The sequence below is a fragment of the Salmo trutta genome, chromosome 12 (assembly GCF_901001165.1).
Source record: "Salmo trutta chromosome 12, fSalTru1.1, whole genome shotgun sequence".
Taxonomy (NCBI): Eukaryota; Metazoa; Chordata; class Actinopteri; order Salmoniformes; family Salmonidae; genus Salmo; species Salmo trutta.
Genome location: NC_042968.1, coordinates 13,843,109 through 13,914,141, shown reverse-complemented (window position 1 = coordinate 13,914,141; position 71,033 = coordinate 13,843,109). Strand labels below are relative to the sequence as shown.

At 44.2% G+C, this 71,033-nt stretch overlaps 3 protein-coding genes and 2 long non-coding RNA genes across 6 annotated transcripts; 2 read left to right on the top strand and 3 right to left on the bottom strand.

The window, feature by feature from the left end:
• Nucleotides 1–24,221: 24,221 nt before the first annotated feature.
• Nucleotides 24,222–38,360, bottom strand: LOC115202960 (two pore calcium channel protein 2). The gene is made up of 24 exons (XM_029767169.1): nt 37,770–38,360; nt 33,013–33,068; nt 32,803–32,879; nt 32,314–32,491; nt 32,052–32,168; nt 31,815–31,921; nt 31,453–31,525; nt 31,083–31,182; nt 30,916–30,981; nt 30,747–30,811; nt 30,532–30,641; nt 30,364–30,445; nt 30,134–30,220; nt 29,849–29,968; nt 29,547–29,735; nt 29,277–29,326; nt 28,643–28,742; nt 28,304–28,375; nt 28,088–28,161; nt 27,831–27,936; nt 27,344–27,426; nt 26,837–26,918; nt 26,640–26,731; nt 24,222–25,407 (listed from the first exon to the last, which is right to left on the bottom strand). Exons 1-24 carry the CDS (start codon nt 37,906–37,908, stop codon nt 25,332–25,334), a joined length of 2,301 nt encoding a protein of 766 aa, XP_029623029.1. The 5' UTR covers nt 37,909–38,360; the 3' UTR covers nt 24,222–25,331.
• Nucleotides 25,663–26,623, bottom strand: LOC115202964 (uncharacterized). Its single transcript, XR_003880096.1, has 2 exons — nt 26,001–26,623; nt 25,663–25,950 (listed from the first exon to the last, which is right to left on the bottom strand). It is a non-coding gene; the product is annotated as an uncharacterized LOC115202964 (long non-coding RNA).
• On the top strand, nt 37,131–42,261 carry LOC115202963 (uncharacterized). Its single transcript, XR_003880095.1, has 3 exons — nt 37,131–37,205; nt 37,295–37,440; nt 42,224–42,261. It is a non-coding gene; the product is annotated as an uncharacterized LOC115202963 (long non-coding RNA).
• LOC115202961 (glutamine-dependent NAD(+) synthetase) lies at nt 38,465–58,098 on the bottom strand. Of its 2 annotated transcripts, none has more exons than XM_029767170.1 (21): nt 57,832–58,098; nt 57,491–57,551; nt 57,127–57,243; nt 56,936–56,989; nt 56,746–56,835; nt 56,058–56,109; nt 54,107–54,195; nt 53,756–53,873; nt 51,536–51,667; nt 51,260–51,331; nt 50,842–50,966; nt 50,327–50,375; nt 50,058–50,160; nt 49,738–49,906; nt 49,458–49,593; nt 49,059–49,165; nt 48,793–48,924; nt 48,613–48,682; nt 48,017–48,145; nt 47,203–47,379; nt 38,465–38,892 (listed from the first exon to the last, which is right to left on the bottom strand). In XM_029767170.1, exons 1-21 carry the CDS (start codon nt 57,914–57,916, stop codon nt 38,854–38,856), a joined length of 2,106 nt encoding a protein of 701 aa, XP_029623030.1. In that variant the 5' UTR covers nt 57,917–58,098; the 3' UTR covers nt 38,465–38,853. The 2 variants fall into 2 exon arrangements, with proteins under 2 accessions (XP_029623030.1, XP_029623031.1); XM_029767171.1 differs by having other exon boundaries at nt 57,707–58,096.
• An 830-nt stretch (nt 58,099–58,928) lies between these two features.
• LOC115202959 (7-dehydrocholesterol reductase) lies at nt 58,929–66,298 on the top strand. Its single transcript, XM_029767168.1, has 8 exons — nt 58,929–59,031; nt 60,447–60,558; nt 62,937–63,159; nt 63,269–63,359; nt 64,011–64,224; nt 64,318–64,522; nt 64,676–64,807; nt 65,017–66,298. Exons 2-8 carry the CDS (start codon nt 60,449–60,451, stop codon nt 65,479–65,481), a joined length of 1,440 nt encoding a protein of 479 aa, XP_029623028.1. The 5' UTR covers nt 58,929–59,031; nt 60,447–60,448; the 3' UTR covers nt 65,482–66,298.
• The last annotated feature ends 4,735 nt before the right edge of the window (nt 66,299–71,033 follow it).

The following is a 71,033-nucleotide window of genomic DNA, read 5'->3' as shown; positions in this document are numbered from 1 at the left end:
GCTATTGTTGTAGCTCCACAACCTTTTCCATTTTGTGTAAGTTATTATAATGCTCAGAGTAAATTATTGTATTTAGGGGGGAAACACCTTACCGATGTGCAGTACAAAAAACTAGGCAGCCATTTCCTAAATTGCGTCACCGGAAGTCCCCGACTCTGTTTTTCTGTTGGACAAAGTGCACAGTTGGGTGCCAGACTGATCCCCTTGTCATGAATGGATCCTAGGACCTACCTGAAGGAGCAAAGGTGGCTATCATAACATCTACAGCAATGTGATTGGAATGGTTTAGTGGCCTCCAAAAATCATTTAATTCACTGTTGACTTGCTATTTTTACAGCTTGTCAGGCAAGACCTCAGAATAAAAGTGTGTCATGCGACACATGTACACTTGTGACACCTCCTTCGTTGTTGCCAGTCTCCCTCGCCTCCTATGAAAAGGACATGCCATCACGAGGCCTCTGACAGTGGCCCGGGTTACAGCCCATATGACGCAGACGGCTTCATCAACGACAGGTAATGTTTGTTATGTGAAATGTGAAAGTTGTATTCAAATATACCCAGCTTGATAAACTAGTAGCCCAATTCCCCAGCCAAGCACATACAACTAGTAATTTTTGTTGTGAAATGCATTAGCAAAAAGCTTTGCATTTTCTATAGAACTAAATGCAATTCACCACTTGGCTGTCTATTATATCACCCTTTTACAGGCCCTCCCAGTCCACACCACCTTATAATATTGCCTGCTGCAATTGTTCGAGAGATGTCCAGTTTGCAGCCGAACATGCAGCATAGAGAAGACCAGCAAGGGGGCCCTCATCAGCATCATGCAGACATGCCCTCACTGTGAGGATTCCTATGAATGGAACAGTCAGCCACTTGTTGGCAAGTATCAGCCCAGCAACCTTCACCTGTCGGTGGCAACAGCTTACACAGGCTCATCATTTGTACAAATACAGAAGGTAACCCACTTTATTACTTTGATACATTTGATAGCCCAATTGTGAAACCTAATTTATGTAAACTGACATTACTTGTTGATTATTTTATACTTCTTAGATGCATACAATGTCTAGGGCATAACCTAGCCTGGTGGATCCAGTCTGATCACTGTGTTCACCATTCTATTTCACTTCACATTTTATGATATCTGTAGTAAAATAGAAAGGTGAATGCAGCGATCAGGTTGGGTCCACCAGGCTAGTCATAACCAACATTGATCATGTAATCAGTGCTCTGTGTGTGTGTGTGTGTTTGTGTGTGACCGACCAGTATCTTTGATGAGTGGCCGTCAATGGGGCTGTGTCAAAGAATCTCACCTCCAGCCTCACCACTTGCCTGCTCACCAAAGGTTGTCGATGGGGAGAAGAGAATTATGTAGGTTTAGTCTGACCTGTTCAAATGTCAGCATAGCACCTGTTTGTGTGTCAGATATGACCTATCCTAACTGCCATTAGTAATAGAAAAGTGAATGTGTGTTTGTGTTCACAGAAACATGTATGGAGCCAGCACATAGAGACTTGCAAAATAATGTGATGAAGTTCAGACTCACAGACGGGCTTCTCTCAAAGGAGATATACCTGGAACTCGGCATAACATTTTTACTAGACATAACTTTTACTTGGGTCTTTTTTATTATTCAATTGAATGGTATCAGTCAATACGGGCAGGGAGAAACCCTGTGTATTCTGCACCAGGATCAGGGAACTCCTGTTGTACACGGGACACCACACAGGAAGGTATGACCACTCTGACATGTTTGCCAAGGTAGCCTCACTACCACCAGACAAAATGCCGATAGGCACAGTATCTGTATCGGCTGGGAATGACAATGGTGCACATTGTTATATGTGACTCGTTTCAGGAAAGTAGGCATATGTCGCGTGTCACTACTTCACAGGAGCGCTATTTGAACGTAAACAATTTTTTTTTAATCAAAATGCATTTTGGGGGAATAAAATTGTTAAATTACGAGCCTAGTTGGTTTAGCCATGGAAAAAGACAGAAACTTTCCCGCTAGCCATGATTGGCTGAGATAATGAGTGGGCTGGACATGCCGAGAGATAAGTTCGGATTGGTCTACCATGTAGCACACTTCTGTCTATAATATGAGCTGGTTAGTATGTGTAGGTAATCATTTCCAACGTGGCTTTTTTTAAAGATATCATGTAGTAGAACTGCATAAGTGTTGCTCTCCACTTTCTGAAGGACCGAGTTTTGAAATCAGTGGAATTAGAGTATGATAGCTAAGGAGATGGAGAAAATTCTGCCGTTTGATTGCAAATATGCAGACGGAGTCGAAAAGAGAACACAGAAGGCTCCGGATTACATCTTCAAACTAAGGGCAACCATGGCATCCCTGACAGAGAAGGAGAAGCGTCCATCCATGTATACGGGTAAGAGAGTCTAGCTAGCTACATTTTCAGATATTACACGTCTAATTTTGTCAGAAAGTCATTTTCATTTGAAGTTAAAGTGTACTGTTAGCTAGCTGTTCAAAGTTCATTTGCTGTCATTTGATTGCTGTTTTGTTTCATATTGTGTTTGATTGTTGTGTTGCTGTGATCTGGGCACCTTTGTGAATGAAACCCTAAAATAAATAAATAAACACTTTTTTCCGGCATCTCACCATACATCTGCCTGTAGTTATTGAATTCAACCTGCAGGAGGTTTGTTTGTTGTGACTGAGCGAAGGGAAACAGCTGCGGACAAGGTTCTGACAGATGGATGTGTCTTGGTGTTGGCAACACACCCAAGAAACACCCATATCAAACCACACCCCCAAGCCAACTCACGTTTGGTTTCTGTCTTGGCCACCAGCATTTCTTGAGGAGCAAGCCAAAAAAACGAGGCCAAATCAGCGGGTGCAGTTCCCCTTTAAAATATTGTTGTCATTAAATTATGCCATTTACAGTAGAAATATATGATAGGATGCATAAATGCATCCATAGGACTACCTAGTTAGATTTGAATAATTTCACAATGTTAAGATTATGAACGTTAATATAACTCAGTTTGCTTTCAGTTTATTTTATCGAGATACGCAGTCGACTACAACAATGTGAGGTAGTGTATCTGTACACCACAGGAGGGTGGTGGCACCTTAATTGGGGAAAAGGGGCTCGTGGTAATGGCTGGAGCGGAAGAGTTTCCATGTGTTTGATGCTAATTCCATTTGCGCCGTTCCAGACATTATTATGAGCTGTTCTCCCCTCAGCAGCCTCCTGTGCTGAACACCAATGGCAGATGGAGTTGGTTTAGGGAATGTACATGTTTTCCTTCTTCTCTTTTTTAACAGATGGGTAGCCTACACAGAGAGGCTAATCTGAGTGGGTGTAGCCCTCAGAATGCATGCATTCAGTGATGCAAATGGGGGCCACAAACAGATGTGGCTCTAAATAGCATCACACAGAGAACACCGCGGCTGAGGCCCATTATGGCCCCTTGCTGCACTGGGTGGGGGAACCACAGAAATGAAAATAAATAAATGTCTCTGGGTTAAGCACTAGTTGGTTCATGAGCATCGGAGGATGGAAGGGGGAAATCCGCATTTTGCACTGATGTGTGAAGATCTCTCATGGGTGAGGGGGATAGAGAAACGGGTGAGGGGGTTAGAGAAGGGGTGAGAGGGTTGGAGAAGGTCATGAATAAAGACTTGTCTCAGATACATCTGGGCACTGAATGGATCTGTGATTTTAATGGCTCAGTGGGTTAGGGTATGGTGCTGGAAACATCTGGGTTGTGGGTTCGATTGCCACATACTGAATATGCTGTTTGTATCAGTCCAATATATATATTTGGGTGGCAGGTAGCCTAGTGGTTAGAGTGTTTGGGCCTGTAACCAAAAGGTTGCTGGATCAAATCCCTGAGCTGACAAGGTAAAAATCTGTCCTGTTCCCCGGTAGGCTGTCAGTGTAAATAAGAATTTGTTCTTAACTGACTTGCCTAGTTAAATAAAGGTTGAATATCAGAAGTCTAATCCACTTCATTCATTAAAAAGATCATGGCATAGAAGAGGCTGAGGTAAGATAACTGCTGTTCATCCTGTTACTGAATCAATGTTTCACCTTCTCAGTTCATAAAGCCGTTTCAGGCCACTAAGAATCTCAACAAAATCTCCAGCCAGGTGATGAGCCGACACTTTCAGTGTCAGGTGACAGCGAGTAACAACAGCTATTTTAGTAGGAGATGATTGTGGACGGATAACACTCTCTTCACAGTGTCTTTGAAGTCATGATAGCCTGGCTATGTGGCCACTGGGTGACGGGTGCCGTCTGAGCTGAAGGAACCCCCCTGGTGTCAGACAGGCGAGAGAAGAGACTGGCTTTTGTCCTCATGGAGTTAGTGGTTTTAGTGCATGGCCGTCTCTCCTAGATCCTTGAAGTGTCCTTTCCACAAAAATGTTGCAACTGCCTCGATGTCAATGAGTCCAATTAGAAGAGCTATGCTTAACACTATGTATGCAGTTGCATGCCAATTATGAGAATACCATTTTTTTTTGATAAGTAAACAGAAGAAACAGAAGAATGTGAGTGGCAGAGTAACAATAAGGACGTTCCTAGAGACGTCTGGCTGCTTAATCTTATTCCCCAATAAAGGGAATAAGATTTGTCTTGTAAAGCTATGAGCATTTTAAAGCATTTCACAGCCTTCCCTTACTGTGAGTGGAAGGGAAGTAAAGGCAGAATTTACAGGCCTGCTATGCTACAAGGATCCTGCCATCACTGGTGGTCCGATTAGGGGCCATTCATTTTATTAACATTTTTTAAGGCCTTGGCAACCCAGTTGACCCAGAGCTTAACCCTCCACTGGAGAGCACTATTCCATAGCAGGGGCTGAAGATGCGGCTCGTCGGGAAGGAAGTAGTTTGAAATGCATCACAACGCAGCACAATCATCACCAGCACGGTGCTGGGGAGCGTCCACACGGACATGCCCCAGCCCCTGGCATCTCAGGAATCCTAATGGTGTCTTTACGATCCGGTTGGTGAGATGACAAAGACATCAAGGAGACATTTAGAGAACTGGCGGGCCGTCCACCAGCTGTCTAGAGGTAGAGGGGCTAGTCTGTGACTCACCACCGCTGATGGTCAAGTCGATTGACCACTCAGTGTCGGAGGGGGGATCAATTGAAACGCTTTCCCAACTGAGATACAACATTCTTTTAGAGGTTAGGTGCCAGGATGATGCCTACAACACAATGCTAATGACCTACAACACATTGCCAATGAACTGACGAACACGGTATGAGCACACCAGCCCATTCTACTATCGTACGCTTTCACATGTTGGCTGATGTTTCATGTTTTAATTGATATTTATACTTTATATTCAAAGATAATAACAACAGGCATACAGTATCTAACATTCATCATCATTTGAAAATGTTTTTGTTGTTGTCTATACATAAAGAAAATGCTCCATAAAGCAAAACAAACAAACAAGAACAGCATGTGGCTCTTGAAACAGAGTGCTGTATCTCTCCTGGTTCCTGACACCATATCTCCTTTAACACCCTCTGTGTGGGTTTTGTTGACCCTTGTTTTGTTATCCAATACACCAGAGTTCCAAGCAACACCCGCCTTCCTCTACACACCCACCCCTCTGCCTCCCAGTCGAAAGAGATTGTGCATACATAACGATTACATTTTGTGAGGTTTTTGTTCATTTTGGACTTCGGAGCGGAATAGGGATTCTTCAGTAAAGTCTTTGTTGTCCTTCAACGAGAGACAACTTGTTTTCATGCCATTTTTTTCATTTTGAAATACTGCACCAAACATCTAAAATTACTAAGATCTCGGCGAAAACGTCAAAATCAATGACAGATTTCTTGAATTATCTTAGAATAATTCTGACTATTTGAGGAAGTGGCTATGGCCTCTTAAAATAGACAAACAGTATTATTGCTGCTTTTTTCAAATTTTTCAAGCGAATGTCTTTCAAGAGAATATGCGAGCACACTCATTTGGTTTGCCTAGCCAACTTCGGCTAGCCGCCAGTCGAACTGAAGTATGCTGACACCTTAAAACTCCTTCCAAACCCCCACCTCTCCTCCCCCTCTCCCTCCACTATCCCTACCCAGATCCATATCCTGGTTGATCCCATCTGCACAACTCAATCCCCCAAACCCACAAAAATGGAGTGTAGTGGCTTCAGTCAGTCTCACAACCCCCTCTCTCCCAGGGCTATGGGCTATCCAGCCTTATCTACAACCATTTGTAGCAGCCTTTAGCATTGAAGATCCTCGCAATGTTTTGCCTGCAGGGGTGGAAACTCTCTTTCAAAGAGCTCAGACCCTTCTCAACGTCTCCTTCAGGGCTGTTATAGTTAATCAGTTAACGCAAGTTAACTTTTTGTAATTTTTGTGCTCAAGTTATTACATTTTTTGTAATTAATCGAATTGTCTGAAATCATGAAAAATACACTGAAAACATCCAAAATACATCATATACACCGCTAAAAACAACAACGAGATGTCAAAACAAGTGTAACGAGTGCGCTGGGGGTCGGGAAGCAAGTTCAGGGAGTGCATAATTTAATAAACAAATGAACAAAACAAGAAACACGAACAACGCACAGACAGGAAACTGAAACAGAAACAATAACGTATGGGGAAGGAACCAAAGGGAGTGACATAAATAGGGAAGGTAATCAGGGAAGTGATGGAGTCCAGGTGAGTCTGATGACGCGCAGGTGCGCGTAACGATGGTGACAGGTGTGTGTCATAATGAGCAGCCTACTGACCTAGAGGCTGGAGAGGGAGCACACGTGACAGTACCCCCTCCCCGACGCGCGGCTTCAGCCGCAGGACGCAGACCAAAATGAAAGATCCCAGGGATCAGGAGCAAACTGGCCACCTCTGCTGAGGCACGGGAAACCTGTCAGTCCGGCTGAGACGCGGGAGCATGGCGACCTAGAGCGCCGGAGAGAGAGCATACGTGACGGTACCCCCTCTGCGGCACGTTCGGCTCCAGACGCAGGTCGCCAACCAAAGGGATGATCCCGGGGATCCGGAGTGGACTGGTCGCTGAGGCGCAGAACCCCGACGAACCGGCTGAGGCGTGAGAGACTGATGAGCCGGCTGAGACCTCCCCGGTTGCCTTGGTCGAGGCACAGGAACCTGTTCACCAGCTGAGGCATGGGAGCCTATCGAGCCCGCTGAGGCATGGGAGCCTATCGAGCCAGCTGTAGCATTGGAGCCTATCGAGCCAGCTGAGGCATGGGAGCCTATCGAGCCAGCTGTAGCATGGGAGCCTATCGAGCCAGCTGTAGCATGGGAGCCTATCGAGCCAGCTGAGGCATGGGAGCCTGTCGAGCCAGCTGAGGCATGGGAACCTGTCGAGCCAGCTGAGGCATGGGAGCCTGTCGAGCCAGCTGAGGCATGGGAGCCTGTCGAGCTAGCTGAGGCATGGGAGCCTGTCGAGCTAGCTGAGGCATGGGAGCCTGTCGAGCGAGCCGAGGCATGGGAGCCTGTCGAGCCAGCTGAGGCATGGGAGCCTGTCGAGCTAGCTGAGGCATGGGACCCTGTCGAGCTAGCTGAGGCATGGGACCCTGTCGAGCTAGCTGAGGCATGGGAGCCTGTCGAGCTAGCTGAGGCATGGGACCCTGTCGAGCTAGCTGAGGCATGGGAGCCTGTCGAGCCAGCTGTAGCATGGGAGCCTATCGAGCCAGCTGAGGCATGGGAGCCTATCGAGCCAGCTGAGGCATGGGAGCCTGTCGAGCCAGCTGAGGCATGGGAGCCTGCCGAGCTAGCCGAGGCATGGCAGCCTGTCGAGCCAGCCGAGGCATGGCAGCCTGTCGAGCCAGCTGAGAACATGGCAGCCTGTCGAGCCAGCTGAGAACATGGGAGCCTGTCGAGCCAGCTGAGGCAAGGCAGCCTGTCGAGCCAGCTGAGGCACGGCAGCCTGTCGAGCCAGCTGAGGCTTGGCAGCCTGTCGAGCCAGCTGAGACATGGGAGCCTGTCGAGCCAGCTGAGGCATGGGAGCCTATCGATCCCGCTGAGGCTTGGGAGCCTATCGATCCCGCTGAGGTATGGAAACCCGTCGAGCCAGCTGAGGCAGGGGAACCAGACAAACCGTCTGAGGTCTCCCAGGTAGCTCCGGTTCGGACACCCGGACCCGACATCACCTCCAATACAAAAATAAATAAAAAACACCCCCTGATTCTTCCCTTTGGTGAGGCGTTATTCTGTAACGAGTACGCTGGGAGTCGGGAAGCAAGTTCAGGGAGTGCATAATTTAATAAACAAATGAACAAAACAAGAGACACGAACAGAAACCAAAGGGAGTGACATATATAGGGAAGGTAATCAGGGAAGTGATGGAGTCCAGGTGAGTCTGATGACACGCAGGTGCGCGTAACGATGGTGACAGGTGTGCTCCATACCGAGCGGCCTGCTGACCTAGAGTCCGGAGAGGGAGCACACGTGACAACACGTTGACATTGAGGTTAAAGAAAGTGTGCTTTATCAATCTACATTATTTTTCTAGCCGTTACTTTGGACAAAATTAAAACGCCAATATTGTTGTAACGATTTTGTATAAAAAATTGTAAATTACAGCTTAATTTGGGCAAATTCAGAATTTGCGGTTAATCGTGATTAATTGCAGCAATTCCTGCGATTAACTAGATTACATTTTTTTTAACCATTTGACAGCCCTGGTTAACTTTATTTGCTTAAATATAGCATCAAATCAAATTGTATTTGTCACGTGCGCCAAATACAACAGGTGTAGACCTTACCGTGAAATGCTTACTTACAAGCCCTTAACCAACAATGCAGTTTTAAGAAAAATGACAGTTAAGAGAATATTTACTAAATAAACTAAAGTAACAAATAAAAGAGTAACAATAAAATAACAATAACGAGGCTATATACAGGGGGTACCGGTACCGAGTCAATATGCGGGTCTACAGGTTAGTCGAGGTAATTGAGGTAGTATGTACATGTAGGTAGGGTTAAAGTGACTATGCATAGATAATAGATAACAAACAGCGAGTAGCAGAAAACTAAATAAAGTATCACCTTGCAAGAGGTTTTTATACAATAAATGTATTAATCGTGCATATGTTCAATATGGAAATGAATACGAGAAGAAAGTTGACAATGTCTTTTAGCTGGAATATGGCTGGAGTGGTCAACGGACATGCTTTTGGTATTCCAATGGGAAGGCCTGTGCCCCTGCAGACTGGTACACCCATCCGCTCTCCCTCCCCCACCTGCTTTCATCCTGGGTTGGAGCAGAAGTGAAACTCTGTAACATGGTGGGTGACTGTGCTGCAGGTCGCCATCCCTGTGTCCACGCAAGACAAACAAGACAAACACGGGCTGGAATTCATAAGGGGTCACAAAAGTCGATCATGGGGTCCAGATGCACTGTGTGTGTGTGTGTGTGTGTGTGTGTGTGTGTGTGTGTGCGTGCTGTGTGTCGCAGCCTTTCCGTATACCTAACACACTAACAGCTAGTGGAGGAAGTCCCCCTCCTCTTCTACAACTGAACAGTGGGAACATTACCTACCAAGCTGAGAGACAGAATGGCAGGACAAATGATCGCAAGTGTTCTGATGGACCACCTCATATTGCAGAAATATGATCTCCCTGCCTTCCAATAGGTGAGGCCCTTGACTTTGAGGGCTAATAAAAGTGCCATTAAACATCTATCAACCACAAGGATCTGCTGAGGGAGAGGTTGTATGTAGTCACACCCTACACATCACATTCCCCAACCCCACTGTGTTGTTCGTTTGGGGCAGAGTTATCACACAAAGAGGGGTTGTGCCCTCACTTACAAGTAACAAAACAACAGTCACAAAAAAAGAGTCATAAACAAGGGGACTAACACAATGGTGCCATTTCAGCACAAATGAGAAAGAAATGCGGCCAAGATCCAATTTAAGGCAGACGACCCTTCTAGTAGAAAAGGGTCATTCTTTCACAGTCACCCCCTCATAAATGTGTCACTTCTCTTTGTGTCACATATAACATTCTGCTCATGCGTTGATTCACGTCTTTTTCCAGCTCTTGCTTCATAGGGCCTGAACAATCAAACATCCATTTTCCTCATCATAAACCAGCCTTACAAAACATCCCAGCTGCACTGTGTGAGTGTTCAGAGATTGAACAAAATGTCAGGGTTAGTATATTATGATTCCTGTTGACAAAGCTTGTGCTGGTAATTGGGCTCAGGAGTGGCCACACACACAGAACCACAGGCCCAATGGATGCTAATATATTACAGCACCATTTTATTTCACAGACAGGCACCAGGGTAGTAAATTAAATCATCTTTATTTTGTCAGAACAGCATTCAATCTTTTGCACCATTGTTATTTGACTACTTCTAGGTTGTCTGAAACTGCACTGCATTGTTAGCTGGTTCCTGCTAGACTACAACAAACCAGAGACCTTGAGACCAGTTGACCTTCTAAAAAATATCCCCAAATAAAGTAACAATAAAATAAATTATTCCACAGTAATGCATTGCTCTTGTTTTAAGCAAACAAAGCCCAGAAGACATCACTGGTGCTTTTCACCAATATAAATAGTCTTCAATGACACATAGCTCTATGATCACAGCAAACCTTCCCTTGAGATGGCCATTAAGTGAGAGCATGGGAAAAAGACTAATGTGTGTAATTCAACTCTCCGTATATGTATTGTACTGCATATAAGCTATTGCTCCGTTTTAAGGAGCATTTTTCTGCTAGGGAAAGCACCATGACACATTATATTTCCTCCGATTTTTTTTTTTACTCAATAAATAGTTTTCGGGCTGTAATTAAATATTGTCCGCACAATGACGATACAAAGAGTGAGTCACCCAAGTTGCTCTCACACACACAGTCAGTCACACAAACGAGAGAAAAAAAACATACCATTCAACAATTAAGACATGTTTATTACCTTATTATTGTCACTGTGAGAATACACAGAATATCCACATACAAATAGTCAGTGAATGAAATTGAAAACCATAGTAGTTATGGGAACACATCATCCTCCTCCTCATCGTCATCATGGCTCAACTGACTATTATTATTATTATTAATATGATGAAGAGCCGGTGTGGCTGCTCTGGACTTAGCGGGCCTGTTGAGCATCTTGTCCCCGATAACAAGGCAGACAGTATGCCATATGATCCTCCTAAAGAGAATCAGGGCCACCAGCACTACCATGAGAGCGCCGGAGAACATGGTAGAAATAACAGCAATGGAACCACTAAACTCGGTTAACCCAGAACTCAAATCTCACAGAATTTGGTCAGATGTTTTACGTAGTCTCTTGTCTGTCCACAAGATATTATGTAACCACTACTAGTCAAGGATACTGATTCATTTCTATCAACCCCTTCAATGTTTACCTTTTTATACATTTCTCTCCCTCTCCCTCAAACATGTGAATCTATTAATCCTAGAGGAGAAATCGAGACAGTCCTGCTAAGGAATGTGATTGTATGCTGCTCACAAACCCAGCCTACAGAGACAACTCAGAGGCGGTGGAATGGGGTGCAGTGGTGGTGTTGGGGGGGGGGCACAGTCCACAGCACTATTCATCGCTGTCTTCAGCCACTTCAGCCTGCTAACAATGATAGCTCTGTCAAGAGGAACTCCGGAGCAATCTCCTGCTCCCTTCAGAAAGGAGCCCTGATTTGTGGAGTGTGCCTCACACCCTTCTCCCTGTGCCCCCTTTTCGATCCCTCCTTCCCTCCTTTCTTCTCGGCTGCTGATGTAATCCAAAATCATCCAGAGGAGCAGCTGCACAGCGAAACTGCGTTCTCTCACTCGCTCGCACTCTTTCTCTAAATCGCTTTCCTTTCTCTTTCCAGGGGCATGCAGGGCTATCACAGGGAAGGAGAAGAGGGCTGTAGAGACAATTGTGTCCTTTCTCTCCTCTATCACTTCAAATCTCCTTTTCTGTCAACCACTGTATCCTGTTTGAAGAGGTGTCCGGGTTCGGAACAGCCTGAGGGACAGGCAGTTGTGTGTTTGTAAAACAAAACAAACACACAACTGGAAAATCAACTGTAGCTATCTGCCTGTTGGGCCACCAAAGCCTTTCTCCAACAGATGTTGTAGTCTAAGTATACTTTCTAAGTATACTGTGTAAATATCACAAAAGAATCCCACCTTGCCTGACTGGCTTTTCCGTCTGAGGGGAGACGAGTCATAACCGTCTGCTGTGAAAGGTGTTGAGTGCACTAATCTGCCAGTAGTGTGAAGAACAGCCTTATCTTGAATAAAGTATTGGGCTAGTACATGGAGTTTACCCATGGGGGCGTGATTTAAAGACCTTGGTTTTGACTTTCCTGATAAGGGAAAACAGCCTGTTGACATTGAGATTATTTTCTTAGATCAGTTCATGGTACACGTATTCAGATGTTTTTCAGTTTCAGAGCAGTCAGATGCCTCCAAAAATTACATTGTCTGTCAAATCACATGCCTGCCCCTTTCTCAGTTCCAGGTCTGGAGGTCATGCCTGCCCCTCTCTCCGTTCCAGGCCTGGAGGTTTTGCTAGCCCCTTTCTCAGTTCCAGGTCTGGAGGTTTTGCTAGCGCCTTTCTCAGTTCCAGGTCTGGAGGTCATGCCTGCCCCTCTCTCCGTTCCAGGCCTGGAGGTCATGCTAGCCCCTTTCTCAGTTCCAGGCCTGGAGGTTTTGCTAGCCCCTTTCTCAGTTCCAGGTCTGGAGGTTTTGCTAGCGCCTTTCTCAGTTCCAGGTCTGGAGGTCATGCCTGCCCCTCTCTCAGTTCCAGGTCTGGAGGTCATGCCTGCCCCTCTCTCCGTTCCAGGCCTGGAGGTTTTGCTAGCCCCTTTCTCAGTTCCAGGCCTGGAGGTCATGCTAGCCCCTTTCTCAGTTCCAGGTCTGGAGGTTTTGCTAGCGCCTTTCTCAGTTCCAGGTCTGGAGGTCATGCCTGCCCCTCTCTCCGTTCCAGGCCTGGAGGTCATGCTAGCCCCTTTCTCAGTTCCAGGCCTGGAGGTTTTGCTAGCCCCTTTCTCAGTTCCAGGTCTGGAGGTTTTGCTAGCCCCTTTCTCAGTTCCAGGTCTGGAGGTTTTGCTAGCGCCTTTCTCAGTTCCAGGTCTGGAGGTCATGCCTGCCCCTCTCTCCGTTCCAGGCCTGGAGGTTTTGCTAGCCCCTTTCTCAGTTCCAGGCCTGGAGGTCATGCTAGCCCCTTTCTCAGTTCCAGGCCTGGAGGTTTTGCTAGCCCCTTTCTCAGTTCCAGGCCTGTAGGTCATGCTAGCCCCTTTCTCAGTTCCAGGCCTGGAGGTTTTGCTAGCCCCTTTCTCAGTTCCTGGCCTGGAGGTCATGCTAGCCCCTTTCTCAGTTCCAGGCCTGGAGGTCTGACTCATGCTGGTTTCCATACTTTCATTCTAATCAGGAATTGATTCAACCCTGGGGCTCCAGGTGAAGGAACTGTCTGGCCAATCGGTGACATTAATCAATCAATTAACTCCCAGGGAGGAAAGACAACCATCAATACTCTGGAACTTCATGCTTAAATGTGACTACCTCTGCTTTACCACATCGCAACAGAAGGGAGAGCTAAGTGGAGTGTATCCTTAGTCATGATGAGGGATCCATCCAAAATGGCTTCCAAAACATAGTTACAGTACCGTTACATAAATTGTAAGCTTAACACTGCCTTGTCAATGTGACCGCATGCAAACCATTATTTTTTCAGTCATGGATAGCAAAGCGGAGTTGCCTGGGGTCTGAGACCCTGACACAGGGCTGGGATAGGGTAGGGGTGTAGGGGTATAGGGTGAGATCCAGGGGCCTCTGTTCTCTCTGCTCGGCGGGCAGTAAATAAACGGAGTCAGCAGTAAATAAACACCAGCAACCGCCCACTCACCAAACACACAAAACACGTAAACCATGACTAGCAGTCCTCCTCGTCAGGACTGATGTAGACCTGGCCAGGGGCTCTGGAGCTCTGGGAGAGATTGGAATGTCATGGTGAAAGGTCACAGTTCAAAAGGTTCTTCATGTGCGACTGATCCAGAGGTGAAACAGACAAAGTGCAGAGCAACAGGGCATCCGGGAAGCAGGACAGCCAGCCTAATTTTGATGTTGAGGTCAACTAGCTGTGTTTGTTAGTTCCATAGAGATGCACAGGAGTTACCTGGTATCAACAAGGAGTAAAAATGAGTCTTTCAGAAAGAAAATCATATAAGCCTGTCTGGGAGTTGAGTCTACTGAAGAACGTTCAGAAGGAAATATGACTTGTGTAGCTCACTGGTCCATCCACTTCTCTCTGGAAGCTCCAGGGCGAGTTCTCTTGCCTGCAGAGACATGTTCTTTATCACTGGCCGATCTTTCTTACCAACACAGATGTCCACTGACATTAGGGAATCCTTCTTTCACCTCAGACCTGATCAACATGATCAACGACCACACATGCTGTATTCAATACCATTTTTTAAATGTTTTGTATTTAACCTTTATTTAACTAGGCAAGTCAGTTAAGAACAAATTCTTATTTACAATGACGGCCTACAAAAGGCAAAAGGTCCCCTGCGGGGACGGGGGCCTGAAATGTAAAAGAATGATAATAATAAATACAATATAAATACAGGACAGAACACACATCAGGACAAGAGAGACAACACAACACTACTTAAAGAGAGACCTAAGACAACAACATATCAAGGCAGCAACACATGACAACACAGCATGGTAGAAACACAACATAACAACAACATGGCGGCAACAGAAATTGGTAGCAGCACAAAACATGGTACAAACATTATTGGCACAGTCAAGAGCACAATGGGCAAGAAGGTAGAGACAACAATACATCCCACAAAGCAGCCACAACTGTCAGTAAGAGTGTCCATGATTGAGTCTTTGAATGAAGAGATTGAGATAAAACTGTCCAGTTTGACTGTTTATTGCAGCTCATTCCAGTCACTAGCTGCAGCGAACTGAAAAGACGAGCAACCCAGGGATGTGTGTGCTTTGGGGACCTTTAACAGAATGTGACTGGCAGAACCGGTGTTGTATGTGGAGGATGAGGGCTGCAGTAGATATCTTAGATGGGGGGGAGTGAGGCCTAAGAGAGTTTTATAAATAAGAATCAACCAGCGGGTTGCAGCAATATGGGTGAATTGTAAAAAATGCAGAAATATGAAATGTCACAGTCTAAGAGTGATCATTGCAGTAAATGTCATGGCTTTCCTTGAAGGCACGCCATACTGTACTTCTAGCTGCATACAACAGAAAGCGTTGAACCGCGCAAGTGGAGAAGCAGTATGGGTGGTGTGTGTAGTCACTAAACAAACAGTGGTGTCTCCAGGAAAGGAGAAGAGAGAGAAAAGAGGAAGTGGAAGTGGCAGACAATAACCCCAAGTAGAGAGGGCAGACTTCTGCTCTGGCACAACTTGAAAGGATGAAGGGGGTTGGATGGGGGCGAAGAGGAGACGGAGGTGGGGGCCGGGGGCGGCTGCTCCATTGCTATGGCAGGAGCAGCCGTCTGGGTTCCCATCCAAGATCCAACCTCCAACTTAGAGCCCAGCAGCCAGGGCACAGGACTCACCCATGAACCATTCTGCAGCCTGGGTAGGCTAGCCTCCCTGTCTTCCATTCAGACCTGAGCTGATCTTCCAGATACACAGGCCAGCGCAGAGCACATCATTAAGCTACATCATATTGATGGAATCCTGAGGTGTCACAGCCATCTATTATTCACCGGGTCCTGTTTAGAGCATACGGCATCACAGTTTCTGCTTGCGATGGGTACGGCGAGTTTGGCCATTTTAAAGAAAAAGGGTTATGGTTCCTAAGGATAATTCATATCTATGCTAATGGCAACACATTCAATACTTCACAAGCATTGCGCTGTCATAACCATCACTATCGTCAACGGAATAAATAATCAAATGTAAACAAATAACTGATCAACAATTATAAAGACTGTTGTGTGACTGTTGTGCAACCGTAATGGAAGTGGTCCAAACATATTTTCTTCTAATCAGACATCCAATTCTTTCCATAGCTTTAGGGAATTCCCCCCAACGCCCCCCCTCAGCGCCCATCTTCCTTCTCCCCTGAACACAGTGTCAGCGAGGGGAACCAGACAAGACCAGGAATGCCAGGTTTCACCAATCACCATCCGACACCCGTTATGCAAATCCAACATTTGCCTGCTGAGGTCACAGTAAATTTCCACTACCAGACTTCCCAGCATACCGTGCAACAGTTGGGCCATTGATGATCAGTCTGGTGATAGTAGGGTGAGAGAGGGAATAATCCTTATCTTAACTATGATCCTATCTCTCTGTAAAGAGAAAAGTGATATCTAGCACAAGTTATGAAATGCAACGCACAGACCAGTTTCATCCTTTTTAAGCTTTCCAAAAGTATGTCTGAACAAGTCATTTCCTCAGTGAGAAGTGAAGTTACATTCCTTTAAGTTGTTACTAGTGTATTTAGATGCCTGTTTAGAATAGGAAGGGGGGTAGGGTTATTGACAGAAAGGGGGCAACTAATAGTCGGCGCCATTCGAGCCCCACTAGTAAAGGGAAGGTTTAGTCAAAGAGAGGGTGTGTGTATGTGTGTGGTTGGGTCAGGGTCTGCCTGTGCCCTGAATGCAGAGCTGTTCAGGGCAGATTTCACGGCTGGCTGATCACAGGCGTCCATGGGCCGACCCTCGCGACAGCTGCAAGGCCCCGCCGGCTGCCCCTGCTTCCCCCTCCATCCCTCCCTCCAACACCCTCCCCACCTTGGCACAAAGGAGGCCCTACACTGCACACCAGAGCGCCTGACAGGCTACTGCCGCCGCTAACGATGGCAACTGTGTGAGGCATGCGCGAGTGGGGGGGGGGGCTAAAATACTGCACACCGTGCTAATCGAGCGAAGTGAGGAGCCCCCTTCTCTTCAGCACCCTGTCTCTTCCCTCCTCTCTCCTCCCGCCTCCCTCGCTCATCCATCCAGACTACGAGGAGCTTTCTTTTCCATGAGATTATTACTCTTCATTATTCTCATTTGTTTCATTGACATCATTTTCACCCTCTTTTATTTCCAGCTCTCCCTTCATCTGACAAGTCCGCATCCATCCGAGATCCACACCAGAACATTATGCACCGAGACGTCCATGTTCATTGCTTTCCCCACTTCACTTCTCACATCCCTGGCCTGGTGGTGGTCTGATCTGCCATGAAGACTACCGTTTACATAAGGGTTAAGGTTGGAGGCCAGGACAATGTTTGGACGTTGCAGCCAAGTCATATCAGAGGGCTGTAAGCAGAGGAAGGAGCTCAGCTTGGACATTCTAGTGAGGATGTCTGTTCCTTAGCTCCCCATCTCCACACCAACCATTCACCCAACTTCACCCCGGATTCCCATAGACTCCCTCCTTTTCAGGGTCATCAATGAAATCAAGTTGGATGGATGCATTCAATTTATAGCTCAGGGGTATAGATCCAGAATAGAGAACTGTTAGCATTGTCCCTTGGGAGCTCATGTTTATCATGTCAGCCTCATTGTATGGCACCCCCTCCGTTGACCCTGCATGTTGACCCCGTGACCCTCAGGGGTCAGCAGGGTCGACCACTAGACACCACACCGCTGCCCACAGGACTGTAATGAGCTTAGGTGGTTCCGTCAGCCTCTGAGAAAATGTATTGGGGCGCATCGAAACCACTAACAGTCTTAAACAGTGGTGACATGGGCTTAAAGCAGAGAATAATCCTTGGCTTTAACAGGATGGGCCCACTAATATGGCAAAAATACACACGTCCATCAGGCCAATCCCGCCACATTTCCTCAAGGCACTTGGATAGGCTACAGTCCTGCCAAAACGACACTGCACACCGAACAATACATGGAGTTCATTAAGGACTACGACGCCACGTTTTGAAGCACACCTGAATTCACTACCTGTAACTCTCCCCACCTACCGTATAACCAGCGCAAAATCATGATAAAGAAATCGCATTCCCTAAAAATCACTGAAACAGCTTTGGACATTTTCAAGGTAAGGTTGTAGATCTATTAAAGCCAATAGAAACAGTTCCATTCTAGAAGTATCCATTACATACCGTCTGCGAAGAGACTTGATCTATGAAAATATGTAGGCTCCCTTTCAATGGAGAATGATTTGAGAGATTGGGAGGGAGAGCGAGTGAGGGAGAGGGGTGGCAGGTAGCTGCGTTCCACTAACCAAGACTAGACTCATTGTCCTGTCTCTGTGGGAAACTCTGAACACTTCCTTCAAGAGCGATTACCAGGAAACTTAAGATGCCACATCAGTGACCCTTCTCACGTTCACCGCAACTAAGTACAACTCTGCCCACAGGAGATGGCTCCCCCTCATCTCTACACGCACGCACACACACACACACACACACACACACACACACACACACACACACACACACACACACACACACACACACACACACACACACACACACACACACACATACACACACACAAGAATGTGGACGATGAACAATAGGCCCTTATATGGAGAGTAGCTAAATAGGTTTTATATCTAAAGGGGGGTCAATCAACATTAATAAAAATATGAGACGCTTTGTCAAGGTGGATTACTGAGAAATCAGAACAACATTGGGATGGGAGTAGGGGCCGCTGATGTAGGGCCGCTGATGTAGGGGTGATAAGAGCTGGGCCATAATGGACATCATATGATAACCTCATCATTATCATAGCAATGCAGAGCAGTCCTTCTATTTAACCAGGGTCCAGCAAACAGCATGACTAAAAAGCCAGCTATGTCCAACAACAGGGAACTGGACTTTTTTTCATGTTCATGTTTGCACACCATGCCTGATAAAACTGGTAACACTGTAGGCCTAGGTCTTAAAAACTTCCATAAACTACAAGCCCTTTGTTTTCTCTTCATAGAAAAAGTGGGGGGTAAGATGGTCTCATAGAATTCACCACCTGTTGCATCTAGGACTTGTTGCATCTAGGAAGCAACTACTGCCATCTAGCGGTGAGATCCCTGTCATTAAGTATGGAAGTTCCCCAGAGCAGCTCTGCTCTGACAGAGACTAATGGCTGCCTTGCCTCCTACAGACAGAGCCCAGAGGACAGCTGCTGGCTTCTGTCTACATGCCAATGTTGACCTAAATATTTCTGAGGGAAAATCCCCCTCATTCTGTTCCCAGAAAAAAAGCGTTGCTTCTTACTCTGCAATCATCGCCCTAGTCGTTCCCTCTTCCCTTTCTAAAGACCTGCTTCATCTACTTACTTCTTCTCACCTGTATGCTAATGAGCCTGCTCTCTAAGTGTTTTGAGCGGGAGAGAAAGGGCAGTACGGGCAGACTGATTGCTTCCGCTGCTGAAGAATGCATTCCGCACTTTGGCCACAAGTTAATTTATTACTGGAGAGTTACAGTGCCAGACACAGAGAGGGGTGTTTGCAGAAATCGCTTTTCATGTCATTAGGCTGGCAGAGCAATCAACAGTGCTTTGAACAGCATCTCGTTTTTCTGAAGTCTGCTCTGCCATAAAGTGCGGAAGAAACTTGACGAAAGTATTCCTGTGGGTTTTTGACTGAATATTCAATCACTGAAAAGGGCACTTCAATAAAATATCTGTAGCTAATGCTTAGTCATTTCAACTAAAATTCTTACTATTGTGTTATGCAATTTGGAGTATTGATCAAAGCAATACACTTCTCTCTCTCACTCACACACCCAGAGTAGGAGAGAGAGAGAGAGAGAGCAAGAGAGAGAAAGTGGGCGAGTGAGAACCAGCTGCTGCTTGCTAAAGATGGGCTTGGCGTGAGACAGGCTGAAAGTGGAATGTCCTGAACTTTTCCCCTCTTTCTCCTTTATTGTTTACAGCCCTCCTTATCCTGCATGGGGAGTGAAACCGGACAAACAGAAGCGAGAGGGAGGGGGCAGCGAGGCGATAAAGTGGCACCTGGCTGGCAGGTGTTGGAGGAGGCTGCCAGAGTGCACCGTGCCCCAGATCAACGGCCCCGCTCACCTGAGTGGGCATCAGCCCCAGCTCCGCCTCTCCACCAGGCAGAGAAAGGAGCTGGGCAGGGCCTGACAGACAGGTGCATCTGCTCCCACTCAGTAGGGCAGGCAGGCAGCCATTGAACAGAAGAAAGGGGCCAGGTCGGTCGGTCGGTTTGGTGGGCGGCTGAGTAATTACAGTCAGGGAGACCTCATTTAGGACCTGGAAGATGTGGTGACGGAGTTGTGAGGCAGTAGGTGGTGAAGGGGAGGTGATATGTGGTGTAGGTCATACCTCTCCCGTGTGTCCAGACATGGGTGGCCTGGTCTCAGAGTAAAGGGTAAAGGCTATATGGAGGTGTGGGTGTAGGGACATCTCCTTCTATTCTCTTCCTGTGGCTTCACAAAGGGTGAGAACAGCCCAATACCTCACCATAAAGACCTGTGGAGTTGGATCCCTTCAATTATATAAATCCGCGTTTTCCCTGGGCGAAATTTAAGATCGCAACCAGGTGCGGCAACTTCAAAAGGTCCTGTAAAAGCAGGCCTCCCGCATTTGGTGAAAGGGGTGAGAGAACGGGCCGGGGCCAGCAGGTATCATTAGAGCTTATAGAGGCAGGTTAGCTAAGCCTTCAGGTGAACAGGGAAAGGTGGAGAAGTAGGTGGCGACTAAACCTGCCCCTCGACAGTTGCTCCTAGATCAGTTTCCTCGCACCTCCTCTATTAACTATGGTGGCGAGACTTAAGAGGTGAGAGATGATCCACGATCAGCAGCTGGATGGTGAATGGAATCTTTTTGTTCAATATTCTTCAACTTTCTAGACGCCACACTACTTATAAGGGTGACAGCTTGAGATTCAATAGAGGGACAGAATTGGCAGTTCAATTGGATTTTCAATAGCATATATGTTGGTATTAGGCCTATTCACCCAAATAAGAAAGACCTTGAGATACAGTCAAACCATCTGACTGATCAGGTGAAGCATATTGATCAGGAACAAAAAGAGCAGTAATTCCCTTATTACAGAACGAGAGAGAAAAGACAGATAATGGGGGAAAAAACTCCCCTCGGTAATCAGTGAGAACATGGTGCAGCTGCTCAGAACCCTTTCAGGTCAGTGAGATATTAGTAGAACAATTCTGGAAGGACTGACGACCGCCACAATGAGCTCACTAGTAGGGAAAGACAGTTTCAGAAGCAGTGTGAATTATGATATTTTCTGCTACTCCAGAAACAAAAAGGGTTATCAGTCCCACGTGCTGTAACTAGCATTGGTAGTCCTGCCAACTGCTTCACCCAGGGAATAACACAAACACAGGGAAAGATCAACCAAAACCCACAGTGAGCAACAAACACCATCCTTCTTCAAGCAGTAGGAGGTAAGACCAACTAGTCTGTTTGTCACTGCATGTGAATGCCTCACTTTGTTTCCAATATCCTCTTTAGTAAAAAAGAGAGAGAGAGAAGGAGAGAGAGAGCTAACCCTGTTGGGTCACCTCCCCTGTCGGCACCTGCATTCTTCAAATGCTTGGAGGACTGACATCTCTCATCCATGGCATTTCAGCGCACAGAGCAAAAGGTCGCCAGGCTATGACATCATTTAGTTTGGCAGGTAACACAGAGTGCTAGTTTCCCATGAGCATCTTCTGCAGGGAATGTGTGAGGGGGGATAGAGGCACTGACAGCTGGCAATCAGACAGAGAGACATGTGACTCATTCAACCAATTACTGTAACCGTGCTTCTTTCACATGCATTGCTTGCTGTTTGGGGTTTTTAGGCTGGGTTTCTGTACAGCACTTTGAGATATCAGCTGATGCACAAAGGGCTATATAAATACATTTGATTTGATTTGATTCCTCATGCTGTTTGGTATGCATGTAGGCCTAGAGACCAGCGTTTCCCAAACTCGGTCCTGGGGACCCCACGTTTTGATTTTTGCCCTAGCGCTACACAGCTGATTCCAATAATCAACTCATCATCAAGTTTTACATTTGAATCAGCTCTTTCGTGCTAGGGCAAAGCCAAAAACCTTTGCGTACCCATGACTGATTTTGGGAAACGTTGATGAAACTGAGTGTCTAGTGAGAAGTGAGGCAGTCCAACACTGAGGTAGCAGAAACAAACCCAGCCAAGCTCAGTGACTGAATAAACGACAGGGTAAACAAAATATGGTCTGGTAAAGAAACGCACTGCAGTGATATAGTAGGTTCCTAGGGGATGTAATGACTATAAATGCCACCACAGTCAATACAATACAACTGACTGAGGTCAATGAAACTACAGCAGCCACTGGGGATCAACCATTGTCCCGTATCCATGTTTGAGCAGGAGGACAGTATGTCTACAGTCTACATCTCCACGTATATACATCTGCCCAGCCTGCATTCCTCTAGCACAGTCGTTCCCAGACTGTGTCCCCACAGCTAGCCTGTAAAGGGCATGATTTTGTTTCATTTTTAAGGAACTCAATCCGGCTTTCAACCTACCTCTGAATGTTGCAATAGTAAAATGCACAGGGTGCAATTTCGAAATTGGGTAGTGCATCAGCAGTTCCTGTCAACCTGCAGACCATAGAGAGCGGTTTATAACTTTTCAGAAATGTATAGACATTTTTACATTTACATTTTAGTCATTTAGCAGACACTCTTATCCAGAGCGACTTACAGTAGTGAATGCATACATTTCATTTCATGCATTTTTTATTTTTTTTGTACTGGCCCCCCGTGGGAATCAAACCCACAACCCTGGCGTTGCACACACCATGCTGGCGTTGCACACACCATGCTGGCGTTGCAAACACCATGCTCTACCAACTGAGCCACAGGGAAGCTAAAGGTCATGTCAGTTCACATTTCTTAGCTAGGTTTTTTAGCCCATTGATTTTGTTGTCATGTTTGAGTCACTGAAATATCACATAAGACATAAGACAGGAAAATGTGGAGAATTCGAGGAAATTTACTTCAAAACGTTCTCTGCACCGCACACCATAACAAAATCTGTAGAATTGCATTTTCTCTTCGCCAACAAGAGGAGTCTGAACAGTTTGTATCATGAACAGTGCTTGTGCCAATATAAAGTGCGCAGGGGGAGGGGGCACGGGATGTTCTCCAATGCTGGAAAGGGGGCCTGAGTAACAACGTTTGGGAACCCTTGCTCTACCACACATCACCTAGGCCTATCCCTCCTGCTAGTGTTGGCATTCCAGACAGCCAGGCTCTGTTGACCTAGTCTGTCCTCATCAAGCTGGGTAAACAGTAGTCATTAGTCTGCTGGACTCATTAACCACCTGCTTCTAATTATCACCAATCATGCCTCGTCTGGGATGCCTCTGGCTCTGCCTTCACTGCAGTGGTGGGCTCTAGATAGAACATGGCTGACATGTTGGCAAAATTGATGGAAGCTTCAACCTTCTAGAACAGGGATGGGCAACATTATACGTTTTAAAGTTAATTTCCTGCAATTCTGCACATCTTGCCATGGGACGTAGAGAAAATGTTTTTGTTTTATAACCAATTTCATGCAATTCTACACATTTTGCCATAGGGTGGAGGCAAATGTTTGCAGTTTTTAATATGATTACTGATGATCAATGGGACCCATGCCGGTTGGTAATTCGACCATGCTTACTACAAGTTTAGATAGCTGGCCGCTAGACTAACTTACCAATAAAAAACATGTCATGGGGTAATTGTGTGACTTCTGACGCACAACCAAATCTCAAAATTGCATCTTGTGTAATCTATTCTAACTCTCAACAGTAAGTTCAGACCCCGACTGAGTCCCCCCCCCAAAAAAAATTATTTTAATTGGTCCGCTGGCCTACAAAAGTGGGCCCCCGCCAGTTGCCCATCCCTGTTCTAAAATCTAGAACCCACTACTCTGAAAGACTCAACGAGAAGGGTCCAGATAGCCCTACACAGGCTAGATAGCCGACATCATATCTCAATGGTCTGTCATATTGTCATGCAATGGGCTTTTAACCTGATATGTCCCTACATTGTTATGTGGTTGTGGAAAGGGTTTGTGGTAAGGCCTTGCACGAGCCCAAACTCACCAAGAGGAAAAGAAAACAAATAGTGGGCGGAGAGGAGGTCAGAGCTTTGATGTCAGGCCCTCTGGAAGTTGGCTTGTTTGCCTTCGTCTGTTTCCAGTAAACATGATGCTTGAGTGTGTGGGGTGTGGAGTGTCAACACCAGTGTGTGTGTGTGTGTGTTTGTGTACTCTATTAGCATAGAACCACAGAACAAACCCCAGGGACAATGCCTAGAACGGTGCCATGTCTTGATCACCGTAATTATCTTTCTGATTGCATTTTATTATGACGTTGTAAAACATGCCATTTGTATTATTCTCAAAAACACATGTTCCTCCCACTGCCCTTCTGGTAGAATAACAGTCCCCCATTCCATTCTATACCATGCCATTCCACAGTGTGAGCAGGATTCCTCAGTCAAGACTTGCATGCCCCGGGGAGCTAATTACCCTTATCTGAAATGACCATCACCAGGATGCATCAGCAGGAATCTTCATTTAATCTTAGCACTAACTAGCCTGGCCTGATGAGTGTGGAAGAGGGAGACATCATTTGGTGCTTATGGTCGGGAAGACCCGAGGGTCTCAGAAAACACACAATGCCGGCACCTTCCAACTGATTGCAACAGTCAGGTAGTTATGTAACTTCAAGATAGTTAAATAAAAGGTTAAATAAAAAATACAAATAAAAGATGAAATTGTAGCTGTAGCTATCCAAGAGAGATTTTACCTAATGCAAAAAAACAGCAATGGCGGGCCTTGTCTAAAATTTGTTTTACACATTTGAGAGAATAATTTACAGCGATGCTAAACACATATTTCGTAATTTATATAACGTTCACTGAGATTTCTTTATTTAGCTAAAAACACAAATATAAAATGCATCCCATGTTTCCCCCCTGTACAGCTTTCTTTTTATAAATTGCATTAAAATCCTATTTACATTGCAAGGCAGGTAAGCAAAAGAAACAGCTTTCATGACAAATATACGAATAAAAACTAGTCCTTTCCCCTTTTTACTCCCTATTAAATCATTTCATTAAGAACAGAGGTGCATTTTGTTTTGTTTGATGGCATATAGTGATTGCCATGAACAAAACGCTTAGCAACGTAATCTTTCAAACTCACTTTTAAAGTAACAGATGCAGGGAGTGAGGCATTTGTTCAGTGGCTTGAGTGCAAAAACATACAAAAATGTGACAACATAGGACTAATCAGAATTGAGAGAGCACTAACAATATTGTCCCTTTTGTGCTTTTGAGTCCTTGACATTCACACAGAAATACGTGATAGCCAGTAAAGGCCCTGTTTATTTTGGACTGGCACAAGCCTGGTTGGACGTAGGGTCCGATGGTGTGTGAGGGGTGTAGGGTCATCAGCTGAGATGCAGGTGAGGGTGCTGGTGGAGTTGGGTGACCAGCTCCTCCTCTGTAGGCTCCTGAATTTGTTCTCTGGAAGGTACAGTGGAGTTTTAAAGACAGGACACGAAACTGTGTCAAGAGACACACAATGAGTTGAAGCGAAGCGTGCTCATGCAAGTGGCTGCTGTAGCCCACAATGTACATTTAGGGATGGGCATTCAGGGTTGCTCTTCTGACTTGTCCCTGCTAAACATATCAACCACACCTTCAGCAAATATTTCAGCGACATGCGTTTAGTTAAGCGGTTAAAAAGGTGGGCGGATGTTTTTGCTTCCAATTATATTAGTGATGGGGTAAAAATTGATACAGTTACATATTGCAATATTATTTGTGACGATATTATATCGATACTTTGACTAGTAACGATTTTTACAACAAAAAATGCTAGTCAGCTGTAACTGCATCTAAACACCTAAGCTGTACCTGCATCTAAACACCTAAGCTGTAACTGCATCTAAACACCTAAGCTGTAACTGCATCTAAACACCTAAGCTGTAACTGCATCTAAACACCTAAGCTGTACCTGCATCTAAACACCTAAGCTGTACCTGCATCTAAACACCTAAGCTGTACCTGCATCTAAACACCTAAGCTGTACCTGCATCTAAACACCTAAGCTGTACCTTTATCTAAACACCTAAGCTGTACCTGCGCCTATCCTATAAAAAGTGAGCCAAGATGTTTTCAGCGCTTTCATTTCCACGACTGATCAAGGCTCTCTCTTGTCCCTCTGCAGCAGACATGGTGAGCAATATGTTTGGAACATCGACTCGCAAACCAAATTTTAATATCGCAATAAAATCGCGAGAATCGCAATACATATCATGTCGGCACCTAAGTATTGTGATAATATCATATCGTGAGGTCCCTGGCAATTCCCAGTCCTAAATTATATAATGGATTATCTGCAAGCTAGGTCATGAAGAAATACATGCCCTTTAAGAGTTTGTTATCAGAAAGCTCACCAGACACAATTGCCCAGATAAAAGCATTTCCGCAGATTTTTGGGAAAAGTGATACAGTAGTGAAATGTGAGTAGCCAAAGGGCATGGTTTTAGGCAGTGCCTTTTGATGCTAAGATGTACAGTCAAAACATTTGACTGCATTCACAGAGAACTGGCAGAACCACTGACAGTGAGGGCATCCCAGCTTGTGACTGGGATAGGCCTAAAACCAACAACAAATAGTAGGAATATGCAACCGCCCAGACAACAAACAGAAGCAAAAAGCCAGAGGCAGAGCAGAGTTAAAAATCAACCTACCTGAACATGAGCTGGACAGTGGTCTCATAGCCTGTTCGCTCAACGTCCGCCACTGAACATGTGACACTTCGGTCCCACTTATAGATGAAGTTCTTTCACATAAAACAGAGGATTCATTGAGCTTACATCTTTTTAGAAAACATTTGGCACTTAAACTACAGTAAGTACAAATCAGGCCAGCATAAGTTGATACATACCTCCAAAATGAGTGCCACAAACAAGTTGACCCACATGACAGAGGAGGTAAGCCACCAGGAGACAAAGTAGACCTTGGACCACCTGGGAGGAGAGAAGAAACCTGATCAACTGTTTACATGGACACATCCCCATTACCCATAATCACTGTTTTACAAACAGAGCCCCATGCACAATTAACTTGTCTTCATTCTCTTTAAGCAGGGCAAATAACGAACGTGAACTATGGCCCCACTCCTACATGTATTTTCACTGTTACTAGCCTTGTTCCTGAGTTGGGTACAAAAGCTTATTTAACCAACCAAACAGTTGCAATTTTTTAGGGAACAACTGAAATTAGATAAATATTATGAAGTGGGAGCTCACTAAAGTAAGGCATGGCCCAAAATGAAAAGGACTGATGTGCTTCAGCGTCAACTGCTGCCCTCTAGTGGATAGGGAAACGAATTGAAGCGTCTGACAGTTGGATCATAAGAATCATGTACGGATTTGTATTATTGTTGGCTTACTCTGTGGTGTATCTGGTGTAGGCATCCATGAACACCTGCCAGTTATTCACCACCATGATGTTGTAAAGGAGGACGAGGGAAGACTGAGCAAAACCGAGGGAGAGGAGAAAGAAAACACAGGTTAGTGTCCACTCTCTCTCTCAACATTTAGACATAATTTAAAGATTCATTTGATTGATCAGGACTGAAATGTCAACATACCCACCATGGTATTTTACGGGTGTCTTTTAAAAGTTACTTCAGTGCATTATCCCCTTGAGAGGTTACCCCCACAACACTAGCCTTCCCAGTCAGAGCCAGTACACATGAGTCACAGATAGAATGCCAACCATGTGTTCTACAGTTTCATTCCTTCCAAAGTCTATTCTCATTAAACCGGTCTCTTACAACAGTAGACAGAATATTGGCCTTGAGCTAAGCCTATGTTCTCTGCCTATGATTCTACTTCACGTGCTGGCAGAGCGAGAGACAAGAGAAGGGCACCCACAGCAAAGTCGTCAAAGTTGTTTGGCCAGTAGCCCAGCTGCTCGTAGGAACCACACTCCATGGTGAAGTTAATGGTGATGTTCTCCATACTGGAATTGGACATCACACTGTAATGGAATACATACAAAACAACTTCCAATTACCTCACACAGTTAAACACATTAAAACAGCCATATTAGCTACTGTATGAGGCCATTGCTACTTTCGATGTTTGTGAATAGTGTACAAGTTTTCAAATACATAATTGTCAAACTGTACCTCATCTTCCCTGGAGCTGTGATGGCTCCCTGGAACAGCCAGATGCCAAGGACAGCAAACACATAGAACACCACCTAAAGAACAAACAGGATGTTATTTATGATAGGGAATCCTTGATGTCCAGCAAACAGACGCCTAGTGTATGGAGATGCATTTAAAATGACTAGCTGGATGAGAGAAGGAAAGAGAAAAAACAAGTGTCATTGAGTCACTCACCACTAGTATTCCTGCAAAAGCTCGGAGGTTTTTCACCAGGTCAACCAAAGTACTCGCTACAAGGGCCATCAGCTAAAAGAGGCATTACAACACAAGGATGACTATTTATATATTGTAATACCAACATGCATAACCAGAGATGATAAAGACATTGCCTGTACCGGCATGAATTTACAACAATACAACTCTATTGACATACCGGTACACCAAAATATAGCAAAAGTCGAGCAATAAACAATTTCCACCACTAGGTGTAGCCAAATACAACATATACAGTGGTCTTGTCACATACATTGAAAATGATGGCACTACTACTACTCAGCGGCACCACTTCCTCACCTTGATATCAGGGATGATTCGGAGGAAGCGGACGACGATGAGCATGTTGACCAGACGCACCATCTCCCACAGAGACATCAGACCACGCGACGCTGGGTTCCTGGGACAACCACACAACACAAAGGTGTATTCAATCTCACAGAGTTACTTAGTTTCTTATCTATTATCGTTCATCCATTCATAGCATTTTATTCAGTAACTCTCTTCCTCTGCTATGTTTATCACTATGTAACATATCTTCATGTCCATTTTTCTATTCCTGTTTTAAACCATTCCCATGTACCCATGTGTGTGTTACTCTTTCCTTTCCCCCCCCCCTTTATTTAACTAGGCAAGTCAGTTAAGAACAAATTCTTACAATGACGGCCTACCCCCGACAGTGCTGGGACAATTGTGAGCCACCCTATGGGACTCCCAATCCTGGCCAGATGTGATACTGCCTGGAATCGAACCAGGGACTGTAGTGACACCTCTTGCACTGAGATGCAGTGCCTTAGACCGCTGCACCACTCGGGAGCCAACAATTCATCACTATTGTTACTGTATATATAAATGAGCACCATCCTTCAAAACAATTTCCTTCTACAGAATGTATTTGTTGAGTGAGAAATATGACCAAAGTGAAGACACCAACCATTTAGGAAATGGAAGCCTGTAGGTGGCAAAAATGGTGATCTGAAGGAGCTGTAAGAAAAAATATCAAAAAATACTTTGAGTTATATTACCAAGACAGAAATATGCTTAAAGGGGCAGTATGTAGCTTCAGAGCAGTTTAGACTGTAAAATGATTCTCTACACACACTATACATTGTCAAAATGAAATTAGGAGAAGCATTGAAATGGTCGAGTGATTTCTACATATTGCACCTTTAATATGTTTCCTGTCATTTACAGAATATCTTACCAGAAGGCAAACTGTGAGAAGTCCATCAAAGATGTTGTTTCTGTATGACAGGTAGCCCCTCCACCCAAAGGCTAATATCTTTAGACTCATCTCCATCAGGTAGTACAGAATAAAGAAACAGTTAATAACTTCCATGTAGTAGTCATCCCGCTCTGCAATGGACTTCTCGGAGTCAAGCACCAGTATGGTCTGCAACACACAGAGAGAAACAGAGAGAGCAAACAAGTTGAGCCTCGGTCTAATATGCTGGACAAACAAACAACAGGCACGACATAGTGTCTGTGAGAAGGTCCTGGACTTACACAGATGCACATGACATTGGCCAGGGCCACGGCGTTGCCCACTATCATTACGTAGTAGTGGCTGAAAACCAACTGAAGCCTCTGGAGGAGCGGAGAGTTGTACTCTGGCTTCGGAGGGTGCTGCAGGAGAAAGACAATGAAGACTCGTCAAATCCTACAGGAGCAATCTAGCTATCGTTTAGACAAGTAAAATAAGCCTGTTTAGAACCAACATTGAAGTCCATCCAAAACAGTAACACTGATCCGGTGAAGAAGCACAGAGCAGTTAATGAGATGTGGCCCTACCACTTTGATGCGGTCCTTGTCCAGCTCATCAAAAAGACTCCGGAAGGCCTCCCACTGGATGAAGCCATCTGACAACTGCTGCACTCTCTACAGGAAGAGAGAGAGAGACACAGAGAGAGAGAGAGCGAGAGAGAGTGAGCGAGAGACAGGGAAACAGGCACATTCAAAGGGAGTTATATTCAAATGTTTATCCACATGTTCTAAAGATTTGCACTGTAGCCTTTTCTCACCTTGATGATGGCTTGTCTGTAGTAGGACTTCATTTGTACCCTCGCCATGACCTGCAAAGAGGCATCCACCCGCACACGCTCTCTGGGAGGGACAAGATGTAAGGCCATTCAGTGTGTGTGTGTCTTTGTGTGTGTAGGGCTTAAGGGTAAGAGAATGAGCAGTCTTACACATGCTCCTCTGAGTGTGTAGCGTCGTGACCCCGCCCCTGACAGGACATGACCTCAAAGGCAGCTCTGACGCCCAGTCTCCTCCTTAGGATGGATGCCTGGACAGACATCTGCCACAGGAGAACAGTTTCATCATGATATTCTATGGGGTTTACACTGTACCTTAAAATGCTCTGATATTTAAATCATATGTCCAGTGCCAGTCTTAAACTCACCAGCAGGTATCCCCTGAACTGGTTGTAAATGATGGCAGTTAGTAAGTTCATCAAGAAGTAGGTTCCTGGAAGCAGTAAATAGGACAAATTAACAACTAACTGTGTTACCACTCAATCTGTTTCCTATTTTCCTCGTCCCTGAACAGCTCATTTGGTGGCTAGCTCTTACCAAAACCACTAAAGAGAATGAAGAAGATGGAGTATCCTCGGTTTAAGGAATAGGCCGGAATCATCACTGTTAAAAACATGAAGACAGCTTTAGGTGGAGTAGACAGCTGTACATTATGCAGCAGAAAATATATGTTTCATTCACTATGACCTACACAGTGAACTTACCATCAGGGTTATTGGCTGTTGTGAGGAGCACCAAGAGAGAGGAGAGAGACGTGGGCAAGTCTCTGAAGTAGGTCTCCCACTCCCCGTTGTGCTTTGGGTTCTAGGGACAAAACAGAGGTAATACGGAGATACTTAACTCCGTTATAACAACCATGTTAAATGTACATCCATTGTGCTTCATCCTGGTCATGCGGGGGTGAGTTTCTGTACAGGTCTCTATTCAGGCAGGTGTAATACTACACAACTACAAGCTCTGTTCACGCCTGTACCGCCGTGTGAATAAAACAGTAGTGAGGTAAGGTAAAGGGGCACGTTCAGGCTTGAGAACTGGGCGTCAACAGTAAAGCCAGCAGGGTGTAACAGAGCGCACCTCTCCTTTGGCAAAGAGCAGCATGCCAATCATGGTGAAGAGGCAGAGGTGGAGGGCCAGGAGCAGGATAACACTGAGAGGTAAGAGAGGGAGGAGTGGTGCATTAGACACACGCCTCTGCAATGACTGTCAGGCCTATATACATATATAAGTAGATTAGGGTGCCCTCTGCGGGTCTCACATGTACTGAAACAAGAGTGAATCATGTATCAGTATATAACCCTAAATATACTCTACAACGCAGTTTTAGGGAACTATGCATGTGATAACAGAAGTGAGAGTACTTTGAGGTTGACGATCATTGTAAAGCTGTGAAGTGAAGATATGAGATTGAACAAAGTGTTGGTGGGTAATACAATTACCTGGCTATCTCTGGGAGAGTCCTCTTGATGCACTTTAACGTTTTCTTCATCAGGGAGGAGTTTTGAAGGAGGAAGAAGGGCCGAATGAGTCTCCTAACTCGTAGGTTCTGCCATCGAACAACAAAGGGAAAGAGCAATGTTCCATTTGAGTCTTTGTATTGTAAACCATGTCTTTATCAACTGTCATGAGACATGATACAGAGGGTGTATAAACCAATATTTTGAATATGATCTCACCTGATCACAAAACATGCTCAACGTCAACGTCCAATCAATTACAGACGCTGAGACGGCCAAGATGTAGACAATCAACCACTTGCATTTCCGGAACTCGTCCCAGCCAATCAAATAGCTCTAAGGACAATAGATTAAGCTCGAGCCATATATATATTTATTGCAAATAAAGACACAAAATGGATGTTCATGTACTTTGAGATTTCTTGTTGCCCATCTACTCTCTTCCCCGTTGACATTGTCAGAAACATGGCATGATGGTTACCTTGGTGGTGAGGTCAATGGCAAAGATGATGAGGCATACAATCTCTATGCCCTCTGTCAGGCCACAGGGGGGCTCCCAGGGGGGAGGTCTGAAGCGAGGGTCTGATGTGTAGGAGAAGGACGAGGGCCTCTCGATGAAAGCCAGCATCAAGACGACCGCAATAGTCAGGCCCAGCCCCCTGAGCAACACAGACAGTCATTTAACAATGACACAAAACCTGTGAGAGGGTTTCAAACTGAGAACGGTGATGGTTGGCTTCACTGTCATAAAGTGCTCTTTTCACTACACTTAACCACAGAGGAAGCTAAGACAGGACAGAGTTAAGTCAGCAATGCTGATGACAATACCGAATACTGCACATTGCAGTGAGATGCAGTGCAGAAAGGATATAATGATTTGACTTTAGAAGATAGGACAAATATAAGAATAGAAACATGCAGAACAATCCAGAACAATATACTTTGACTCATCGCGACAGTAGCGGCTTACCATTGCCATAACCTGGAGTAGTACCACCTGTACAGGCGTAATGAGTTTGCATCCACTCTATGATTGATGGATCGGTACTGTAGAACAAGAAACACATTTCATTGTTTTAAAGAGCAGTTTAGGGACAGTTCATAATCAACACAAGTCATACAAATAATATATTTCAATCAGTTACAGCGACAGTTCATACAAAGGATATATATGTTTCACCTGGATGGCATCCTCAATAAACACAACAGCTTGCTGGAGGTAGAGATCCTCATCACCTGTGTAAGAGGAGAGGGAAATGATTAAGCAAGTGATGCAAAACAGTAGTTTTTCTCAGGCAAATGAAGTCCTACTTTGCGTTGATTGAAAACAAAACATTGAAAACAAACCTATCGACCTATCTGTAGCTTTTCTCAAGCAGATTAATAAACCACAACAAAAACCTTGCATCTCATGCTCACCTTTTATCCGTGGCCACTGATTATACAACAAAAACAGTTCCACAGAGGTCAAAGTCTGGGGAACATATCCTAATCCTACGATAGGCCTGTATGCATGTGTTTGCAATAAAGTTCAACACTAGCGTGTCTGAATTCATCTTAATCTTTCAAATACTCCAATTGAATTATAACCAAGTCTGGATAGTGTGCTTCAAACATCCCTCGCCAAGTCAGATTAAATTAGCTACTGATTCCAGGCATTTTTCCACAGACCTGATCACACATCTAAATGTCAACTGAACTCTCTTTCACTTACTGGACTGTCACTTCAATTCAGTTATTATTTTCAGTTTGGGTCTACAACAATATATCAAATTCATACAGCTATTCTGATCTGTGCCAAGAAGCCACATTATCTCCTGGATTTGTCTCTGTCCCCATTTGTCCCCCTACAAATGAGTGAATTTGGCTATTTCAGCCAGACCCCAACGGGTGTATAAAATCGAGCACACCGCCATGTAATCTCCATAGACAAACATTGGTAGTAGAACGGCCCGACTGAAGAGCTCAGTGACTTTCAACGTGGCACCATCATAGGATGCCACCTTTCCAACAAGTCTGTTCGTCAAATTTCTGCCCTGCTAGAGCTGCCCGGTCAACTATACGTAGCGTTATTATGAAGTGGAAACATCTTGGACAGTGGTTCTTAACCTGGGTTCGATCGAACCCCAGGGGTTCGGTGAGTCAGTCTCAGGGGTTCGGCGGAGGTCAAGACACACACCCGACTCATATGATTCGTGATGACACGCCCCGCTTGGCCATCATTGGCTGCAGGTGATCACGCAACATCGCTTGGCCTATCTGTGCTGCAGGGAATTTGGCGCGCTCAGTAGTCGAATTGTGACTGTCGTGATGGTACGTCGTGTGATTTCTTTCTTAATATTTTAATCCCTTCATACTAACTATGTCGAGCAAAAAACTAACAAAACTAAGAGAACACTTCCTTAAGCTGCATGGAGATGGACAATACAAGAACACAACGCTCGCTGAATTCAAGGTGAAGAGAGCCATTTTTCCAATTAAGAAGGGTTCGGTGAATGCACATATGAAACTGGTGGGGGTCAGTACCTCCAACAAGGTTAAAAACCACTGATCTAGGAGCATCAACGGCTCAGCCGCGAAGTAGTAGGCCACACAAGCTCACAGAATGCGACTGGCAAGTGCTGAAGCACGTAGCGCATAGAAATTGTCTTTCCTCCGTTGCAACACTCACTACCGAGTTCTAAACTGCCTCTGGAAGCAACGTCAGCACAATAACTGTTTGTCAGGAGCTTCATGAAATGGGTTTCCATGGCTGAGCAGCCACACACAAGCCTAAGTTCACCATGCACAATGCCAAGTTTTGGCTGGAGTGGTGTAAAGCTTTCTGCCATTGGACTCTGGAGCAGTGGAAATGTGTTCTCTGGAGTGATGAATCACACTTCACCATCTGGCAGTCCGACGGGTAAATCTGGGTTGGGCGGATACCAGGAGAACGCTACCTACCCGAATGCATAGTGCCAACTGTAAAGTTTGGTGGAAGAGGAATAATGGTCTGGGGCTGTTTTTCATGGTTCAGGCTAGGCCCCTTAGTTCCAGTGAAGGGAAATCTTAACGATATAGCATACAATGACATTCTAGACGATTCTGTGGTTCCAACTTTGTGGCAACAGTTTGGGGAAGGCCCTTTCCTGTTTCAGCATGACAATGCCCCTGTGGATAAGGCGAGGTCCATACAGAAATGGTTTGTCGAGATCAGTGTGGAAAAACTTGACTAGCCTGCACAGAGCCCTGACCTCAACCCCATCGAAACACTTTTGGGATTAATTGGAACGCTGACTCTGAGACAGGCCTAATCTTTGCCCAACCTCACTAATGCTCTAGTAGCTGAATGGAAGCAAGTCCCTGCAGCAATGTTCCAACATCTAGTGGAAAGCCTTCCCAGAAGAGTGGAGGCTGTTATTGCAGCAAATGAGGGACCAACTCCAAATGAATGCCTATGATATTGGAATGAGATGTTTGACGAGCAGATGTCCACATACTTTTGGCAATGTAGTCTATTTCATTACATGACTGTCTTTCAAAAGCTTTGTGTGGGGTGTAAAGTAGAGCTGCACATCATCAGTAAAACGGGACGTTTGAAAAGGGCAGAGTAATCTAGAGCAGGGCCATCCTTGTTCAACAGGATATAACACAATGTGGAACTTGGCATTTCAACCTGGCTTCAGGGCAATTCATAGGATTTGGGCTGTTTATTGTTTCCCTCCATTTAGTATGACAAGAATGATAGGCTTCATTCAAATTCTCAACATACAGCTGAACCGTTAACCCAGAATCCCACTGCCTCTGTAATGTCACTCCACTGGTCTAACTTTTAAAGGTACATTTTCCAGTCATAATGCATGGTCACATGCATGTTTGATAGTGTTTCCCTTTTCAGGTGACTATTATTTTCTTCACATATTTTGAAAGAACATGTCCTGCCCATAGAGCAATTGTTATTAACCCAGACTGGATGACTCATATTAGACTTTGTTTCCCCTCCACACTACCACTGCTGACTACAACCACATTATGTGTCATCACTCATCATGGCTGTCTCTGACAAGGGCAACTTTTCTCAAAAGAAGTCCACAATATGCTGCCAAAGAAAACTTCCTGTCAATGATTTCTACTGTCACCAAGCATCTTAAAGATTTTTTATAAACACATTGTGGACCACTCAAATAGAGTTTTGAGATATTAAAAACAATTGGTAACACTTTACTTGTAGCATAGCGCCATAACACCTTACAACACGGTCATAACCATGTCATTACCTGTGATAACACTGTTATAACACATATTTATGTGTGTTGTGACATATATCACAATGTTTTATGGCTGGTTATGACACCTACATAAGAGTGTTAAAACCCTACCACACAAGACAAACCATTCCATTCAAGCATAGCCTACTTGTAAATAGTATGTTTTATAACATTTCCTGAAATTGACCATTTTATTACCATGGCAATTGCATTGATATCAAACATGTGCCTACCCCAATGCTCTGTTGCTGATGACTTGCATGATTTCAAGAGCAGGACAGCATTTGTTACTTATGACTGATATATGGTGATGTACGTGATAGGCCTCCAAACAGTATGAAATTATATATATAATATTATATTTATATATACACAGTATATACAGTGGGGCCCGAAATTATTGACACCCTTGATAAAATGAGCAAAAATGACTGTATAAAATAAATAATTTAAATACTGAGCTACATTGTATTCTTAACAAACGGGGAAATCATTTTATTTTATACTAATACAATGGCTCAGAAAAATATTTTGTTTAACAAGTAATACCTTTTTTCTCAAAAAGGTAGGGGTAAAAATGATTGACACCCCTGTTTTCAATACCTTTTAACACCTCACCTTGCGGGATAATAGCTGTAGTACTGTTGTTGCCTATAACGTTACAATGCATGGGTGGATATTTACCTAGTAGTTGTGATTAACAAACACTAGCTAGCTAACTTGGTACTGTAGTTAGCTAGCAACATGAATAGTTGATAGCCAACCTAGCTAACGTTAGCTATATGTTATGAAAACATTGCGAAAATAAGATTTGAATGTGTTTGACAATGTGTGAATTCGTTAGCTATTGTTATGTAGCCTTAGCTTTTAGTGTGCCTTTCTTTAGCGGTATTACCCCATTGTTGCATAATCTACTCTGATTTCTGTTCTTTACTTATATTTTTCAGAGAAAGTAGATAGCTCATGCATCTGTATCCATTGTGGAGGTGAAGGCTTTGAGGGAGGCTGCCATAAACAACTTGGGAGTCTAACTTCCGGTGAGTGACCTGACCTAAGACAAATGTCCGGGCCTGTTTCAGCCCACTCGCGTCAAATTACAGTTGAATGACAATAGCCAATAATGAATGTAATGATTAATCATTATTCTTTGTTGTCTTGACCTGAGATACCCATCACAGCATCAGTCACAAATCTCTGTGTTTCTTTCTCTCACAGATTGAGAAGGAATTCAGAAGGATTACAACCATCCGGTTTCAGTCCACCTTCATGGAGAAGCTGGATCATTACAAGACTGTTGTCCTTGTTCAAGATGAGAGGTGCTGCAAAGAAGGAAATGCAGAGCATCCTGGAAGTGCTACGGGGTATGCGCTCATGATACAGTCACATTACAGTCAATAATTACATTTGGTGACAATTTGGTTGACTGTAGTATATACAACCATTTTAATTCCATCTCATGTCAGTGTAACACCGTCCAGACAAGAAGAGACTGTGATCAGTGGCCTGATCGTATACTTCGGCGAGGACCGTATCATATGTCACATGTCACAACAGGTCTAAATATGTGTAATGACAGCGTTGTGAAAATATTATGACAGATTATGTTAGTTATGACATGAAATGGTTATGACCGTGTTATAACATGTTATGAAGCTATGCTTCAGATATTGTGAACAACTGAAACGCTTACCCCCTTCGACACAGCAATACTCTGCAGCAACCGAGTAGGACAGACGTCTCGTCTTTGGGGATCCCTTTTCAAGGTGATCATTGTTTTCAGGGTGGGAGCCGTAGTTAATGCTTCCAGTCAGCAGTGGTTCCGATTCCATCTAGTAAATTTGACCTAACTAAGCGACTGTAAACGTTATGCTGCGCCTGTAACTCAGGTAAAACAAACTGAACCTCCGCCAAGTGTAAATGGCCAGTTTTAGTAAAGAGAATGAGAACTATACTGAAACTGTCAGAGACAGAAAACATGTTATGCTGTCAAAAACGTTAAATCCATAGTTTTATATTTACAGTTTCTCCACTTAAAGACTCTACGGGAAATCTGTTTTTAGGAAACGAACTAGCAAGCCTACTCCTCCCTGTGTCCTCAAGTATCACTTTTCACCAGCTGGTGACTCACTGCGCCACTGAGCTATACCGCGCGTAACTCAAAAGTAGCCTGTCCCCAAAAAATGCCTCTAGTAACTCGTAATTTAAAACAATGGTAGTCTAGTGGTAGTTTCCTTTCATTTTTGTTAATCAGCAGCTTTCTACGCGCCAATAAAAGTGTTGCGTAGAAGACGTTTCACACTTACTCGTTTTCGGTTTGCCACTTCCTTGGTTGTAAATGTTACCGCTTAGACTCATGTTATACACATCATTGATAACAGTACAAAACAAGATAAAACGTGTTTAATAGTAAAGCTGTACATCACTATTTCAATGAACAAGTGTATTTGCACCTAAGAGAATAGACTGTTGTGAATATTTTTAACAATACATTGTTACTCCTTTTGACCTCCAGTTTAAGCTGGCCTAGAGCATGTAGAACGACAACATAATGCACATCATGCTGAACCACTGACACGAAAGACTCATTTTGAATACCCTTCATTGTTAGAGTCTACAATATTAATCAATAGCCTAGGTCTATTTTCAGAAATTGGAATACTGTACAGTAAGAAGGCATTGTGTGTACAGTAAGATTGTTTGGAGTTGCACCATAGTGTTTATTGTCACAATTTAGATGAGTTCTTTGGGATGTTGCTCTGGCATTGGGAGGAGCCTTAGTCGTGGTCGCCATTCCCAACCTCCATCTTGGACACCTGTGTATGAAATAATATTTATTTATTTTATTGAACCTTTAACTAGGCAAGTCAGTTAAGAACAAATTCTTATTTACAATGGCGGCCTACCAAAAGGCCTCCTGCGGGGATGAAAAAAATACATACATACATACATACATACATACATACATACATTACATACATTACATACATACATACATTCTACCATTCAAAAGTTTGGGGTCACTTAGAAATGTCCTTGATTTTTTGTCCATTAAAATAACAAAATTGATCAGAAATACAGTATAGACATTGTTAATGTTGGAAATTACTATTGTAGCTGGAAAGGGCTGATTTTTTATGGAATATCTACATAGGCGTACAGAGGCCCATTATCAGCAACCACAGTCTGTACCCGCAAAACACCAGTCTCAACGTCAACAGTGAAGAGGCGACTCTGGGATGCTGGCCTTTTAGGCAGAGTTGCAAAGAAAAAGCCATATATCAGACTGGACAATACAAATAAAAGATTAAGATGGGCAAAAGAACAGACACTGGACAGAACTCTGCCTTAGAAGGCCAGCATCCCGGAGCCGCCGCTTCACTGTTGAGACTGGTGTTTTGCGGGTACTATTTAATGAAGCTGCCAGTTGAGGACTTGTGAGGCGTCTGTTTCTCAAACTAGACACTAATGTACTTGTCCTCTTGCTCAGTTGTGCACCGGCGCCTCCCACTCCTCTTTCTATTCTGGTTAGAGCCAGTTTGCGCTGTTCTGTGAAGGGAGTAGTACACAGCGTTGTACGAGATCTTCAGTTTCTTGGTAATTTCTCGCATGGAATAGCCTTCATTTCTCAGAACAAGAATAGACTGATGAGTTTCAGAAGAAAGGTCTTTGTTTCTGGCCATTTTGAGCCTGTAATCGAACCCACAAATGCTGATGCTCCAGATACTCGACTAGTCTAAAAAAGGCCAGTTGTATTGCTTCTTTAATCAGAACGTCAGTTTTCAGCTGTGCTAACATAATTGCAAAATGGTTTTCTAATGATCAATTAGCCTTTTAAAATGTTAAACTTGGATTAGCTAATACAGCGTGCCATTGGAACACAGGAGTGATGGTTGCTGATAATGGGCCTCTGTACGCCTATGTAGGTATTCCATAAAAAATCTGCCGTTTCCAGCTACAATAGTCATTTACAACATTAACAATGTCTACACTGTATTTCTGATCAATTTGATGTTATTTTAACGGACAACTTTTTTTTTTGCTTTTCTTTCACAAACAAGGACATTTCTAAGTGACCCCAAACTTTTGAACAGTAGTGTATATACAGTGGCAAGAAAAAGTATGTGAACCCTTTGGAAATACCTGGATTTCTGCATAAATAAGTCATACAATTTGATCTGATCTTCACCTAGGTCACAACAAGACAAACACAGCTTAAACTAATAACACACAAACAAGTATACGTTTTCATGCCTTCATTGAACACACCATGTAAATATTTACAGTGCAGGGTAGAAAAAGTATGTGAACCCTTGGATTTAATAACTGGTTGACCCTCCTTTGGCAGCAATAACCTCAACCAAACGTTTTCTGAAGTTGCGGATCAGACCTGCACAACGGTCAGGAGGAATTTTGGACCATTCCTCTTTACAAAACTGTTTCAGTTCAGCAATATTCTTGGGATGTCTGGTGTGAACTGCTCTCGAGGTCATGCCACAGCATCTCAAATCGGGTTGAGGTCAGAACTCCAGAAGGCGTATTTTCTTCTGTTGAAGCCATTCTGTTGATTTACTTCTGTGTTTTGTGTCCTGTTGCATCACCCGACTTCTGTTGAGGTTCAATTGGCGGACAAATAGCCTAACATTCTCCTGAAAAATGTCTTGATAAACTTGGGAATTCATTTTTCCGTAGATGATAGCAAGCTGTCCAGGCCCTGAGGCAGCCCCAAACCATGATGCTCCCTCCACCATACTTTACAGTTGGGATGAGGTTGATGTTGGTGTGCTGTGCTGTGCCTTTTTTTTCTCCACACATAGTGTTGTGTGTTCCTTCCAAACAACTCAACTGTAGTTTCATCTGTCCACATAATATTTTGCCAGTAGCGCTGGGGAACATCCAGGTGCACTTTTGCAAACTTCAGACATGCAGCAATGTTTTTTTTTTGGACAGCAGTGGCTTCTTCCGTGGTGTCCTCCCATGAACATCATTCTTGTTTAGTGTTTTATGTATCGTAGACTCGTCAGAGATGTTAGCATGTTCCAGAGATTTCTGTAAGTCTTCAGCTGACACTAGGATTCTTCTTAACCTCATTGAGCATTCCGCGCTGTGCCCTTGCAGTCATCTTTGCAGGACGGCCACTCCTAGGGAGAGTAGCAACAGTGCTGAACTTTCTCCATTTAAGGACAATTTGTCTTACCGTGGACTGATATTACTCCAGTGCTAGCCTCCCTACACTGGCTTCCTGTTAAGGCAAGGGCTTAACAGGAACCTTGATTTCAAGGTTTTACTGCTAACCTACAAAGCATTACATGGGCTTGCTCCTACCTATCTTTCCGATTTGGTCCTGCCGTACATACCTACACGTACGCTACGGTCACAAGACGCAGGCCTCCTAATTGTCCCTAGAATTTCTAAGCAAACGGCTGGAGGTAGGGCTTTCTCCTATAGAGCTCCATTTTTATGGAATGGTCTGCCTACCCATGTGAGAGACGCAGACTCAGTCTCAACCTTTAAGTCTTTACTGAAGACTTATCTCTTCAGTAGGTCCTATGATTAAGTGTAGTCTGGCCCAGGAGTGTGAAGGTGAACGGAAAGGCTGGAGCAACGAACCGCCCTTGCTGTCTCTGCCTTGCCGGTTCCCCTCTTTCCACTGGGATTCTCTGCCTCTAACCCTATTACAGGGGCTGAGTCACTGACTTACTGGTGTTCTTCCATGCCATCCATGGGAGGGGTGCGTCACTTGAGTGGGTTGAGTCACTGACGTGGTCTTCCTGTCTGGGTTGGCGCCCCCCCCCCCCTTGGGTTGTGCCATGGCGGAGATTTTTGTGGGCTATACTCGGCCTTGTCTTCGGACGGTAAGTTGGTGGTTGTAGACATCCCTCTAGTGGTGTGGGGGCTGTGCTTTGGCAAAGTGGGTGGGGTTATATCCTGCCTGTTTGGCCCTGTCCGGGGGTATCATCGGATGGGGCCACAGTGTCTTCTGATCCCTCCTGTCTCAGCCTCCAGTATTTATGCTGCAGTAGTTTATGTGCCGGGGGGCTAGGGTCAGTCTGTTTCATCTGGAGTATTCTCTTGTCTTATCCGGTGTCCTGTGTGAATTTAAATATGCTCTCTCTAATTCTCTTTCTTTCTTTCTTTCTCTCGGAGGACCTGAGCCCTAGGACCATGCCTCGGGACTACCTGGCATGATGACTCCTTGCTGTCCCCAGTCCACCTGGCCATGCTGCTGCTCCAGTTTCAACTGTTCTGCCTGCGGCTACGGAACCCTGACCTGTTCACCGGACGTGCTTGTTGCACCCTCGACAACTACAATGATTATTATTATTTGACCATGCTGGTCATTTATGAACATTTTAACATCTTGACCATGTTCTGTTATAATATCCACCCGGCACAGCCAGAAGAGGACTGGCCACCCCTCATAGCCTGGTTCCTCTCTAGGTTTCTTCCTAGGTTTTTGGCCTTTCTAGGGAGTTTTTCCTAGGGAGTTTTTCCTAGCCACCGTGCCTCTTTCACATGCATTGCTTGCTGTTTGGGGTTTTAGGCTGGGTTTCTGTACAGCACTTTGAGATTTCAGCTGATATACGAAGGGCTATATAAATACATTTGATTTGATGAACATCAAGGCTTTTAGAGATACTTTTGTAACCCTTTCCAGCTTAATGCAAGTCAACAATTCTTAATCTTAGGTCTTCTGAGATATCTTTTGTTCGAGGCATGGTTCACACCAGGCAATTTTTTTTATTTTACCTTTATTTAACCAGGTAGGCAAGTTGAAAACAAGTTCTCATTTACAACTGCGACCTGGCCAAGATAAAGCAAAGCAGTTCGACACATATAACAACAGAGAGTTACACATGGAGTAAAACAAACATACAGTCAATAATACAGTAAAAAAATAAGTCTATATGCAATGCGAGCAAATGAGGTGAGATAAGGGAGATAAAGGCAATAAATAGGCCATGGTGGCGAAGTAAATACAATATAGCAATTAAAACACTGGAATGGTAGATTTGACAGTAGATGAGTGTGCAAAGTAGAAATACTGGGGTGCAAAGGAGCAAAATAAATAAATAAATACAGTAGGGGAAGAGATAGTTGTTTGGACTATTTATAGGATGGGCTATGTACAGGTGCAGTGACCTGTGAGCTGCTCTGACAATTGGTGCTTAAAGCTAGTGAGGGAGATAAGTGTTTCCAGTTTCAGAGATTTTTGTAGTTCGTTCCAGTCATTGGCAACAGAGAACTGGAAGGAGAGGCGGCCAAAGGAGGAATTGGCTTTGGGGATGACAAGTGAGATATACCTGCTGGAACGTGTGCTACGGGTGGGTGCAGCTATGGTGACCAGCGAGCTGAGATAAGGGGGGACTTTACCTAGCAGGGTCTTATAGATGACCTGGAGCCAGTGGGTTTGGCGACGAGTATGAAGCGAGGGCCAGCCAACGAGAGCGTATAGGTCGCAGTGGTGGGTAGTATATGGGGCTTTGGTGACAAAACGGATGGCACCGTGATAGACTGCATCCAATTTATTGAGTAGGGTGTTGGAGGTTATTTTGTAAATGACATTGCCAAAGTCGAGGATTGGTAAGATGGTCAGTTTTACGAGGGTATGTTTGGCAGCATGAGTGAAGGATGCTTTGTTGCGAAATAGGAAGCCAATTCTAGATTTAACTTTGGATTGGAGATGTTTTATGTGAGTCTGGAAGGAGAGTTTACAGTCTAACCAGACACCTAGGTATTTGTAGTTGCCCACATATTCTAAGTTCCCGTTCCATGATCTCGCCATCACGGTTGACAACTCCCTTGTGTCCTCCTCCCAGAGTGCTAAGAACCTTGGCGTGATCCTGGACAACACCCTGTCGTTCTCCACTAACATCAAGGCGGTGACCCGATCCTGTAGGTTCATGCTCTACAACATTCGCAGAGTACGACCCTGCCTCACACAGGAAGCGGCGCAGGTCCTAATCCAGGCACTTGTCATCTCCCGTCTGGATTACTGCAACTCGCTGTTGGCTGGGCTCCCTGCCTGTGCCATCAAACCCCTACAACTCATCCAGAACGCCGCAGCCCGTCTGGTGTTCAACCTTCCCAAGTTCTCTCACGTCACCCCGCTCCTCCGCTCTCTCCACTGGCTTCCAGTTGAAGCTCGCATCCGCTACAAGACCATGGTGCTTGCCTACGGAGCTGTGAGGGGAACGGCACCTCCGTACCTTCAGGCTCTGATCAGGCCCTACACCCAAACAAGGGCACTGCGTTCATCCACCTCTGGCCTGCTCGCCTCCCTACCTCTGAGGAAGCACAGTTCCCGCTCAGCCCAGTCAAAACTGTTCGCCGCTCTGGCACCCCAATGGTGGAACAATCTCCCTCACGATGCCAGGACAGCGGAGTCAATCACCACCTTCCGGAGACACCTGAAACCCCACCTCTTTAAGGAATACCTGGGATAGGATAAAGTAATCCTTCTAACCCCCCCCCCCCTTTAAAGGATTTAGATGCACTATTGTAAAGTGTTTGTTCTACTGGATATTATAGGTGAATGCACCAATTTGTAAGTCGCTCTGGATAAGAGCGTCTGCTAAATGACTTAAATGTAAATGTAAATGTAAGTCAGAACCATCCAGAGTAGTGATGCTGGACGGGCGAGCAGGTGCAGGCAGCGATCGGTTGAAGAGAGCATGCATTTAGTTTTACTTGTATTTAAGAGCAGTTGGAGGCCACGGAAGGAGAGTTGTATGGCATTGAAGCTCGTCTGGAGGGTTGTTAACACAGTGTCCAAAGAAGGGCCAGAAGTATACAGAATGGTGTCGTCTGCGTAGAGGTGGATTAGAGACTCACCAGCAGCAAGAGCGACATCATTGATATATACAGAGAAAAGAGTCGGCCCTAGAATTGAACCCTGTGACACCCCCATAGAGACTGTCAGAGGCCCGGACAACAGGCCCTCCGATTTGAGACACTGAACTCTGTCTGAGAAGTAGTTGGTGAACCAGGCGAAGCAATCATTTGAGAAACCAAGGCTATTGAGTCTGCCGATGAGGATGTGGTGATTGACAGAGTCGAAAGCCTTGGCCAGGTCAATGAATACGGCTGCACAGTACTGTTTCTTATCGATGGCGGTTAAGATATCGTTTAGGACCTTGAGCGTGGCTGAGGTGCACCCATGACCAGCTCTGAAACCAATGAAAGAAAAAAAGAAGCAATGCTTCTTGTGAATAGCAAACTCAAATGTTGTGAGTGTTGTTTAGAGGGCAAGGGACTTTAACCAACATCTCCAATCTTATCTCATTGAATGGACTCCAGGTTAGCTGACTCCTGACTCCAATTAGCTTTTGGAGAAGTCATTAGCCTAGGGGTTCACATACTTTTCCCAACTTAAACTGTGAATGTTTCAATTATGTATTGAATATAGACAAGAAAAACACAATAATTTGTGTGTTATTAGTTTAAGCACACTATGTTTGTCTATTGTTGTGACTTAGATGAAGATCAGATCACATGTGACGAACACTTTTTGCAGAAAAACAGGTAATTCCAAAGGGTTCACATACTTTTTCTTGCCCCTGTATATAAATATAGGACAAAACACACATCACAGCAAGACAACACTACATAAAGAGAGACCTAAGACAACAACATAGCAAGGCAGCAACACATGACAACACAGCATGGTTGCAACACAACATGACAACACAGCATGGTTGCAACACAACATGGTAGCAACACAAAACATGGTACAAACATTATTGGGCACAGACAACAGCACAATGGGCAAGAAGGTAGAGACAACAATACATCTTGCAAAGCAGCCACAACTGTCAGTAAGAGTGTCCATGATTGAGTCTTTGAATGAAGAGATTGAGATAAAACTGTCAAATTTTAGTGTTTGTTGGAGCTCGTTCCAGTCACTAGCTGCAGTGAACTGAAAAGAGGAGCGATTCAGGGATGTGTGTGCTTTTGGGACCTTTAACAGAATGTGACTGGCAGAACAGGTGTTGTATGTGGAGGATGAGGGCTGCAGTAGATATCACTGATAGGGGGGAGTGAGGCCTAAGACGGTTTTATAAATAAGCATCAACCAGTGGGTCTTGCAACGGGTATACAGAGATGACCAGTTCACAGAGGAGTATAGAGTGCAGTGATGTGTCCTACAAGGAGCATTGGTGGAAAATCTGATGGCCGAATGGTAAAGAACACCTAGACACTCGAGAGCCCCCTTACCTGCCGATCTATAAATTATGTCTCCGTAATCTAGCATGGGTAGGATGGTCATCTGAATCAGGGTTAGTTTGGCAGCTGGGGTGAAAGAGGAGCGATTACGATAGAGGAAACCAAGTCAAGATTTAACTTTAGCCTGCAGCTTTGATATGTGCTGAGAGAAGGACAGTGTACCATCTAGCCATACTCCCAAGTACTTGTATGAGGTGACTACCTCAAGCTCTAAACCATCAGAGGTAGTAATAACACCTGTGGGAGGAGGGGCATTCTTCTTACCAAACCACATGACCTTTGTTTTGGAGGTGTTCAGAACAGGGTTAAGGGTAGAGAAAGCTTGTTGGACACTAAGAAAGCTTTGTTGTAGAGCATTTAACACAAAATCCAGGAAGGGGCCAGCTGAGTATAAGACTATCATCTGCATATAAAATGGATGATAGAGCTTCCTACTGCCTGAGCTATGTTGTTGATGTAAATTAAGAAGATCGTGGGGCCTAGGATCGAGCCTTGGGGTACTCCCTTGGTGACTGGCAGTGTAACTTACCATGTTCAGTGGACATTCACAATTCTTGTGAGATTAATAAAATCCGATAAAGCCATTGAGGACGGAACAACCAAATGTGAGAGATCCACAGTAAAAAAATAAATATCCTGAGTGGCACAGCGGTCTAAGGCACCGCATCGCAGTGCTAGAGGCGTCACTACAGACCTAGGTTCTATCCCGGGCAGTATCACAACCGGCCGTGACCGGGAGTCCCATAGGGTTGCGCACAATTGGCCCAGTGTCGTCCGGGTTAGGGGAGGGTTTGGCCGGGGGTAGGCCATCATTGTAAATAAGAATTTGTTCTTAACTGACTTGCCCAGTTAAATAAAGGTAAAATAAAAAAATGTCATGTTGACTGTCAGATCCCCACCTGATTATCAATGGCTCTGAACTGCCAGGACCAGCGAGTGTTGTAGAGGAATGGCCTGAGGTCAAAGCGGTTGTCATCGGGGCCATAGCTCTCAGCGTGGTAGGATGGTGTCACAGTTGTCATTTTGTGTCTGTTCACAGAATACATCTGGAAAAAGTGTTTCACTTTGGCAGCCACCTGAAATGTCAAATGGTCAGAAGAAGTGTTATTCTCAAATCATACAAATACATAGCATACACTGAGTGTACAAAACATTATGAACACCTCTTTCCATGACCGACTAACCAAGGGAATCCAAGTGAAAGCTATGATCCCTTATTGATGTCGCTTGTTAAATCCACTTCAATCCGTGTAGATGAAGGGTAAGACACAGATTAAAGAAGGACCTTTAATCCTTAAAACAATTGAGAGACATGGATCGTGTGTGTGCCATTCAGAGGGTGAATGGGCAAAACAAAATATTTCAGTGCCTTTGAACGGGGTATGGTAGTAGGTGCCAGGTGCACCGGTTTGTGTCAAGAACTGTAACACTGCTGGGTGTTTCACACTCAACAGTTTCCCATGTGTATCAAGAATTGTCCACCATTGTCCACCAGAATTGGAGTCAACATGGGCCAACATCCCCGTGGAACGCTTTCGGCACTCAATATTAGGAAGGTGTTCTTAATGTTTTGTCCACTCAGTGTAAACATGACTGTGTGTGAAACAGAACACGATCATTAAGATTTTTCCTCATTTTACATGGCAGACATCTGCCACATATGCCACTATATGAAAATAGTAAATGGTGTGCGATACAGGGGTGTAGAGTGACCTGTAGAGGGGAGAGGGCCTCCCTCCACGTGTGGATGAGTTTGCAGAACATGCTGTACGGGCCGCACTTGGAGATCTTCCTGAGCCGGCCAATCACAGACAGCTCCGAGTATGTCATCCCCATATCAGACTAATGAGAGGGGGACACAGAGAGAGCAAGAGAGAGGACGACAGCAAGGGATAAGGAAGAGGTCAGATTACACCATAACTGAACAAACCATGTGCGCAGATGACATCCCTGAAGAGACATTAATTTTCCAAGCTTGTGAGGTGGTATATATAGACAGGGGAAGTTGAGTCACACAGTCACAGAAGAAAAACATGGCGGGACAATAACAACAGTAGTCAAGCTGAATAGAGCTGAGGGTTTATGGTATGACTTTCACCTGGAAGTCTGAAATGTCAACTTTTCTTAATACGTATAAAGAACGGTCAATCATAGCAGTGTGTGAACAGTATGTGAGGGAAAATAAATAAATAGAAAGAAAAATAAGTTGTCACTTCATATGTGGTTGGCCCACACCCACAACGATCAACATAATCAGAGGGCCCAAGGCCACATCTGGCTCCACTTGAGGTGACATGCTGACTCGTTACCTCATCAGTCTGCGACACCTGGCCGTCCGTCAGGGGCTCCAGCTCTGCAGTGGGAGGTGCAGCCATGATACTACAGAGGACATGAAGACAGTTGGCAACATGGTGAGTCTCCTGACATTATACTGACTGTTTTGTATTGTCCCAGTGAAGAAGACGGGATTGCAGAGCAGCGTGCTTCACCTTTTGAGGGCGGTGAGCTGGAACTGTTCGACACAGTACTGCAGGAAGCTTCTTAGGTCTGTCTTACTGATGCCCCCAATGGGATTGATGTCAGCACTGGAGCAGTCATACTTAGTGAAGTAACCAGTGAGGCTGCAGAATAGAGGGGTATTGAGGTGAAGGTGAAATACAGAGAGGGATCATACACTTTTTGTACTTTCCTGTTGGACTGATGCACACAGCACATAGTTAAAAAAAAACATTGACATTCTCTAGTACTCACTAACCTCTCATCCACATTGGCTGAGCCAAGGACTAGGAGGCCACCAGGTTTCCCCTCAGCCCACTGACTGAGCTGAGCAAAGAGATAGGCCAGAATCATCCTGATTCGGGCCTAGAAGGGACAGGATAGTGGATAAGGGTTTCATACAATTCACACACCACACAATTGCTTACTCAGGTCAGACCGTTTAACTGGAGAATGATAGTGTGAGGATTGTGGTGAGCATGTGTGAAAATGCAAGTAAATGGCGCGATTAAAGAGAAATGCAAGCGGGGGGAAAAGCTCTGCTCATCTCAGAAACCATTTTTGGGGTTAATTTTGCAATAACGCGTTTCTGCTTTGTTGAAGTGTTTCAAGTAACACCTGAACAATGTACTGGAGTACTCCTTGACATTTAACCCACCTGCACATTCTGTAGGGCAAGGTTTTCTCTTGTGCTTCCACCGTTAGCACGGAACTGGGGACACTTTCCCGTAACCATGGAGAAGATTCCCAGCATGCCTTTCACTGCCATGTCGATGTTGAGGTTCATGTGTGAGCTGAATAAACAAGATAAATACAAAGAAGAAAAATATATTTTGAAGAAAAGCATAAGGTGAGATTTATAACAGATGCGAGTCTCATTGTGTTCTAATTTGTTATTCTGTAACCTGCCCAACTATGATGGGGTCAGTGACGCTCACCTGCCAACCTGAGACGCCAGCTCTTTGGCCCTGTTACGGGTTCCTTCTGAGGAGTTCTCACTGGCCATGTAGCAGGTGGTAAAGATGCGTCCGCACAGCTCCCGTGGGTCCCGGGGGGTGTAGGACACATCATTCACTACCCGTTGAACATCCTCCAGCACCTGGGAGTCTGATACGGGGAGAGGGAGGGAAGAACCTGAAGCTGTAGCTGTCAGAAGCTGTAGTGTCAAACTTTAGAATGGAGAGCCATGTGCTTTTGTTTCACTTGTGGGACACAACAAAACACTATGGGCCTGTACAGTATCCAGTCCAGTACTCACTGCCATCTCTGACTGCCTGGCAGACCAGCACACACATGGAGTAGACAATGCAGGCTGTAGAGGAACTGTCCACACCACCACTGAGGGGCAGGAGGAAACCAGCCTGGAGGAGGGAATAACAGGAGTGTTTATGGATAGAGATAGACAGACAATAGAAATATTCAGTGCAATTTGTATATTCTTTGTATATTTAGTGCAAATATTCAGTAATAAGCAGGTAAGCATAAGCACATTCACACATCATTTAAACCAAATATAGCTCTACTCACCTGACCACTTCTCCTCAGGTAGTCCCAAAGCCAACATGCTGGACCCAGGCTGAAGACACCAAAGACAAGAACACAGAGACACGCATGTACATGTATTTGACATGGGTGAAATTGCAGGTTAAAATGAAGGCCCTGTGCTGTTTGTCACATGAATGTAAAGGTATATATGTGTAAACTGTAATGAAGTGGGCAGTCACATGATCTGGAAAGTAGCTTTAAAAAAACGGGTTTCTCTAGTTTTAACTTCTCTCAGACAGGGATTGGCTCCACCAAAGACAGGCAGCTCAGTTTCAGACACAAAGGGAGCAGTCAGGGTAAAATAATGTCACACGCCAAGCTCCTGAATCAACTGTGTGGTGATATAGTAGGCTGCTATCGCTGTCTGTTTCCAATGATTCCATGGTGAAAAAACGAAATACAGGGAGACACAGTCAGAAATAGCTACTATTTATTATGGGAAGCATTTTAGCACACAACACTCTTGTGATCACAGTCTTTGTCAGGGGGTACCATACCTAATCTCCTCCTCAGGGGTGTGGAACTGCCACTCAATGGGCTGGTGAGTGGGGAGGTAGACATCGTCACAATCAGACAGGGAGAAGTCCACTTTGACTCGATGGCATGGTTTGTGCTCATACTCCTGGACACAGTGGAGCAGAGGATATATCAGCAAACCATGTGACATTTCAAATGTAACCGGCATGCTATTTTGAGTCTGAGTCAATAACTGAAAGGGACTCTCTGTGTACCCAGTATAGGGAGGAAAGACGACACCGGACAGAGCCTTGGGTTGGGGAGTTGAATGTTAAACAGGATCACCTCTGGTTCCCCTTTTGTGGCTAGTTTCACTAGGGGAGTAATGTGTTTCTGAATCACACCTACCATTTCTGAGAAGTAAAAAGTGCCCTGTTTTGAAGAGAGATGTCAGCTCACCACGTGTGGGTGGCAATGCTCTCCTCTGTAGCTGCGGACATCCTCCAAATCCAGAGTGGCAGTCACAACCTCCTGCAACACACACACACACACACACACACACACGAGTTCACTTTGGGAATGGCTAGAATTAACGATAACATTATACAACATGCTGACTTGGCCAACCCATATAATCAAACACAGCTCACCCTGGTGTGTGAAGTGAGGGTGAAATAATAGGCTGTAAGATATTCTTCTCACATTTACATTCTGTTATGTTTAACCTGTCCTTACCACGTCATCCAGGGAGAACTGTCTTCCCTGGGCCACTATGTCCCCGTTGATGGCCACCGTGGCACAACCATCATAGTAGAGTCTGTCTCCATCACAACCCTTCTGATTGGCAAGCATGTAGATCCCCCCACTCTGTGCAAAACAACACAATTGTCCTTAGTCCACTTGTAATATCAGAAACCGCTCAACTTCATTACTATGCAATAACATGTAACAACAATATTGTTATGTAGTAATTACAGTGTTATTACACATGTCTAGGATCAATGTGATAATAAGTATTAACCAATCTCATACTAATCAAAATACAGTCGTGGCCAAAAGTTGAGAATGAAACAAATATTAATTTTCACAAAGTCTGCTGCCTCAGTTTGTATGATGGCAATTTGCATATACTCCAGAATGTTATGAAGAGTGATCAGATGAATTGCAATTAATTGCAAAGTCCCTCTTTGCCATGCAAATGAACTGAATCTCCAAAAAACATTTCCACTGCATTTCAGCCCTGCCACAAAAGGACCAGCTGACATGTCAGTGATTCTCTCATTAACACAGGTGTGAGTGTTGACGAGGACAAGGCTGGAGATCACTCTGTCATGCTAATTGAGTTCGAATAACAGACTGAAAGCTTCAAAAGGAGGGTGGTGCTTGGAATCATTGTTCTTCCTCTGTCAGCCACGGTTACCTGCAAGGAAACATGTGCCGTCATCATTGCTTTGCACAAAAAGGGCTTCACAGGCAAGGATATTGCTGCCAGTAAGATTGCACCTAAATCAACCATTTATCAGATCATCAAGAACTTCAAGGAGAGCAGTTCAATTGTTGTGAAGGCTTCAGGGCGCCCAAGAAAGTCCAGCAAGCGCCAGGACCGTCTCCTAAAGTTGATTCAGCTGCGGGATCGGGGCACCACCAGTACAGAGCTTGCTCAGGAATGGCAGCCTTCAGGTGTGAGTGCATCTACACACACAGTGAGGTGGAGACTTTTGGAGGATGGCCTGGTGTCAAGAAGGGAAGCAAAGAAGCCACTTCTCTCCAGGAAAAACATCAGGGATAGACTGATATTCTGCAAAAGGTACAGGGATTGGACTGCTGAGGACTGGGGTAAAGTCATTTTCTCTGATGAATCCCCTTTCCGATTGTTTGGGACATCCGGAAAAAAGCTTGTCCGGAGAAGACAAGGTGAGCGCTACCATCAGTCCTGTGTCACGCCAACAGTAATGCATCCTGAGACCATTCATGTTGGGTTGCTTCTCAGCCAAGGGAGTGGGCTCACTCACAATTTTGCCTAAGAACACAGCCATGAATAAAGAATGGTACAACACATCCTCCGAGAGATCCTTCTCCCAACCATCCAGGAACAGTTTGGTGACTGACAATGCCTTTTCCAGCATGATGGAGCACCTTGCCATAAGGCAAAAGTGATAACTAAGTGTCTCGGGGAACAACACATCGATATTTTGGTCCCATGGCCAGGAAACTTCCCAGACCTTAATCCCATTGAGAACATGTGGTCAATCCTCAGGAGGCGGGTGGACAAACAAAAACTCACAAATTCTGACAAACTCCAAGCATTGATTATGCAAGAATGGGCTGACATCGGTCAGGATGTGGCCCAGAAGTTAATTGACAGCATGCCAGGGTAGATTGCAGAGGTCTTGAAAAAGAAGGATCAACACTGCAAATATTGACTCTTTGCATCAACTTCATGTAATTGTCAATAAAAGCCTTTGACACTTATGAAATGCTTGTAATTATACTTCAGTATTCCATAGTAACATCTGACAAAAATATCTAAAGACACTGAAGCAGCAGACTTTGTGGAAATTAATATTTGTGTCATTCTCAAAACTTTTGGCCACGACTGTATACATGTAGGCAAAACACTGTATGAAATGGAGCAGTATTATAATGACAAAACAGTGCCTCCAAGTGGTTACTGGGCAGGCAACATGCAGTACCTCTATTCTCACTAAACATACTGCATAACAGAGGTACTCAACTCTTACCCTACGTAGTCCGGAGGCTGCTGGTTTTCTGTTCTATCTTATAATTAATTGTACACGCCTGCTGTTCCAGGTCTAAATCAGTCCCTGATTAGAGGGGAACAATGAAAACATGCAGTGGAACTGGCTTCCAGGTCCAGAGTTGAGTTTGATAGGCTGTATAACATGTGTGTGTTCATGCATGTGTCCGTCCGTCCGTTCGTGTGTGTATGATCACCTTTGTGGTGGCTGATTTAACCAGGTTGACTCTGTGGTCTGCCTTGCGTAGCTCGTGGTAGCTGGCTGAGGAGTTGGTGAAGATCTCCACACCGTCAAGACCCATGTCCACATGGGGGCTGCCAAGCACATGACATTCCCACATACATCATTACATACCGTAGCTTACTAGAAAAACACACACACACACAGTATATATTTAATCTCACTTAATCTCTCAAAAACATTTGAGCACTCCTTCGATCCATTACACAAATAACTAAGGACACACAGTACTACACAACTCATTACAGAAATTGAGTAAAGGTTTGAAAAGAAAAGGCCTTCATTTGAGACTCTTCATTGAATGTACCTCCTAGGGTTCCACAGCTCTGCACAGATCTCACTCCCAATGCAGGTGTCTTTGGTTGAGAGGACGCAGTCACCAAAGGGGACAGTGTCCTTCAGGAGACAGAACAATGGAAAGGAAATTAATTAACGATCACATTAAATGGATGATACGATTGATGGCTGCACATATACACTACCATTCAAAAGTTTGAACGCACCTACTCATTCCAGGGTTTTTATTTTTACTATTTTCTACATTGTAGGATAATAGTGAAGACTTCAAAACTATGAAATAACACATATGGAATCATGTAGTAACTAAAAGTGTTAAACAGTTGGTAGAGCATGGTGTTTGCAACGCCAGGGTTGTGGGTTCGATTCCCACGGGGGACCAGTACGGGGAAATTTTTTTAATGAAATGTATGCATTCACTCCTGTAAGTCGCTCTGCATAAGAGCGTCTGCTAAATGACAAAAATGTAAAAAAATGAAAAATATATTTTATATTTGAGATTCTTCAAAATAGCCACCCTTTGCCTTGATGACAGCTTTGCAAACTCTTGGCATTCTCATAACCAGCTTCATGAGGTAGTCACCTGGAATGCATTCCAATTAACCGTGTGCCTTGTTAAGTTAATTTGTGGAATTTCTTTCCGTCATAATGCGTTTGAGCCAATCAGTTGTGTTGTGACAAGGTAGGGGTAGTATACCAAGTCTATATTATGGCAAGAACAGCTCAAATAAGCAAAGAGAAACGACAGTCCATCATTACTTTAAGACATGAAGGTCAGTCAATGCAGACATTTTTATGAATTTTGAAAGTTTCCATGTGCAGTCGCAGAAAACATCAAACGCTATGATGAACCTGGCTCTCATGAGCACCACCACAGGAAAGGAAGACCCAGAGTTACCTCTGCTGCAGAGGATACATTCACTTAGAATTAACTGCACTTCAGAAATTGCAGCCCAAATAAATGCTTCACAGAGTTCAAGTAACTTACACATCTCAACATCAACTGTCCAGAGGAGACTGCGTGAATCAGGCCTTCATGGTCGAATTGCTGCAAAGAAACCCCTACTAAAAGGACACCAATAAGAAGAAGAGACTTTCTTGGGCCAAGAAATATGGACAATGGACAGACCAATGGATGTGAGATTTTTAGTTCCAACTGCCGTGTCTTTGTGAGAAGCAGAGTAGGTGAACGGATGATCCCCACATGTGTGGTTCCCACCGTGAAGCATGGAGGAGGAGGAGGTGTGATGGTGCTTTGCTGGTGACACTGTCAGTGATTTATTTTGAATTCAAGGCACACTTAACCAGCATGGCTACAACAGCATTCTGCAGCGATACGCCATCCCATCTGGTTTGCGCTTAGTAGGCCTATCATTTGTTTTTCAACAGGACAATGACCCAACACACCTCCAGGCTGTAAGGGCTATTTAACCAAGAAGGAGAGTGATGGAGTGCTGCATCAGATGACCTGGCTTCCACAATCACCTGATATCAACCTAATTGAGATGGTTTGGGATGAGTTGGACCTCAGAGTGAAGGAATAGCAGCCAACAAATGCCAAGCATATGTGGGAACTCCTTCAAGACTGTTGTAAAAGCATTCCAGGTGAAGCTGGTTGAGAGAATGCCAAGAGTGGGCAAAGTTGTCATCAAGGCAAAAGATGCCTACTTTGAAGAATCAAAAATATGAAATATATTTTGATTTGTTTAACACTTTTTTGGTTACTACATGATTCCATGTGTTGTTTCATAGTTTTGATGTCTTCACTATTATTCTACAATGTAGAAAATAGTAAAAATTAAGAAAACCCTTGAATGAGTAGGTGTGTCCAACTTTTGACTGGTACTGTATATTAATGGTGCAGATTCCCTTTAAATGAAGAAACGTGCAAATAATCCTCTTATCACTGATCCTTGTTAGTGCATACCAACACCCCGCCATTAGAGAGAGATGGATCCTACCTGTCCTGTCATGTCCTGGATCATCCTGGGCAGGAAGTACTCCTCCACATGTCTGTGGCAGACAAACACAATAATGCCATGTTCAAATCAAAGTTTAATGGTCACGTACAGAGATTTGCAGGTGTTTTGACAGGTGCAGCAAAATGCATATATGTTATTTTGTGTGATGTGAAAAATATGGATTAGTGTCCTTTTCCACGTACCAAATCTGCTTTGACCTGAACATTTAAAGACGTTCCGGAACTTCTGCGACTGCTAAGTATTTTTTAAACCTCCCGCTTTGGGCTGGATGTGTCCATGTGTAGTTCATATATGCATAATCTATGAGCAGAATTACTGTCTTACTTCAATTTGCCACGAAATCCCTAGTTTGAAAGCAACTGTTTTCTGGAAGCTGTGCTGCTCCATTTTCCCCTTCAGCCCCTCGCCATTTGAGTGTCAGCTACCAAGATGCCCACACAGCAGAGCGAGAGAGAGAGCAATGACATGGTGCACATATCTGAACATATGTGACATAGTATGCAATTTTCTGAGACTACTTTTGCCTCGTAAGCCTTACTTTCCAAACTACTGGCTAAAAAGTATACAAAAGTACCGGAGAATCTTTCTAATTTCACTGTTTATCAAAGTATTATCATTATGTTCAGAAGGGAGGCTTTCTTGTGCAGATTCAATGTTGATCACTAACCTGAGTTTATTCCATGGTGAAAACCAGCGGAACTCCCGGTTGTTCCCATAGTTTGCCAGCAGCATCTTGGGTCGGATCAACAAGATTTTCCTTTAAAAAGAGGGTAAGAATTGTGAACAATTACACCTACTTGCTATTGACGATGCACATAACCTACATCAATTCAGAATCGCTTATTTCCGAGACTTACCTGTTGAGGAAAATTACTCTGCAGTTATACCGAACATTATGATGCATGATGGGCCTGAGAGGGACATAGAGAACATTAGCCACAGGTTACGGAAATCTTACTACAACATACACTGTTTAGTTGGGTGTGATAGTCCAGGAGGCAAAGAGAGGGACAACCGAGCTGAAGTGCTTGTGAGAAGTGTGACTGACATGCCAACATCGCAGATGATGTCCTGGGTGACAGGTGACTCCAGCAGCTTCCTGAGTACCTGGAAGCAGTGCAGCAGGGTGTCTGACTCGTAGAAGTGGTCTGCACAGCCATACCCACTGATGACCAGGGACAGAAAGAGAGGAGGTTGAGGGAGAAAGTTCATGGAAATTCAGAGCAGGCATGGCCATGTAGGATGCTTATTATATGCAAATGCACAGCGCTTTATAGGAGTCAAATAAAAAGACCACAAACAAAGACATACATTTGTCTAATAAGCTAAATGTTTGCTCTAGGCTACGTACTGTATACAGTAATGTACTCAACAATCACAACTTTGATGAAGGAGATGTAGATAATAAATACCAGATTTCCAGTTCTGGTCCCAGTCTGTATTTAGCCCCCTGAGACTTGGCTATCTCGATACCTAGTCATGAGAAAGATATCATTATTAAAATGAATGACATGTCCAGAGACCTGATTGCAAGACTTGCATGCTATTCCCGCAGAGCAAGTTGCCTAGTATAGTATACTCCAGGCTTATAAGTGGAATGTCTATAAATCATTACAACATCATATTACCTTTAAAACAGCGCTGTATATGAACCCACTAGTTTAAATTAAATGGACAATGCATCTTCAATTCGACGATTTTTACTTCGGAGAAGCTTGCAGAGTGTGATACTGAATATTTTATTCGGACTTACTTCTCAGTATTCTCTCTAAGTTTCCGTCAAAATCTAGTGCCCATTGATTCAAGGAGCACGTAGCTAATATAACCTTTCGTCCCATTTCATATAATGGTTCAACAAAGTAGCCTTGCTGATATTCAAACGTTGGAACCTTAGTCAAAATTCTCAAATGAGTTACTGTAACACTCAACGCAAAACTATCAAAGTTGCAATTGTTGTGTCACTTCGCTCGGGAAGTACTATCACAGCTAGAACAACGCGACGGATATTTCACCGGATGCATAAATGTGAAGCATCCGAGTGGCGTTTCCACTCGCTCAAATAATGTACCAAATATGGTAGTGAGCGGAAGCCGAGGGGCCGCAGTGGGAAGAAGATGGAACGCGATGGATTTTGGCCGACATTGTGCTAATTTTCTCATCATTTTATCTCAAAACAGATTTGAAACGGCTGTGGTTTATCTTGGTTTAGGTATACAAATCTTTGCTTATACTGCCCCTCCTCCTCACATGTCTTATTAAAGAGACAGGAAGCGTATTTATACAACCAGCTGCTCCGCCTCTTCTATACAAAATTAGGATGCCTGTATGGAGTAGATCTACCGGTCGTCTTCATATGTTTTAGAAATTGTCCATATTTCAGATTTAAAAATTGTGACGCTTCCATAAATAAAACTATTGTGGAAACCAAGGTGAAAAGTAGATCTCAAACTTCACAAGTTGTGTAAAGTTGCGACTTCATGAAAAAAAGACAATATAAAAGTAGCCTACTACTTAATCTATAAATATTTGTATTTATTTTAGCTACATAATCCTGTATTATTCTGTCATCATATGACAGCTGTATGCAGATATTGTCATCATGAAGACAGTGTGGCTACTCGTCAAAACTGTGTGATGTTGTCCACTTATTGGTTCAAAATATGTTGAGGATTTATTTGGGTTTAATGCCAGGTAATCTGTCGGTTTATTGACTGTAGATGTATTATTTTTAATGGCCCAACTATTCATGAGCTCATCAGGTGCTAGTGGCTTCAGGTCAGTGTTACCCAATCAGAGGTCGATATGGCAGTGCGGCGCATACCCTACTCAGACGTTATTGGCTGTACGTCGCACGCATTTATTATTTGGGCGGAGTTGTTGTTAATGAAGAAGCTTTTATTCGTTATATCATACACATCTGGTGCAAGAGTTTTCCCATAGGTCCTAGAAGTTGGTGAGTAGCCTACGAAATTATATTTTAGACAGACCTATTGAAATGCAATGTCTGCTTATAATGCGTACGTTATTTTTCCGTCTATGATCCTCGACATTATGCATGGTCTATTGTCCATATGAGTTATGGCTTTTTCTGGAGGTGCGTTATGGCAGCGTTAGGCAATTCGTTATCAATTGTTTTGTGATAGCCTCTATCTAACGTCTATTTATTTATTCATTCGACCCGTTGTCTACATGTCGTACAGAATTATTGACACTACCATTTCAGGGACTTGCGGGTATTTTATTCAATAATCGGGTGTAAAAGCAGCTGACGCGTGTTGTAGGCCTATCAGTAATTTTAAGTAACGTTAAAAGGGTGGAGAATGAAGTCTATGCTTTTTATGAAACCCATCTTCTGCACATACTTACTTCAATCAGTCTTGTATACAAAATGATTTGAGAGGTCTATGTGAATGTGTGACAGCCGCCACTCTGCCAAAAGTGTCGTTGTTAACTACGTACAAAAGGTGTTCCCCTCAGCATTATCGTTGTATCTGTATGTTGGATTTTGTCCAAAAACGTTTCAGCTGACATGACATGACCTATGCCCAGAGACCTGCTATTACTATCCCTGTGGGGGTGATTTACCCCTCCAGACCCCGTTTATGGACTGTTTTCTGTGGATTGTTACAGTACATATGTAGGCCCTACCTCCGATGTATGGTATAATAATGGAATATATGCCATTTAGCAGACACTTTTAACCAAAGTGACGTAGTAATGCATGCATACATGTTTATATTAATGGAGGGGATGAGCAACATTCGAAGTAGTTCAATAATGGGGGTGAAAAAGTTTGTTTGGTTCTATGGTGTCTTTGAGCCCATTTAGTAATCACACACCATAGGCAGTTATGGTCTTATTAAAGTGTACGTACACATTTTTCCAATGTGTTTGATATGTTTGAACACTTGCATTATATTTGCTAACATACACAACTGTGTTGTGCTAAAACCTCTCATTGTAGAATTATCGTGCTCAAGTCTATTCATAAACCTTTACAATTGTGCATGTGTCAAACAGACAAACTGTAGGCCTTACCACACTGGGACCAAAGGATTTGTGACATTTTGATCTGTATTATACAACATCCTGTGTGCATCAAATAGTAGCCATCTGGCTTTTCATTATCACTCTTGGACACACACCCCATACGGCCTTGTGTAATCAACTTTTGATCCTTAAGGTTTACTAATATTATTTAACCATGTATCATGTACAGCACCATCACATAATGTGTTAGGTCAGGTCCTCAAAGGCCACCAGATGTCCTTTGATATCCCACATTACCTTATTGGCTATAAGGTACAGTCGGTCTGTTATGTCTTGGTCACTACCATGACTCTCTACTCTCTCTCTCTGTTTCTCTAGAGATGTCTTCTGCAGTGGCCATGGAGGCCACCCGGAGGCGCCAGAGGCTCAGCTCTAATGGGGGGGCGTCTGAGATGACAGAGGATCCTGCAGGGCAGTGGGGAAGAGCATGGTAAGATGAAGCTGACCTATTGTAGGCCTGTAGTCATTAATGCTCTACTCAGGTAACTGGGTTCACATGTAACTAGGTTCACTGTCTGTTGGTTCAGGACTGATTATGATACGATATACTTAAAGCTGCAATTCTTATTGGTCAAACTGCCACATCTGTTTGCGATATTACAACAACAATGCAGTTACTGCAAAGAGCAGCAGCAAATGTACTGCGATATCTTTTACACTCCCCACCTCTGCTTCGTAAAAAAAAAAACAGAAACGGCTGTGGGGCGGACAGTGGCGCTGTTTCCCCAAGTGCGGATTCCATCTTTAATCTCCATTTTATATGGAAATTCATTTTGTGAAATCAGCATACAAATACCTAATACAGAGAACACTGGAAATGTCATCGTCAATGCACACATATTCACAGTCCCTGTGGCCTACTGTCTGACCATTGGACCTACTTCTGTCCTACGTCTGTCCTATGTCCCACTGTTCAGCAGCCTGATTGCTGTCGGAATGAAACTTGTCCTGCTCCTATTCTTGCTGAACAGTGGGACGTTATATTTCTTTGGGGAGGGCAGCAGCTCAAAGCATTGGGCAAGATTGTGTGTGGGGACCTGCTTAATCTTCAGTAGACAAAGGTAGTATGAAAAGGAAGTCAAGTATTTGACTGAGGAAATAAACAACCAGTTTGAATCGGTTCACAAGCTTCCATCGCCCACACACACTTTCCATTATATATCTATTCCAGTTGTCATTGGGTTATGTCACTAAAATAAGTTAAAAAGTGACACACAGTGGCAAGAAAAAGTATGTGAACCCTCTGGAATTACCTGGATTTCTGCATAAATTGGTCATAAAATTAGATCTGATCTTCATATAAGTCACAACAACAGACTAACACAGTCTGCTTAAACAAATAACACACAAATTCTTGGTATTTTTCTTGTCTATATTGAATACATAATTTAAACATTCAGAGTGTAGGTTGTAAAAAGTATGTGAACCCCTAGGCTAATGACTTCTCCAAAAGCTAATTGGAGTCAGGAGTCAGCTAACCTGGATTACAATCATTGAGACGAGATGTTGGTTAGAGCTGCCCCACCCTATAAAAAACACTCACATAATTTGAGTTTGCTATTCACAAGAAGTATTGCCTGATGTGAACCATGCCTCGAACAAAAGACATCTTAGAAGACCCAATATTAAGAATTGTTGACTTGCATGAAGCTGAAAAGGGTTACAAAAGTATCTTTAAAAGCCTTGATGTTCATCAGTCCACGGTAAGACAAAATGTCTATAAATGGAGAAAGTTCAGCACTGTTGCTACTGTCCCTAGGAGTGGCCGTCCTGCAAAGATGACTGCAAGAGCATGGTGCAGAATACTCAATGAGGTTAAGAAAAATCCTAGAGTGTCAGCTAAAGACTTACAGAAATCTCTGGAACATGCTAACATCTCTGACAAATCTACGATAAATAAAACACTAAACAAGAATGGTGTTCATGGTAGGACACCACAGAAGAAGCCACTGCTGTCCAAAAAAACTATTGCTGCACATCTGAAGTTTGCAAAAGAGCATCTGGATGTTCCATAACGCAACTGGTAAAATATTCTGTGGACAGATGAAACTAAAGTTGAGTTGTTTGGAAGGAACACACAACACTATGTGTGGAGGAAAAAAGGCACAGCACACCAACATCAACCTCATCCCAACTGTAAAGTATGGTGGAGGGAGCATCATGGTTTGGGGCTGCTTTGCTGCCTCGCTGCCTCAGGGCCTGGACAGCTTGCTATCATCGACGGAAAATCATCGACGGAAAATTCCCAAGTTTATCAATACATTTTGCAGGAGAATGTTAGGCTATTTGTCCGCCAATTGAAGCTCAACAGACGTTGGGTGATGCAAAAGGACACCGACCCAAAACACAGAAGTAAATCAACAACAGAATGGGTTTGATGCCATTCTATTCACTCCGTTCCAACCATTATTACGAGCTGTCCTCCCCTCTGCAGCCTCCACTGATGGACAGTCACTACATGGACAGAGAGTCACTGAAATGTTGGCCTATATCATTCTTGTCATATAATCAGTGTTTTTCAAATTAGCCTGTAAGATAAGCATGACCAGTTTATCTTTAGAGTGAACTCTAGCAAAGTTGGCAGGACACCACAAGGCAAAGTCCTCGCACCATAGAATTTACGTTAGATTAGATCTACAGCCTAATAATAACAATTCTTGAATAAATTAGAGTAGGCTATCAAGTGTTTTTTTTTTTTTTACGGAAACATTTTCAGGAATTATGAATTATTATAAACACTCCAATGATTATGCATTTTCACGATTACAACTCTGTATGTTATTTCCTCCATACCTACCACTCTGTTAGGGAGGTGGACTGGTTCTCTCTGAGCGCTGTGATCCTGCTGCTGTGCACAGCCCCCTTCCTGGTGTTCTTCTTCGTCATGGTGTGTGACCAATACCAGTGCTCGGTCAGCCAGCCCCTGGTAGAGCTCTACAGTGGAGAGGCCACCCTGGGCTCCATCTGGGATAAGGCCCCCTCCTTCACCTGGGCCGCTGCTCAGATCTACACCGTCTGGGTCTCCTTCCAGGTAAGGCCATAGGTAGGGCCGTGTGTGTAAATTACATTTTATTATGGTTTATTGCATCAGAATACTTCAACGATGGGAGTTCTGTGTAATGACACTGTTTCTCCATCAGGTGGTGCTCTACATGTGTGTTCCTGATATCACTCATAAGTTCCTGCCTGGCTATGCTGGTGGGGTTCAGGATGGCGCTCGCACCCCAGCAGGTAAGGCACCTGAGAAGAGAAAGTTGTAGTTTTTGGAGATTTCTTGCATGAAGGATTGGTTTCTATTAATATTTACAGATATTTTTTGTGCACAATAGTGTTGAGTTTAGTCGTCTGCAAACACTTGGCTCTGTTCTACCCAGGAGAACTACTGCCCCCTCTCATTGAAGCCACGGAAGTTCAAGCCTGACCACGGTACTGCAGGCATTGTTTTCAGAAAACATGATCCCCCGTTATAGTGAATGAAAATAGGGCAATCTTAGTGTAAATCCCCCCCAAATCTAAGACCTTTATGGTACCAATAATTGCTTCTAATACACAAGATGTATGTCATTGAACAGATCATTTTTAAAATCACACACAGACAAAGTTATAAGGATAGTTTAGTTGCTAATGGTAGCCTACAGATCGACCTTCAACCTGATTTACTCAATGAGAGGGGGCAGCACCTAGCTAGCCTGCAACGCCACTTCCAGGAGTAGCTCAAACTGCGCACGTTGTCTCCATGAGACGCCATCTGAAACAACTTAATTTGGCTTCAATGCGCTATTGAGTCTTCACATAGGAATGAGTAGTGTCACGTGATCGATGGCTTTGTCCATTCATATATGCAGTCATTGGTTTCACCCCACGTTGTTTGTTCTCTCCTAGGCCTCATAAACAAGTATGAGATCAATGGTTTACAGTCGTGGCTAATCACCCATGCCCTATGGTATGCCAACGCTCAATACTTCCACTGGTTTTCCCCCACCATAATCTTTGACAACTGGATCCCACTGCTGTGGTGCACTAACATACTGGGCTATGCTGTGTCCACCTTTGCCTTTGTCAAGGCCTACCTCTTCCCCACCAATGCAGAGGACTGGTGAGGACTAGATGCGCCCAATCATTTGTTATATTTCATTCAAACTTGTCACTTTGGGCCTATTTAATCTGAATTGCCTTTATCATTTTCCAGCAAATTCACAGGCAACGTCTTCTATAACTACATGATGGGCATTGAGTTCAATCCCCGCATCGGGAAATGGTTCGACTTCAAGCTCTTCTTCAATGGGAGACCTGGTATTGTTGCCTGGACTCTAATCAACCTCTCCTATGCAGCCAAACAGCAGGAGCTCTATGGCTATGTGACCAACTCTATGATCCTGGTTAATGTGCTGCAGGTGAGACACTCCTCTCCGTTTACCACTAGATGGCAGGGTATGTTAGCGAGTGAGCTAGCTAAACTAGACCTTAGAGTGGTAGCTTTGACTGAACCAGTTTAGGCAAGCTTTACCTCCAATGAATGGCTACTAATGTAATATCTACCCCTCCAGGCAATCTATGTTCTTGACTTCTTCTGGAATGAGGCATGGTACCTGAAGACGATTGACATCTGCCATGACCACTTTGGCTGGTACCTGGGCTGGGGAGACTGTGTGTGGCTGCCCTTCCTCTACACGCTGCAGGTAAGTCACATCATCATTAAAAAAACTAGTCAGAAACCCAACACAGAAGCCACTGCAAAAATATGAATGAGTCATGGAAATTGTAGTTGAGTCGATGTGCTTCTATTATACTGGCTGAGTTAAATGTAGATGTTATGGAGTCTTTCTTGTTTTCTATTCAACAGTCATGACATCATACTGTATGTTTGGCATCATGTCTCTTTCTACAGGGCCTGTACCTGGTGTATAACCCAGTCCAGCTCTCCACAGCCCATGCTGCTGCTGTCCTCCTGTTGGGTCTAGTGGGTTACTACGTCTTCCGCTCCACCAACCACCAGAAGGACCTGTTCCGCCGTACCGAGGGGAAGTGCTCCATCTGGGGCAAGAAGCCCACCTTCATTGAGTGTGCCTACCGCTCGGGTGACGGCGGCCTGCACCACAGCAAGCTCATGACCTCCGGCTTCTGGGGCGTGGCACGCCACCTCAACTACACGGGCGACCTGATGGGCTCGCTGGCCTACTGTGCAGCCTGCGGCTTTGGTCACATTCATCCCTACTTCTACATCGTCTACATGACCATCCTGCTGGTGCACCGCTGTGTGAGAGACGAGCATCGCTGCAGCAGCAAGTACGGCAAAGACTGGAAGCGCTACACGGATGCAGTTCCCTATCGCCTGCTGCCTGGGATCTTCTAGAGTCGACACAGAGGTTGAAGGAATCCCTGCGTCCTGAAAGAAGTTTAACAGAAGAAGGAGATGTGTGTTAAATGGACTGTTCACATTCCATGGGAAAGATGTTGATGACATTTTGAGCAAAGTGTGTGTGTGTGTGCCGTGGTGTCTTTGGATGCCAATGTGTGTTTCCATGTTTCTCTGTATGAAAATATGTAGTACTCAGAGTGAGATCTTCACATGTAGTCAGACTGCCATCTTTGTGATCTAAGAAGCAACCCTCAGGTACTCTCAGAACTCTCACTGGTTCCCAGTAGCATTTCTCCATAAATAATGGTACTATGGTACATAGACACTATGAGAAACTCAGAAAAATAGATTTCTAATTAAAATCTGTATTGAAGTATACTGTAGTCTAGCAATGTGAACACCACATCACCATACAGTAGCAGTTAGTTGCCATGGGTAAAGTAACTACAGCTACAAGTGAGCAATAATCTAGATTTTAAAAAAGAAATTTGACAATGCACTGTCGATGACAAATGTGTCTTCTGCTTAGGGATCAGCACAGCATTTACATGATGCTAGCAGCAGACTAGTATATTATGTTCAAGAAGCAGTTACAACTATACAATGATTGTTCCTGCCAATTCATTTGTCTTTATGCCTGTCAATATGTTTGAGGTACCTGTTATTTTGAAGTTTTGTGCTAATAGTGCATTTACTTTATCCAACAGTGTTTTTGCCATTTGATTTCAGGTGTTTGCCATTTTTACCTTATCTGCCTTTCCTAAAGTGTTAACTTAGAAAAGTAAATAAACCTAACATTCTGATTTCTTTACTTTGATTCCATCAATTCATATTTATTTTGTGAGTGGAGGAAATGACAATGACGGAGGTGTCATTGCATCATCGCAGAGTTGTTCCTGTGCTTTGAAGGGTACTGACATGACCTTAGAGAGGTCAACACTTCCTCCTGCTGTGACTGAAGAGGTTGATCAGGCCTCCTGTCCCTCACGCTGGCCTGCCTGACCCCTAACCCCTTCAGATTGCCACAGCTGCCAGGAAAAGAGTTAAACAAACAGACGGTTGGAGCTGGATGTGAGGCTAATGTTGGGCTCTGACAGACAGGAGGGAGGGGGAGGATGTGGCAGGGGTGGCTGGTGGAAAGACCCTTGGAGTGGGTATGACAGTGATCACTCACTGGTGGTGGTTGTACTAACATCAAGAGTGCACTCTTCACTTCCAGTTACTATTTTCTTCCTCTTCTCTGTCCTTTATGTCTCCCTAATCCTCCTATTTCTATCCTCTCTTCCTTTAATTTAAAGTTACCTCATATCTGACATTCAGCAGCAGGGGGCAGTAGAACACTCTAGCGGAAATAAAAAATCCAAGAGCGTTTATCCTCAAGAGTAACTGTTGGTGAGTCATTTTATGTACATTTTATATATTTATAGTTGATAAAGATCTTAACGAATTTGATGTTAGAATAGCCTGAACATAGAGAATTATTTACTTTCACCATTAAAGTCTATGGCCTTTTTTTCCCCCTATTGAAATGTATTGGGAGCTCATTTTCCAAAGTATAAATGCTATCAAAAAAATGTTTTCTTAAACAATCTAAGTTGGGGCCGTCTGTACGTTTTGGAAGTTGGTTTCGGGTTCATAGAGAAAAATCGCTTAAGCTTTAGAGCGGGCTAAAGTAATCAAAGTATAATAAGAGTATGGAAGAAATCAAGAGTTGTGCTTTTCCTTCAGCAAGCACACCTAATGATGAATATCTCCTCAACATGAACTTTAAAGACAACACAAAAGATCCAAATGATTCACCCAGACACACGTCTCTTTACTCATTACTCACACAGACTTAGACAAATAAACATAGCTCTCTTCTACTCCCTCTTCAGTCGTTGACATACGCGCATACTCAATCACCTCTCCCATCGCTTTTCACACCCACACAAATAAACAAACACTGGACCCTAATGTCCTATCCACAGAAACACTACACGACTACTCCCCAATCCTCAAACTACACAACATACATAGACATTCATACACCAATGACCAATGGTCATAACCAAAGGGGGAGAATGTGAACATTTGCCCAGAGACTGCACCACACCACGGATAAGATGCTCCACAATGACAATAATGGACGTACGTCAGTTAAGGTAATGGAATATGCATCGATTTTCCCCCGTCTTTATTCAGAGTTAACGCAACGTACAGCAAATTCATTACATTGTCTTACATAGAACAAATGAATGCCACTTACAGGATGACTGAACTGAAGAAGATGAGACAAAGCCACGACAGCAGATTGAATATGACATTATTACTAATGTCCTAGTATACATTATTGATTCTCATTACAAAACGGAGTAGAGAAAACTATGAGGGATAGTTTTGTGAGAATTAGATCAAATATCACCCCACACATGACTTCCAAATACAAACAGCCTTAACATCTTTACTTCTTTTGACTTCCTCTTTATCTGTTTTTCATTCTGACTTTAAAGACAATATGGTTTTATCCACAAAGCACTGAGGATCAGCCAGACAAAGAGAAAGAGTGAGAGCGAGTGGAGCTAAATAAAATATACAAAAAGTACAATGAAATATTTGGACTGAGTGCCAACTGTGAATAAAATCTGGATGATTTCCCAAGAGGCCAAATTAGTTTTTATAGTGGAGTTTGGAGGCAGAGGGTGGATGTGGGCTTGATGTGTGTGTCAGCAGAGAAAAGCAGTGATCTGAACAGAGGATGTCAGATTGTGGTCATTGGGGTTGGTTGACTGATCTGGTGGAAGGAGCTAATGGAGCAGACATGTTGAGTAGTGTGCTTCTATATTTCTCTTGGGAAGGAACTATGGTGTATTTAGTGCTAATGTACTTTCTCTATGTCTCACAGTATGTGGGAGAATCTCAAATGCATACGTCTCGCGTCCTCTCTCCTCGTCTCCTCGTCTCCTCAAAACCCATTGGATGAGAAAGCCAGAGGTCCCTCCCTTCTGACCTTTTCCTCCAATGGGTTTTGAGAAGGAGGCGAGAAGAGAGGACACGAGGAGTATGCAATTGACATTCTCCTCTCTCACCCCCCCCCCCCAGCCTGAGATCATCTCTTTGTCATAGACAAGAGCTGAGAACTCTTCTACCCTTCTGACCCTTGCCCTGCCCTCTCCTGCCCTTCCTTCCCTGCCAGCATGAGGAGTGATGAGATGACCAGAGAAAAACCAGACTAAACACACCTAGCCTTAGAGTGATACTGACCTCAGTCTCTTTCCGTTCAACAGAACCACACACACACCCCAGGCCCAGCCTTGTCTCCTACTCCTATCCCATGTCTAACCCTAGCACCAACTGTATCTCCAACCCCCGTTCAACACCTGACTCTCTGACCCTAACCATAGAACCAGCTGTATCTCCTTAACCGCTGAGAGTGTTAATAATCCCAGGAGAAGTCTGCTGGGTGAGCCAGGAAGATGGAGGTGTGGAGATGAACTCGTTGTGATAAGGTGCTCAGTGCAGTTGAGAAGTATTTGATACTGACAGGATATGACAGTGCTGTAGAACTATACATGCTGTACTGTAATTAGAACTTTCCCATGTGGTCTGGGAGTTATAGGCAGGACATTACTGTGGAAAAACATAATCAGCTGGACAGATTTCCTGAATCTCTACTATTATGAAGAAATCCAACAGGAGTGGCAAACGCTTCTTGAACTGCACTGCTGGTTAAGGGCTTGTAAGTAAGCATTTTACGGTAAAGTCTACACTTGTTTTATTCGGCGCATGTGACAAATAAAGTTTGATTTGATTTGAAATGTATTTCTCCCTGGACATTCCCATCCTGACAGTATGCAGACACCATTATACACAAGCATGTTCATGTACGTACGCACGCACACACCCTGACCCTGACCTTACCCAAATCCCTCTCTGGGGAGGCCTGCAATCTGAAATAGTCCATTAAATTCTGATGGAGGGTGCAAGGGATGGGATTCTTCCATGGGAGGCTTACTTGGCATTCTTGTGGTCAGCATGTGTTGCATTCACATGCAATGCTACTATACTTCATTTTATCTCAGATGTTTTTTCTCCATTCTCTCCCTTGGTCCAGCAGCATTAACCCCGTAACTAATAACTCTCCACCCAGCAGGGAACAGGTGGGGGAGTTTCCTGTGGGAGGAGGTCGAGACGTTTGGTTATCTAGGAGTCTAGCGGACGTTTGGCCTGGAATGGTTGTGAAAGGGTGGGGCGGGTGTGGAGGCAGTGGCCAGCTGTCCAGGGGGGCTGGGTGGTAATACAGCCCACAGACCCATCGCCAAACTTGGCAGAGACCAGGCAGCAAGGTTAGCCCATCATCTAGTTCTCCCTGGCAGACAGGACTGAGCCATACCCAGGGCAGAGAGACCTGGCCAGTGAACCGCATGCAGGGCTCAGCCCATTCCAGTGGTTAAATGGTCTGGTCTGTACCGGATCTCATTATCGAACGAGCCACAGAATAATGTGCTTCTCAGAGCGCACAACTTTAATGGCCTGCCTTTAATAAATCATTGGGGGTGATCATTCTTCCATTAGACTCAGTCACACATGAAATGAATACAGACGATTATACTGCACACTATACACAGATTATAACGGCTTAGGTTTAGAAAACCTCTTGACTTGCCATATTATCGATAGTGACCTTTGCGTGACCATTTCAGCCTTGATGTAGAGCCAGATAACTCATGCCAGAATCAGTGCTGAAAATAAAGAGCAAACATATGTGAATTTAGAGTGGATATATCTACTTAAAGAGTCTAAAACTGGTCCACAAAGACTCCATAACCATGTAACCTCCCAACCTCTCCACCAACCTAGCCGGTCGCTCACTCTTTTATACTCCATCATCCATCTATTTCTACCCCTCTCTTTCTACAGCTCTCTCTACCTTCTGTTTGTCTCCCACTCTATCTCTTTCAGGCTCCCGTACTCTAAACCTCTTTATTTTCCCTTCTCTGTCAGTCCCCCTACATGTTCTCTTCTTCTCCATCTATTTATTATAAGATGTGGTGGAGCCTGAGCCGGATGTGAGAGATTCTGTCTCGTCAGCGTTTATTGACTTATGTTGACATGATGTTCATCATTGTGCTGTTTTACTGGTAAGGGAAGAGGTTCAACGCTCACACACAGACTGCTGAATCATCATCAGCATGTCCAATTGTCAGCATGCCACAAAATGTGACATATTTCCATCTAAGGTCATTCGAATAATCACATATGTTGCTCGCTCCGTCACGCTCGTCCCCCCGAGGCTACGTCCCAGTTGTTTTATCCAAACCATTACAGCTCACATGCTAAAAGCCCATTACTAGGGCATAACGCAGCTAACCCTGATGCCAACCCCCTCCCCCAAACACACACACCTAAAACACACACGCACACACAATGCTATTACTATTGTCATCAGCAGCAGTAGCGGTAGCATCGACAGTAGCATCGGCAGTAGCAGTGCTGCTTTGTAAGCTTTCAATGACATGCAGAGTTTTTGGTGTATTTGTGATCTCCAGGAAAAGGTCCATTGATTG

What these genes read in the sequence shown, in the direction of transcription:
- LOC115202960 (XM_029767169.1), bottom strand. Translation starts at nt 37,908, where the DNA reads ATGGAATCGGAACCACTGCTGACTGGAAGCATTAACTACGGCTCCCAC. An exon ending in AGTTCAGGGGATACCTGCTG is followed by an intron (nt 30,642 to 30,746) that starts GTGAGTTTAAGA and finishes CTCCTGTGGCAG; the next exon opens with ATGTCTGTCCAGGCATCCAT. An exon ending in CTTTTGCAGGAATACTAGTG is followed by an intron (nt 28,162 to 28,303) that starts GTGAGTGACTCA and finishes TTTGTTCTTTAG; the next exon opens with GTGGTGTTCTATGTGTTTGC.
- LOC115202961 (XM_029767170.1), bottom strand. Translation starts at nt 57,916, where the DNA reads ATGGGACGAAAGGTTATATTAGCTACGTGCTCCTTGAATCAATGGGCA. An exon ending in TTAAATCAGCCACCACAAAG is followed by an intron (nt 51,668 to 53,755) that starts GTGATCATACAC and finishes TGTTTTGCACAG; the next exon opens with AGTGGGGGGATCTACATGCT. An exon ending in AGCATTGCCACCCACACGTG is followed by an intron (nt 50,967 to 51,259) that starts GTGAGCTGACAT and finishes CACTGTGTCCAG; the next exon opens with GAGTATGAGCACAAACCATG.
- LOC115202959 (XM_029767168.1), top strand. Translation starts at nt 60,449, where the DNA reads ATGTCTTCTGCAGTGGCCATGGAGGCCACCCGGAGGCGCCAGAGGCTC. An exon ending in GGGCAGTGGGGAAGAGCATG is followed by an intron (nt 60,559 to 62,936) that starts GTAAGATGAAGC and finishes CCACTCTGTTAG; the next exon opens with GGAGGTGGACTGGTTCTCTC. An exon ending in TGGCGCTCGCACCCCAGCAG is followed by an intron (nt 63,360 to 64,010) that starts GTAAGGCACCTG and finishes GTTCTCTCCTAG; the next exon opens with GCCTCATAAACAAGTATGAG.